At 38.5% G+C, this 72,089-nt stretch overlaps 2 protein-coding genes across 6 annotated transcripts; one reads left to right on the forward strand and one right to left on the reverse strand.

Moving 5' to 3' along the window:
• Positions 1-813: 813 nt before the first annotated feature.
• FAM151B (family with sequence similarity 151 member B) lies at positions 814-41,405 on the forward strand. 5 transcript variants are annotated; one of them, XM_045496954.1, is made up of 7 exons: positions 814-922; positions 6,892-7,017; positions 9,497-9,662; positions 18,353-18,570; positions 21,794-21,929; positions 37,136-37,243; positions 41,221-41,405. In XM_045496954.1, exons 1-6 carry the CDS (start codon positions 898-900, stop codon positions 37,230-37,232), a joined length of 768 nt encoding a protein of 255 aa, XP_045352910.1. In that variant the 5' UTR covers positions 814-897; the 3' UTR covers positions 37,233-37,243; positions 41,221-41,405. The 5 variants fall into 5 exon arrangements, with proteins under 5 accessions (XP_045352910.1, XP_045352922.1, XP_045352895.1 ...); XM_045496966.1 differs by lacking the exons at positions 37,136-37,243; positions 41,221-41,405 and adding exons at positions 35,194-35,252; positions 36,395-36,529; XM_045496939.1 differs by lacking the exon at positions 41,221-41,405 and having other exon boundaries at positions 36,395-39,961.
• A 7,831-nt stretch (positions 41,406-49,236) lies between these two features.
• ANKRD34B (ankyrin repeat domain 34B) lies at positions 49,237-52,503 on the reverse strand. Its single transcript, XM_045497028.1, has one exon. The coding sequence runs from the start codon at positions 52,501-52,503 to the stop codon at positions 50,959-50,961; it is 1,545 nt and encodes a 514-aa protein (XP_045352984.1). The 3' UTR covers positions 49,237-50,958.
• Between the last annotated feature and the right edge of the window lie 19,586 nt (positions 52,504-72,089).

Below are 72,089 nucleotides of genomic sequence, written 5' to 3' on the forward strand. Positions count from 1 at the left end.
TACTGTTTTCTGAAACTCTCGAAATCTTTTTGATTCAGCTAGAGAACATCCAGAGAATACTGAAAGCCTGACTGAAGACAAATTGAAATAATTACAACCCAAGTGTGAAAAGACTAAAAAGATATAAAAATCTGCAGTGCTGCCATTCGTGTTATGCGTAGGTGATGTGTTGTTACCTTAATTTGACAACTGACTGAGTTGTATTAGGGTCACAGGACCCGAAAATGGCAGTGCTATGCTGCTAACTCAGATCAGTCTGACTCTGCCTGAGGTCTTTTTCTAGCTTCAGCGTCGCTGGCGCAAAGTAGGGAGTTGAGGGCAAAGAAGGCAGTGGGTAAGAGAATACAGTTGTTAGTGTTTCCTGAGTGAACACTAGTACAGAAGAAGAGGGAGACAAAACTTGCAAGTTCTCACTTCTAAAATCCTTGTGAAGCAACGTTCATTTTTATGGAGAAATGATTCCATGTCATTTTAGGATGGCACTAAAATAAATATATATATATATCCAACTTTGAAAAATCGTACCCCATGCAAGTGACTTCTTTCAATCTCGGCGTTTCATCCTCTGCCTTCCTGACGTAAAGTTCTCCAGAAGAACAACCCGTTTTCCCACTACCTTTCAAAAGAGCAATTCGCGCGACACTTGGGCCGCGGACACCAGAGCGGAGACTGCGCGCTCGCGCAACTCGAGCCTCAGTCTCTGCGCGTGCGCACCGCTTCCCGGTCTCCTTCCGCCTCCGACTGGGGAACCTCGGCTCCGGCGCTCTGTGGGCCGTAGGTGGCGGCTCTGTTGTTTACAGTGTGTTGTTTGTTGAGTCGCGTTTCCACGCCACCTGTGACGGTCAGCGGCGGTTGCCCACGGCTCAGCGCCTCCGCGGACTGCGTCCGGTCGTTGCCATGGCAGCGAGCGCTGGGGGCCCTGGTAAGCGCGGATCCGGCCTTTGTGGGTCCCTGAAGGGCTTCCCTCGATTGGCTCGCAGTCCTGCACTTGGGCGTGGCGCCTATGGTTGGAGCGTTTTGAGAGACTCCTCTGATAGCACCACTCCCTTTTCCTGATGGAGGTCCACTCCCTCAGTGCGCCCACAACGGACTGGCCTAGAACTTTGGTTCCTCCTGTGGGCCTTGAAAGAAAAGCCGATGGGATGGCCAAAAATAGCAAGAATATTGCACCCTTTCTAAAAAGGAATGCTTGGGGCAATTTTGGGTTCATAGGAAAATTGAGCTGGAAGACACAAAGGGTCTCCACATAGTCCCTATTGGGGCACTGCAGAGCCTCCCCATTATCAGCACTTTCTGTTCTTGTGAACCAACATTGACACATCATAATCACCTAAAGTCCATAGTTTACCTTTGGGTTCACTGTTAGTGGTGTACATTCTTGGGGCTTAGACAAATGTATAATGCTTTGTATCCTTCATTGTGGTATCATACAAAATAGTTCCATTGCCCCCCAGATCCTCTGAGCCCACTTATTCACACCCACCTCCAACAACCACTGATCTTATTACCTCCATAGTTTTGTCTTTTCCAGATTGTCGTGTAGTTGGAATCATACAGTATGTAGCCGTTGAAATCATAAAGTATGTCATCAATGAAGGATTGACTTCTTAAGAGTATGCATTTAAAGTTCTTCATGGCTTAAGAGCTCATTTCGTTTTAGCACTGAATAATATTCCTTGTCAGTTGTCTGGATGTATCAGAGTTTACACACTTGGTGAAAGACATCTTGGTTGCTTGCAATTTTTGGCAGTTAGGAATAAAGCCGCTGTAAACATCCATGTGAAGGTTTTTGTATGGACTTAAGTTTTCAACCCCTTTGGGTCGAAATCAAGGAGCACGATTTCTGGATTGTAGTGGTAAGAGTATGTTTAGTTTTGTAAGAAACTGCCTAACTATCTTTTAAAGTGGTTGTACCATTTTGCCGTCCCATCAACAGTGAATGAGAATTCCTATTGCCCCACATTCTCACCAGTATTTGGTGTTGTCAGTGTTCCAGATTTTGGCTATTCTAATAGGTGTGTAGTTGTACCTTATTGTTGTTGTGTGTTTCTCTCTCTCTTTTTTTTAATGTTTATTTATTTTGAGAAACAGAGAGCATGAGTGGGGGAGGGCAGAGAGAGAGAGAGAGAGGGAGAGAATGCCAAGCAGGTTCCCGGATGTCAAGTGCCAAGCCCAACGTGGGGCTTGATCTCACGAACCATGAGATCATGACCTGAGCCAAAATCAAGAGTCAGGCACTTAACCAACTGAGCCATCCAGGTGCCCTAGAAGTTTTTTCATTTTAATAAAACCCAGCTTACTCATTATTTGTTTCATGGATGGTGCCTTTTGTGCTGTATGTAGAAAGTCATCACCATACCTAAGGTCATCTAGGCTTTCTTATATATTATCTTCTAGGAGTTTTATAGTTTTGTAAATACAAAAATACAAAATCAAATAATTTTTGTGAAGGATGCAAGGTCTGTTTCCAGATTCATGGTTTTCCGTGTGGATTTGGCAGTTGTTCCAGCATCATTGTTGAAAAAATTATTTTTACTCCATTGTATTGCCTTTGTTTCTTTGTCAAAGATCAGTTGACTCTATTTGTGGGTGTTTACTTTAGGGTTATCTGTTCTATTCTATTGATCTCTTTGTCTGTTTTTCACCTGTACCACCCTGTCTTGATTACTGTAGCTTTATTGTAAGTATTGTTGGGTGGTGTCATCTCTTTGTTCTTCTCTTTTAGGATTGTGTTGGCTATTTTCGTTTTTATGCCCTCCATATAAACTTTAGAACCAGTTTGTCCTTATCTATAAAATAACTTTATGGGATTTTGATTGGGATTGCTTGAATCTGTAGGTCAAGTTGGAAGAACTGACATCTTGACAATATTGAGGCTTTCTATCCACGAGCATGGAATATCTCTAATTAGTTCTTTGACTTCATTTATCAGAGTGTTGTGGTTTTCCTTTTATACCTCTTGCACATATTTTGTTAGATTTATACCTCAGTATTTTGGGTGCTAATGTAAATGGTGGTATTGTGTTTTTCATTTCAAAATCCACTTTTTTTTTTTTTTTGCTGGTAAGTAGGAAAGCAATTGACTTTTATATATTAACCTTGTATCTTTCAGCCTTGCAATAATCACTTATTAATTCTGGGAGTTTTTGTGTTGATTCTTTCAGTTTTTTGCATATACAGTCATGTCATCTGTGAACAAACACTGTTTTGTTTTTTCTTCCCCAATCTGTATAGTTTTATTTCTTTTTGTTATCTTAGTGTATTAGCTAGTACTTCCAGTATGATGTTGAAAAGTAGTGGTGAAGGGGTAGGAATACTGCTTCTTGAGGTCATGGTTGAAAGTGACATTTACCTGATCCATAATTTCAGTAGATCAAATGCAGAGTAGTTTTGGTCAGTCTGATTCCTCTTGGAATTGGGTGAGAATGAGAAATGCAGACAAATGGGTGTGGTCAAGCATAATTCTAGCCTTTTGTATCCAACCTTTGGAAGCTGGTAATTTGTGTGTCCCTGTTGTTTGACCCCAGAGTTAGAGGTGTTTTAAACCAGGCAGTTCTACACTCCACACGTTTACGGTATCTTTTACGTAAACATAATTAGTCACATTAGACATCTTTGGTGACATATTTTTTCCAGTGTTAGTTTTTTCCTTATTGTAAACATAATTCATGCTCATTATAGAAAATTTATAAAATATATTGAAGCAGGGGGAAAAATCCACACAATGCCAATAGAAACTTTTTGGTATACTTTCTAATGTGAATAATAAAATGAAATGGAGCCACTGTGTCAAGAAGTTTTAAAATGGAGCCAGAAGGCCATTAAGGGGGTAGGCCTTAGGTACATTCTTATCAGGTAGACCCGTGAACTTTTGAACTAGGCCAAACTTCAAATATTCCAAGGACTCTACATAAACACTTGCAACTTACTACAGTAATGGACTTTTTCTTAGTGATAGCCTTAGCAAGCAATTATGTTTAGCTAAGATTGTTGTTGTTGTTGTTGTTGTTGTTGTTGTTTTTTGCCACCAACACTGATTACATTTTTTGGTAAACAACATATAGAAGCATTCCCTTTTGTCTTTAAAAACTCCTGACTTTGGTTCCTAGTGGGACACAATTTGGGTTGCTACCCAAACCTGTGCTCCCCAAATTGCAATTCTCAGATTGCAAATAAATGCTTTTATTTCAGTTCTGCCTCTTCTCTTGGTTGACACTAACAATCCTGACTTTTTTTTTTTTTTTTTTTTCAACGTTTATTTATTTTTGGGACAGAGTGAGACAGAGCATGAACGGGGGAGGGGCAGAGAGAGAGGGAGACACAGAATCAGAAACAGGCTCCAGGCTCTGAGCCATCAGCCCAGAGCCCGACGCGGGGCTCGAACTCACAGACCGCGAGATCGTGACCTGGCTGAAGTCGGACGCTTAACCGACTGCGCCACCCAGGCGCCCCTAACAATCCTGACTTTTAAGAACACAGTATACATGTCGCCATATGCTATATGTCTCTTTTTTTGGCTTTCTTCCACTTTTTAAAAATATACAAAGTAGTTTTTTTAGAGCATTAAATTTTAGTGAGTAGAACAACAAACATTTATCATCTTATAGTTCTGTAGGTCAGAAGTCTGAAATGGTCTCAGTGATCTAAAATCAAAGTGGCAGCATGGCTGTATTCCTTCTGGGGCCTCTAGGAGAAAATCAGTGTTCTTGCCTTGCCATCCTCTACAGACTGCTTGAGTTCCTGGGCTCATGGTTTCTTCCTCCATTTTCAGAGCCAGCAATGGCTGGTCCATTCTTTGTCACATTGCATCACTCTCACACTGACTCTCTTGCCTCCCTCTTTGACTTATAAAGATCTTGTGATTCAGTGGACCCACCTGGATAATCCAAGCTCATCTCCACACCTTAAAGTCAGCTGATTAACAAACTTAATTCCATTTGTCATCTTAATTCCCTCTTGCTGTGTTATATAACATATTCACACTACACAGGGATTAGGATGGGGACATCTTTGCAGGGGGGTGGTCATTATTCTTCCTACCACAGTACCCATACATATTGTTCTCCACTGGGCTTTTTTTTCCCACTTAACATATCTTTGGGATTATATCAGTATATCTAGATTTGCCTCATTCTTTTTAATGGCTGTATAATTTTCCAGTTGCATGGATATATCACATTTATTTAATGAATCCACTGTTGATAGGTATTTAGATTATTTTCACTTTTGCTATTACAAACAATGTTATATCAAATACCCTTGTACCAAATGTGTCACTTACCACATATAGGCATATTTATCTATGGCATAAGTTTATGAAAGTGGAATTTCTGGGTAAATGTATTTTTCTTTTTTTTTTTAATTTTTCTTTGTAAAAGTCTTTATTGAGATATAATTTCCAAACAATACAATTCATTTATTTAAAGCATACAATTCAGTGGTTTTTAATATATCAGAGTTGTGTAACCATCACCACAATCAATTTGTGGTGAGCTGAAATCAAGCTTGGACGTTTAACGGAGCCACCCAGGCACCCCTAATTCAAATATTTTTAAAATTGCTACATATTTTCTTCTGAGTCTAAAGAGTGTGTGACTGTTGCATATACTAAATAGAACCACATGTTTGGGGCCATAGTGGATGCTATAGCTAACTCTCACCTTTATTCTATAGCCCGATATACAGAGTGGTTGCTAAGTTCCATGCATGTTAGTTAGAACTTCTCTTTATATGTTCCTACATTCTCTAATCAAAATTTACTTTTTCTCAATGTCTTATTGGAAGTTTCTGCTGGTTATTTTCAGGTTTTTAACTATTGTAAGGCAGAGTTAAGAAACAAATAATTAGCAGAAGATATAATCTCATGCAGAAGGAATTTGCAGGCAATTGATAGGCACTAAAATGTTTAAATTAATATACAAGAATTATGTGGGTAACTATTTTTCTCACTGTTATATTGGGATATTACACAGTATGGAGTAGATTTGGATTCAAGTATTACAGTCTTGGTTAACTCACATATTTTAATGCTTAATAGAAAATCTGGATATCCAAAAAGTAGTTGATGGATATGGGAATTATGTATATTTGTACATGGTAAACAAATCTATAAATAATAGCTCAGGAATTTAGTCACTGATATAAATTTTGCCCACATTCATAATCCCAAGGTGCATATGCTTAAATGTATAGCTTAAGATTCTAAATTGTTAATATAAATATAGAATGGGGCCTCTGGTGGAGAAAACAATTAAGCTGTACACAGTTTAAAAGGTTTTAATACAGCTTTTTTTAAAGTTTATATAATTATTTTGAGAGAGAGAGAGAGAGACAGAACCCAAATGTCCATTGATGGATGAATGGATAAAGAAGATGTGGAATATATATATATATATATATACATACACATACATACATACACACAATGGAGCATTACTCAGCAAGCAAAAAGAATGAGATCTTGCCATTTGCAACTACATGGATGGAACTAAAGGGTATTATGCTAAGTGAAATTAATCAGTTGGAGAAAGACAAATATCATATGACTTCATTCATATGAGGACTTTAAGATACAGAACAGATGAACATAAGGGAAGGGAAGAAAAATAATATAAAAACAGGGAGGTAGACAAAACGTAAGAGACTCTTAAATATAGAGAACAAACAGGTTTGCTGGAGGGTTTGTGAGAGGGGGAATGGGCTAAATGGGTAAGGGGCATTAAGGAATCTACTCCTGAAATCATTGTTGTGCCGTATGCTAACTAACTTGGCTGTAAATTTAAAAAAATAATAAATTATTAATAAAAAAACCCAATACTCAAGATCCTAAAAGAAATGTTTAATTCATAAAAAACAATCCTTTTTTTTTTTTAAATATAAATGTCATTTTAGGATCTTGGAGTGAAAATATACTAGAATATTTTCTGAGAAATAACCACATCACAACAGAAGATGGCGCTGAGATCATCTGGTATCATGCTGCTAACCACAAGGCACAGGTGAATGAGGCACTGAAAAGTAAGTCAATACAGTTTCTTGTATTCACATTGCATAATAGATTAATTCCACTCTTTTTTTGGTATCTGGGCATATTTTCAGGTTTCAAAGACTTAGAAGATCAAAGTGTAAATTCTAGGCCGACATAAACATTTTTATAAAATATCTCATTTTGTTTACAAAATGAACAAATTTCCATAATGGAAGGATTTTCTTATTTTCCAGAAGTGGACTTGCCTTTTCTGTGTCTGTTTGAAACTTTCAATGTATTTACATTTCCCTATAAACTGTGGTGATTGAAGTAAAATTTTTGAGGTCACTGTTGTATGTCTTACATATTTTTGTGTCTTTCATAGTGTATTAAGGAAAGGGTCAATAAATATTTGTTGAATGGATGGATGAAGCCTTTGTATACTAATTTATAATTAATTTCCTTGGTCAGTATTTATGCTTAGGCTAGAAACTAAGACTTTGGTTTACTAACTCAATCTATAATCATCTGTATCTATATATCTATATCTATACCTATAGATATCTGTATCTATCACTAGTCTATATCTATATATTGTCTATCTAGTCTATATCTAATACCTAGACCTAGACCTACATCTACACCTACATCTTCATATCCATCTATATCTATATCTTCCTTCTTTATAGATGAACGTGATAGCAGTTTTTTTCAGCCTTTTCCTAAGAAGTACTCCTCTTGGCTGCAGCAGCACAGGAGACTGAAAGCATATAACCAGAGAGGTCTGGGGCATAACTCGAAGTGACCCAGTACAACAAGGAAATTCCTCAGTCCCAAGTTTTGCTATAAAAATCTATGCATCTTTTGCATCCTACTCAATTGTGTATCTGGATAATGTGTCTCAATATATATTTATTTTATTGTAAAGATACTGTTTTAAATTGTTATTCTTTGCTCCTCAAAGGGAGGAGCTTTGGTTTAATATTGAATCCTTGATACCTAAAACAATACCTAACACATAATAACCACACAGTGATTCTTTAATAAGTGAATTTTAGCAAAAGCAATGCTTCAGGAAAAAAGCTGATTAGTAGTTTCCAGGAACTGGTCAGAGCAGAAAATAGGGAGTGAATGCTAATGGATACAGGGTTTCTTTATGGGATAATGAAATTTTTCTGGAATTAGATAGTGGTAGTGGTTGTACAGCATTCTGAATATTCTAAAAATCACTGAATGGTATGCTTTAAAGGGTGAATTTTATGGTATGTGAATTATATATCAATTTTTTTAAATGGAAAAAAAAAGGTGAAACTTCTATTTACAGACAATTGGTTGTATATGTAGAAAATCAAAGTTTCTTCAGATAAATGATTGTAAGTCATGAGTAAATTTAGAAAGTCTCAGCATACAAAGTCAAAACAAAATAAATTTTAGTTCTATGTAATAACTAAAAATTTAGAAAAATCTTTAAAATTTTCAATTCATAATAGTCTATGTGGAAATCTTTTACTAGAAATAATCTAATTAAATATGGATACTTTACTTTTAAGTGTGTTTTAAAAATGCTGATGGAAAGTCATTTCCAATTGCTGGCAGTCTGATGTTGACCTGGGAAGTTTTCATAGGCTACTTAGTGTTCAGATAATGTCCTTTTTACATTCGGTTTGGTAAAACCAGAGAGCTAAGTTTTATAGTTTGGGAATGCTCTTCACAAATCCCTTTTGTAAGCCATGGCTAGTTTCGTAAATTCTTGTTAGTCCAAAGGAGAGGAGACAGACAGCCTCCTGCAGACATGCATGCTGTATTTAACTGGTTTTCTCATTTCTTCCAGAATATTTAAATGTAGTATAACTATTATTAATAGAGCTGTTTCAGTTTGATTTACCTGTAAAACTGGGTTTTTAACAATATCTATGACTTAAAAAAAAAAGTACAGGAGGAGAAATGTAAAAGTACCACCTGATATTACACTGTCAAAACATCCAGATCACAGACTAATGATCACAGACTAATATTGTAACAATTCAGCATGAATTTTAAACACATTCATTTTAAAAGATATGTTGGAAAAAAATGGAAAACATTTAAGTCTTTTTGAGAAAAAAAACGTGTTTTTTTTAAGCCTTGAAAAAAGCCTTTGTAACATCTTTAGGAAAAGTGTGACATAATAAATATCTGTAGTTTCTAATTTGAGGAATGAGAAGATAAAAATATTATTTTTATTCTCAGAAACGTCAACAAACACTTATTAATCCTTGTTTTGTATGCTCATTTTGCTATGTCCTGGGAAGAAATTAAATACTGTAACAACAGTGTAAGAGCTCTATGACATAGGGAAAGGCATTTAATTCTTCACCACCTGTTTGCTCATCTGTGAAATAAACATGTAAAGGCCTAGCACTTAGTACCTGGCACTTAGTAGTTACTCAGTAAATGTTAGTTTTTATTCTCCTCAACAGGCTCCTGAACATGACATCTTCTGCAGTCCTTATTTTATCAGCATTAACTTAAGTTCTTTTATTTGGACAGGTCCTGCTCACATGATAGAGGCTGATGTCCTTCTTCCAAGTGATGAATCAGAATATAGCCAACCAATCATGGCCCATCCTCCTGAAACAAATAGTGATAATACTTTACAGGAATGGCTGACTGAAGTTATAAAAAGCAATAAAGGCATCAAACTGGATTTTAAGAGGTATTTGTATAAACATTTTCAGTTTTTTAGTTGTTATAAAATAACAATGGAAAAAAAGGATTAATAGCATCACATATCTGTGCTTGACTAACTAACTTTAAATTGAAAATAGAATTGTAAACTAATATGTTTCAAGAATGGACATAAGACCCATTGAGTTGTTTGCTAAGATTGTTTCTTGGGAACTCTTTGAAGATAAAATTAATTTTTATAAAGGAATTTATCATAAATTACCATTGTGATAATAGAATGGTAAATTTAAAATGCTACTTTCATTAAAAAGTGGTCTGAGACAGAGTTGACAGTAGTTTGAGTAGTTAGTGCGTATCCTACTTGATTTATATTATATTTGTATATGGGGAATTATCTAGAAGTCTTCAATAACCCAAGAGTTCTTTAAAAATAATATTTGGAAGTATTGATAATAAAGGGCAAGATTAAGTGTAATTTCCTTTCCTGTGGCTATCATGGGAAATTTTACTTTTGTGCCATTTTGGCTATATAAAAATTATAAGTAAAGCCAGGAATATATTGTGATACCACAAAAGCTCACCATAAGCCCCATGAAGGCGACTGCTAATGAAAATCTAGGGTTTGTGGTAAATATACCTTATCTCTGAACAATATTTTTAAATGGAATTTTCTTAGGAAATTAATGATTTGGAAATCTTACTAATAGAATTATCAATATGACTCTAATCATTTGTTGTAGGGCTAAATGTACCAGTAAACCTCATTATACTGTTGGTGAATGAAAGAGCTATGTTAAGATCTTAAAGTTTTTAGAGTGGTGAATGGCCCAAACTCTATTTTATTGCCAAAGAAACTTAGTCCCAGAGAAGTTAAATGATTGACCCAGGGACAATAGCTAAACTTGACAGCTGAGCTAGGATGAGATCCAAGGTATAGTGTTCTCTGTACCATGAAATAAAGCATTTGATCTTTAATGTTTGGTGATTCAGAGTTTTAGCACTCTTTGCCGTTTCATGTGTATGTTTACTATTGCCCACTGAATTGTTCTCTCTAATATATTCCTTGCCTCTTCACCAGTCAGATCAACCGATTCATTCCTAGCAGCTATCCAAAAGGGCTGAGGCACTAAAAAAAAGATTTTTCAAATTTTTTGGTCATAACGTATTTGAAGGGGAATGAATTTATGGACATTTATAGTGTGTCAGACATTGTTCTAAGAGCATTAAATGTGTTCATTTATTTAGTCCTTATAACAATCCTAGGAGGTAGCTTATTGCTATCATCCTCATTTTCTTGATGAGGGAACAAAGGCAGAGAAGAGTAAGTAGCCTGCTTGTTATCACATAGTAGGAAAGCTACCAGCCTGGCTGAAGAGTTCACACTGTGAACCCAAACTCTACTACCTCTGTAAAAGTAGCTGAATAACCTATTAGTTAAATTTTACTAGTTCTTATTATATGCTTTTAAGTTATTCTGTTTAGTATACAAATAATAATTAAGTATTAAAATTTTATGTGTAAGTTTCCTATAGAATGTAATTTTAAATGGTTTATTGTGATTTTTGTGATTGATGATTTTTATTTGCTTATCCCCAATTTCTAAACAAAATTAATAGGTAAATAGGTATGATACTCAGCAGTTTGACTTACAAATAACTTTTTAGGAAAAAAACGTATCCTGTAAAAACAAAGTTCATATTCTTCCTAGGAATTTAAATAAGTACCACCAAAGGGAAATTTTAGGTGGTATACTGATCAGAACTTCCCTCTTCAAGTGATCATCTTGGCCAGCCTTTGTCAGGTTTTGTTTTTTAAATATATGAAATTTATTGTCAAATTGGTTTCCATACAACACCCAGTGTTCATCCCAAAAGATGCCCTCTTCAATACCCATCACCCACCCTCCCCTCCCTCCCACCCCCCCATCAGCCCTCATTTTCTTCTCAAGTAGCCTTTGTCAGTTTTTTATGAGACACTTAATACATGTTAGAATTGAGAATGTTAGCCACTGTTATTTCTAATTAGAATTACATGGTATTGCCAGCGTTACCTTGATTTCAAAAGCAAAGACCCCACTAAAAAGGAGAACTAAAGACCAATTTCCCTGATGAACATGGATGCAAAAATTCTCAACAGGATACTAGAAAACAGAATCCAACAATACATTGAAAGAATTATTCACCATGATCAAGTGGGATTTATTCCTGGGCTGCAGGGCTGGTTCAGTATCCACAAATCTATCAATGTGATACATCAAATTAATAAAAGAAAAGATAAGAACCAGATGATCCTCTTAATAGATGCAGCAAAAGCATTTGACAAAATACAGCGTTTCTTGATAACCCTCAAGAAAGTAGGGATGAAGGAGCATACCTCAAGATCATAAAGTCTCTATATGAAAGACCCATAGCTAGTATCATCCTCAATGGGGAAAAACTGAGAACTTTTCCCCTAACAGGAACATGACACTACTGTTATTCAACATAGTGTTGGAAGTCCTAGCCTCAGCAATCAGACAACAAAAAGAAATAAAAGGCATCTAAATTGGCAAGGAAGAAGTCAAACTTCCACTCTTTGCAGACGACAGGATACTCTTACATGATACTCTACTCTACTTTTGGGAAAACCCAAAAGACTCTACCAAAAAAACTTCTGGAACTGATACATGAATTCAGAAAAGTCACAGGATATAAAATCAGCATTCAGAAATCAGATGCATTTCTATACACCAATAATAAAGCAGCAGAAAGAGAAATCAAGGAATCTATCTTATTTACAATTGCATTGAAAACCATAAAATACCTGGGAATAAACTTAAACAAAGAGGTAAAAGATCTGTATGTTGAAAACTATAGGCAGCTTATGAAAGAAATTGAAGAAGACACAAAAAAATGGAAAAATATTCCATGCTCATGGATTGGAAGAACAAATACTGTTAAAATGTCGGTATTACCCAAAGCAATCTATGTATTTATTTATTTATTTATTTATTTATTTATTTATTTATTTTTTTCAACGTTTATTTATTATTATTTTTGGGACAGAGAGAGACAGAGCATGAACGGGGGAGGGGCAGAGAGAGAGGGAGACACAGAATCGGAAACAGGCTCCAGGCTCTGAGCCATCAGCCCAGAGCCCGACGTGGGCTGGAACTCACGGACCGCGAGATCGTGACCTGGCTGAAGTCGGACGCTTAACCGACTGCGCCACCCAGGCGCCCCCAATCTACGTATTTAATGCAATCCCTATCAAAATAACACCAGCATTCTTCACAGAGCTAGAACAAACAATTTTAAAATTTGTATGGAACCATAAAAGACCCCAAAGAGGCAAAGTAATGTTGAAATAAAAAACCAGGGGCTCCTGGGTGGCTCGGTTCATTACTCGTCCAGCTTCAGCTCAGGTCATGATCTTGTGGTTCATGGGTTCAAGCCCCGCATCGGGCTCTGTGCTGACAGCTCAGGACCTGGAACCTGCTTCAGATTCTGTGTCTCCCTCTTTTTTTGCCCCTCCCCTGCTTGTACTCTGTCTTTGTCTCTCAAAAATAAATAAATGTTTAAAAAAAAGAAAAAGAAAAAGAAAACCAGGCTAGAGGCATCACAGTTTCAGACTTCAAGCCATATACAAAGCTGTAATTATAAAGACAGTATGGTACTGGCACAAAAACAGACACATAGATCAATGGAACAGAATAGAGAACCCAGGAATGGACCCACAAATGTATGGCCAGCTCATCTTTGACAAAGCAGGAAAGAATATCCAATGGAAAAAAGAGAGTCTTTTCAGCAAATGGTGTTGGGAAAACTGGACAGTGACATGCAGAAGAATGAACCTGGGCCACTTTCTTACACCGTACACAAAAATAAACTCAAAATGGATGAAAGACCTAAATGTAAAGACAGTAAACTATCAAAATCTTAGAGGAGAAAACAGTCAACACCTCTTTGAGCTCAGCCACGGCAATTTCTTACTACACACGTCCCCTGAGGCAAAGGAAACAAAAGCAAAAATGAAGTATTGAGACCTCATCAAGATAAAAAGCTTCTGCACAGTGAAGCAAACAATCAAGGAAACAGTCATTGCAAATGACATACCAGATAAAGGGTTAGTATCTAAAACCTATAAAGAACTTACCAAATTCAACATCCAAAAAACAAAGAATTTGGTGAAGAAATAGGCAAAAGACATAAACAGACTATTTTCCAAAGAAGACATCCAGATGGCTAACAGACACATGAAAAGATGCTCAACATCATTCATCATCAGGGAAATACAAATCAAAACTACAATGAGATACCACCTCATACCTGTTAGAATGGCTAAAATTAACAACTCAGGAAGCAATAGATATTGCAAGAATGCAGAGAAAGGGGAACACTTTTGCACTGCTGGTGCAAATGCAAACTAGTGCAGCCATTCTGGAAAACAGTATGGAGTTTCCTCAAAAAATTGAAAACAGAGCTACCCTATCACCCAGCTATTGCACTAGTAGGTATTCATCCAAAGGATACAAAACTGCTCATTCAAAGGGGCACATGCATCCCAATGTTTATAGCAGCACTATTAACAATAGCCAAAGTATGGAAAGAGCCCAAATGTGCATCGACTGATGAATGGATAAAGAAGATGTGTATATATATAAAGATATATATACAATGGAATACTACTCGGCAGTGAAAAAGAATAAAATCTTGCCATGTGCAATAACGTGGATGGAGCTGGAGTGTTTTATGCTAAATTAAGTCAGTAGTAAGTCTGTCAGAGAAAGGCAAATATCATATGATTTCACTCATCTGTGGAATTTAAGAAACAAAACAGATGAACATAGAGGAAGGGAAGGAAAAATAAGATAAAAACAGAGAGGGAGGCAAATCATAAGAGATTCTTAAATACAGAGAACAAACTGAGGGTTGCTGGAGGAGTGTTGGGTGGGGGTGGGCTAAATGGGTGATGGGCATTAAGGAGGGCACTTGTTGGAATGAGCACTGGATATTATATGTAAGTGATGAATCACTAAATTCTAGACCTAAAACCCTTATTACACTGTATGTTAGCTAACTTTAAAAACATACACAAAACAAATTTACTCTATGGGTGTACTTTAGAGATACCACCTAGAATTAGAACCATTAAAGACTGAATTTGAATATACTAAAATAAATTATTACATGGTATTAGTAGATTAATCGGAGAGATGTATCATTTTGTAATATTTACAAATTTGTTACATGTTCCAGGCTAGGAACATGGTATGTTATTCTTTCAGGTATACATTATATATTGCTGTTGGGCCAAGTTCATCCTCAGTCTTTTTTTTCTTTTTTTTTTCCAAAAATGTTATGACTTTTCCTTGATATTTACTCTTCCAGAAGAATTTTGTATTTATTTTATTCTATTTTAGAGAGAGAGAGAGAGAGATTGTGGGTGGGGGAGAGGGGCAGAGGGAGAGAGAGAGAATCTCAAGCAGGCTGTGTGTGGTGCTTGCTACGGGGTTCTATCCCACAACCCTGGCATAGCTACTGGAGCCGAAACAAAGAGTTAGATGCTCTACTGACTGAGCCACCCAGGCGACCCTAGAAGAATTTGATAATTGTTTCGTCAAATTCCAGAAAATAAAAAACTACAACAACAAAAACTTTTATTTTCCTTAGTAAGATTTTATGGTTTTTTTTAATATAGGTTTTGTTTTTCTTATTTAAATTTTGATAAGGGGAAGTGGCATTACAATAATCTATATTAGCAATAATTAAAATATTTACATATAAAAAAAGAATACATGTATTAAATTCTTGTTTCATTATGTTCTGTGTCATAGCTCCTTATGGTTAACTGCACAGTGCTTTGCACATAGTAGACACTTAATATATGTTGGTGGATTCAATCTTGGGGAGAATATGCTGAGATTGTATATTATCTGGTGGGAAACCATTATTCAACAGCCCTATATTATTTTACTAAATTGAGAAAGCCTAAGACTCTCCCTCCTGAATATAAACTAGAAATTAGTGTTTAACCCAACCTCCAAAGACACCAGATTTCTTAAGAAACCAGAATTCTTTCTGGAAAAAGAGATGTTGCCAGAGGTACATAGATTAGTTTAGGTTTTCCTTCAGATCCACCCATGAAGAGCAGAACCCCACAGTAACTTGGCTTCTCCTGTAGGCCTTGAAAAACAAGCTTTAGAGGCGCAGCTGCAAGTTGCTTGCTACCAAAAATAGGGGTGCCAGATCTCAGAATTGTGGTTTTAACATGGCCCTGATACTGTTTAAGGCAGAAAGCATTTAGGACAGAGAAACGACAGTCTCTAAATTAAAGTCTGCTAGGTCCAGCGTTAGACTTTATTACACTAAAATCTAGGGCCTCCATTTCAGGGCAAGAAGAATAAGCAAAAAGAAGCTCACAACATGGGGGCAGAGTAAAGAAAGACTGGGGGCTGGTTTTCTCTGGTTTTAATGAACAGTATCCTTGCTCACTAATTAATTGGACCTAATAAATAATGAGGTTATCAGTTTCTCCCGTTACAGTAAGAGGCCTGAAAGGAGTGAGGTGAAGAATGGTAGAAGTATAGGCAGGAGGAGTCCAGTCCATTAAGAAAGTTGTAATGTGAGGAGAGGGTACTGAATGTTCTTCCCTCCGACAGGCATTTCCCAGAATCTTAGCCTCCCATTGTATTATTCACTAAAAGCTAATTTTCTTTTTAAATTTTTATTTAAATTCTAGTTAGTTAACATACCTTGCAAAAATGGTTCCGGGAGTAGAATTCAGTGATTCATCAGTTACATACAACACTCAGTGCTCATCATAACAAGTGCCTTCCTTAATGCCCATCACCCATCTATCCCATCCTTCACTCACCTCCTTCCATCAACCCTCAATTTGTTCTGTCATTAAGAGTCTCTTGTGGTTTGTTTTCCTCTCTTCTCTTTTCCCCCCCCTCCCCTATGTTCATCTGTTTTATTTAAATTCCACAGGTGAGGGGCGCCTGGGTGGCGCAGTCGGTTAAGCGTCCGACTTCAGCCAGGTCACGATCTCGCGGTCCGTGAGTTCGGGCCCGCGTCGGGCTCTGGGCTGATGGCTCAGAGCCTGGAGCCTGTTTCTGATTCTGTGTCTCCCTCTCTCTCTGCCCCTCCCCCGTTCATGCTCTGTCTCTCTCTGTCCCCCCAAAAATAAATAAACGTTGAAAAAAAAAAGTTAAAAAAAAAAAAAACTTTAAAAATAAATTCCACAGGTGAGCGAAATCATATGGTATTTGTCTTTCTCTGTTTGACTTTTCATTTAGCATAATATACTCTAGCTCCATCCACGTTGTTGCAAATGAGAAGTTTTCATTCTTTTGGATAGCTGAGTAATATTCTATGGTATGTATACCACATCTTGCTTATCTATTTATCTGTCAATGGACTTTTGGGCTCTCTCCATAGTTCGACTATTGTTGATAATGCTGCTGTAAACATTGGGGTGCATGTACGTCTTCGAACCTGTATTTTTGTATCCTTTGGTAAATACCGAGTAGTGCAATTGCTGGATCATAGGGTAGTTCTATTTTTAACGTTTTGAGGAACCTCTATGCTGTTCTGCAGAGTGGCTGCACCAGTTTGCATTCCCCTGAACAGTGCATAAGGGTAAAGCTAATTTTCTTAGAAGCAAACGTAAAGGTTCAGAAGAGATTCAGAAGTATAAGTAGTGTTGTAGTTCAGTAAAGTTTTATATATATATACATATACATATATATATGTATATATATATATATATTCTTAAAAAGTAAAATTTATGTAGGCTGATTGAAACCTTACTGTTTTAAAACCTATAGATGTCAGAATGGATGTAGAGAAGAAAAGAGTGAAGCTGCTTTTTTATTTAAAAGTAACTAAAATATAGTTGTCTCTAGTTTTAAGAAAAGATGCTTGTTTTTAATTTCTTTTTAAATGTTTATTTATTTATTTTGAAAGAGAGATGGGGAGAGGGCAGAGAGAGAGAGGTAGAGAGGGAATCCCAAGCAGGCTCTATGTTGCCAGCACAGAGCATGATGTGGGGCTTGATCTTACGAACCATGAGATCATGACCTGAGCTGAAATCAAGTCACATGGTTAACAGACTGAGCCACCCAGGCACCCCCAAAAAAGATGTTTATGAAATGAAAATGAAATCTGTAAAAGTTTTAAGAAAATATTATAATTTTACACTTTGCAATCAGTTTTAGAAACATGTTTATGCATCCAAATTTATAAGAATACGTGAAGGAAAAGAGGCTCTTTTCTCTGAGGTCATGAGCCAGTATTAAAGACACAGTGCTTGGGTACACATTAGGTATTTTAATAAATGTGAATTTTCAGATTATAAATGTATCTAATTTTAAATCTTATTTATACATTCTCTTATGAGTGAATATTTGTGTATTTTCTGAAATTATTTTATACTGAGTGATCCTAATACAGAGATTTGAAACCTCAGTCTGTCTACAAATAGTGACATTATTCGTACATTTATAGTACCTTTCAGGTACCTTCATGAATAATAAGTATAAATCAACATTTTGAGATGTGGAATATGTTAACTTTCCCCTCTGGTTCTATGTGATCTTTGAATTTATTTAATTTAGGCATTATTGTATTATACTTTTATTAGGAAGTTGAGAACACTGAAAACAGTAGTCTCAAAGAACTTCTTTTTATTTTTACTTTAGGAATGTATCTTATTGACAGCAAACTATATTTTTAGTCTAGCAGCTGTAGAACCATCCATGATGCTCCTGGAAAAAGTGAAGAGGCATCTGCAGCGTCCTGTGTGGATTAATGCTGATATTCTTCCTGGTCCAAATGGAAATAGCAGAGTAGTGGATGCAAAACCTTTTATAGACACAGTGACATCCTTCTTTCCAGATGTGACGTTTTCCCTGGGTTGGACAACAGGATGGCATCCTGAGAAAGTCAATGAAGGTAATAATTTTTAAAATGTATTTCTTTTTGATCAAATTAAAATCTACTTGAAATATAAAAATAACACTTCTCAGTACAAAACCAAAAACTTATTCCACAATCTAAGAGCCTAATGGAGAGAAAGGTCTGGTCCTAAAGGCATCTGTATGACTCTTCTTTCTTTTATTTCATATAGACACTGCATTCATTGGTGATATTCTGTTACCAAACTTCAATGGGAAATATTTATTTACAAGGTCTAGATTAACAAAAGCTGCCTCTTTATAAATTTTAAACACATCCTGAGTTGTCTATTTGAACTTGGAAAACATAATATACTCTTTTTACCTTGGAGCAAACTTCCTATGAAAGATAAAGAAGTAGTAACAAAAACTTAGCCAGTGATGTGAGGCCAGAAGCAAGGGGAGTGTGGTTGAAGAGCACAAGTTCTGTTCTGTAGACAGTGGGAGGCCCTTAAAAGTAGTTTGCTAGAACTTTGGCACCCTCATGTTCTCTTTGGTTAGACAGGGGAGTGAGAGGCCATGAGACTCTCCTCTAGTCCAATCCCTTCTTTCCTTTCACCTTTTCCCTTCAGGATGGACCTGACATTCAGATTATTTTCCCTGGTTGAAACTGACTATGCTATTTGGGTTCATCTTTCTATTTCTTCATACATACCTAGGTAGTGATTTCCAGATAAACAGTTCTCAAGAACCATGAGATCAGGACCTGACAGGAGATCAAGAGTCAGATGCTCAAGCAACCGAACCACCCAGGCGCCCAGAGATATTAGTCTTTATCCTGTGTTCAGGGCATTCATTTCTTTACTTATTTGCATTTATTGTTTTCAGATGTTAACTTTTTAGCCCAACGTAAGATTAGAGTAACTGCTATCAAGTGAGTAGTGACATTTAGGTTTAACCCCCTAAACCTAAGATTGAGAGAAAAAGCAATATGCTTTAACTTAATTCTAATTCTTTAATTCATTTTAATTTTATTAATTTCATTAAAGAATATTGCTTATAATTCAAAGTGTTTAAGGTAAACTATAAACAGTTTAGTAACTTCCTTACTGATTCCAATTCCTTTTATCACTGTTTAGTATAATTCTGGCTTAACCTGATCCTTGAACTGAATAATACCATATCTGGGTTTGAAGTCATTGTGGTGTTGAATGTCTCCAGGCTACTTTTCTTTCACTGTCCTCTTGTCATTACCAACATGCACTTTATGCTCCCTTACTTGTTATTTCACAGATTTAGAAAAGAGAGTTAAAAGTTTATAGTCATGTAAATATAGCTTTTGTTAGCAGTCCCTTTTTCTAATTAAAAAGATATAGGGGCACCTGGGTGGTGCAGTTGGTTAAGTGTCTAACTGTTGATCTCAGCTCAGGTCATGATCTCACAGTTTGTGAATTCGAGCCCCACATCGGCCTCTATGCTGATGGTCCATAGCCTGCTTCAGATTCTGTCTCTCTTTCTCTCTGCCTCTTCCCCACTTGTGCTCTTTATCTGTCTCTGAAAATACATAAATAAATAAACAAAAAAAAATTTAAAAAACGATAGTTTTTCATGTTTTTCAGGAAAGCAGAACTTTCCCCTTTTTTCGTAAGGAGTTTAGCTGCTAAACTAACATATTTACTTAGGCTTTCTGTAAAATGTTCCTGTATTGACCAATACTTTTTACAGCCTGCTTTTGATAGAGTTTAGTGTTATTTAAAAAATAGAAAATTTTTTTCTGAAGCTTTTATAAATAGGCAAGTGTGTTTTCCACAATGTCTTAATAAGATTTAAAATGCATGTATAAAAGTCATTTTTACCACTATTTCTACTTTAGGTAAAATGTATAAATAATTTGGACTAGCCAAAAAACAACCATAAAGATAATTATTACTTAAAATTTTTTAGATGTTTTATTTATTTACTTTGAGAGAGAGAGAGAGCACGCACAAGTGGGGAAGGGGCAGAGAGAGGGAGGAAGAGACAATCCCATTCAGGCTCCACACCACCAGTGCAGAACCCAGTGTGGGGCTTGAACCCATGAACTGTGAGATCATGACCTGAGGTGAAGTCAGACTCTTAGTCAACTGAGCCACCCAGGTGCCCTGATAATTATTAATTAAACGTCTAGTACCTAGCAGCCATCTTTCTCTTGGAAAAGAATACTTAATTACACAATGGAAAATATAAGTTTATAGAGACTATTAATGATGCAGATATACCTACGGGAAGAGCTTTTGAATCTTTAAGGTATAGTGTCAAAATTTGCTTTTTTTGTGCTTGAGAGATTAGTAAAACCTTTTTTTTTTTTAATGTTTATTTATTTATTTTTTTAGAGAGAGACAGAGTGTGAGCAGGGGAGGGGCAGAGAGAGAAGGAGACAGAATCTGAAGCAGGCTCCAGGCTCTGAGCTGTCAGCACAGAGCCTGATGTGGGGCTTGAACTCATGAATCGTGAGATCATGACCTGAGCCGAAGCTGGACGCTTAACTGACGGAGCCACCCAGGTGCCCCATAAAACCTTTTTAATATTTTAATGTTTTGTTAAATTTTCTCTTGGTCACTTGTGGCATGATTTTAGAATTAATTTTTTGTCTACATTTTCCACTGAAAATTTTTTCATGTATTAAGTGGTTTTTTAAGTCACTCTGTATCCAAACGGAAATTTTTATAAATTATCTGTGAATTTACCTATTTATAAGTAATTTAACTTAGTTTCTTATTTTTTTTATTTTTTATTTTTTTTTAATTTTTTTTTTTCAACGTTTATTTATTTTTGGGACAGAGAGAGACAGAGCATGAACGGGGGAGGGGCAGAGAGAGAGAGGGAGACACAGAATCGGAAACAGGCTCCAGGCTCTGAGCCATCAGCCCAGAGCCCGACGCGGGGCTGGAACTCACGGACCGCGAGATCGTGACCTGGCTGAAGTCGGACGCTTAACCGATTGCGCCACCCAGGCGCCCCAGTTTCTTATTTTTTTTAATAAGTTTTATGTATTTATGTATTTTGAGAGAGAGAGTGAGTGGGGGAGGGGCAGAGAGAGAGGGAGACAGAGAATCCCAATCAAGAGCCTCACTGTCAGCAGGGAGCCGGATGCAGGGGTCAAACTCACAAAACCTGGAGATCATGACTTGAGCTGAAACCAAAACCCTTTACCAACTGAGCCACCCAGGCTCCCCTAGTTTCTTATTTAATGACTTTCAGTATTCCAGTTAGAAAAATGGAATTTCTTTCTTTAATTTCAGGTTACAGTTGGACAATGGTGAAAGAAATGGAATATATATGTAAGGACCTAAATCTGCCTGTAACATTTCCTGTCAGAGCAGCATTAGTTAGGCAGTCTTGTTCTCAGTTACTCTGGCTGTTAAAGAAATCAAACAGGTATGTATAAGTTTAATAATGTAGGATGTGCATGTGAGTGCATGTGTAAGAGAGACAGAAAGAGGATGAAAACTGATTATGTAGACAGTGTGTATGAGAAGAAGATTGAGAGAGAGAATGAGCCCCGATTGTGAAGCAAGCAGATTCCCTCACTAGAATGAAACTCTCAGTTAACCTTAACTTATATAGCATCATGTCTTTCACCTCTGTTCCTTACCAGAGTTTTTGAACACAGTAGGTGCCCAGTAAATGTCCTTTTTTAATGATGTTATACATTCTCAAAAAGTTGTAAGAGGATAAAATATTCTCTCTTTGAATTCCATTCTAATTTCACAAGTTTTTTCTGTATCAAAATTTTATGTTTTTAATATGTAATAAAAATTAGTTGGACCACTATTAAATATTAAAGTATACTATAAAGATACAAATATTGAAACAACTTTGATACTATCTTTTTAATATACTTGTCAGTAGAACAGCAGGGAAAACCCAGAAATAAACCCAAATCTATCATGGAACTTAGTTTAGGAGAAGCTGGCATTTCAAATCATTGGAGTAAAAGTTTAGTGTAGTGTTGGGAAAATAGGCCAACTCTGCAGAAAAGACAAAACTGGCACTGCTCCTTAATCTTTTTTCCACAGTAAATTCCAGGTGAATTAAATACTTGAAAATCAAACATTAAATACATAAAGAAAAAGCGTGATGTTTTATATAGTTTCAGAAAGGAGAAGACCTTTCTTAGTAAGGCACAAATAAATGCTATTGCTGACACAAAGTTACCAGAGAGAGAACTCTAATACATATATAATTTAAAAATAGAGTTTTATTTGAGCCCAAATTAGGACAGCTGCCTGGGAAACACAATATTCACAGGGAGGAAAGTGCTCCAGAGAATGAACATGTTTACAGGGTTATATACTTTTTAACATCTTGTAAAAGCTCAAAAGACTATAGATTAGCGTATAGGCAGGAATCATGTGTTTTAAACATCATCAAATGCAGGGAGTAGAGGCATTGATCAATATCTCAAGGACAAGATGGTTTTCCTTTAGGCTGCTCATTTACAAAGTAGATGTATAATGCATGCCTGGCAGGCCATAAATCAGGCTTTTGGTTTGAACAAAGTTTATGTACAGTCATGCTGACTTAGAAGGAAATTTAAAATGGTTGCCCTTCAGAGGCCTTTAGAGAGTTTTTCCCTTCAAAACTATAAAAGGAGAGTTTGATACATTTGAATACATAAAAATGGAAAGATTCTGGTAAAACTATCCTTGATGCATACGTTAGACTGATGTAAAGAATTCTAATAAAGAATTTTTCCAACTCATCCAGAAAAAACTCAGTTTGGTAATTTACTATATTAGAGTAAGGGACTCAGATACTCCTACATTAAAGAAGTATTCACATTCCTGTGGATAGTGAATTTTTACTAAATACCTTTTCAGTTTCTGTGAAAATGATCTTGTTTTTTTCCCCAATATCTATTAATAAAATAAATTATGGCACTATTTCATAATATTGAATTATCTTCACATTTCCAGAATAAACCTCATTTGATCATGATATATTCTTTTAATATGCTGCTGAATTTTATTGATAAATTTTAGTTAGGAGGTTTGCATTTGAAAGTGAGACTGGTCTGTAGCTTTTTTTCTTTCTCAGTTTTAGGTATAAATGTCATGTGCATTTCAATAAAAAAGCTAGGAACCATTCCTTTTTCTGTGTTCTGGGATATTAAAAAAAACAACATTGAGGGGCACCTGGATGGTTCAATTGGTTAAGCCAACTCTTGATCTTGGCTCAGGTCATGATCTCATGGTTCCTGAGGTCCAGCCCCAAGTTGGGCTCTGCGCTGACAGTGCAGAGCCTGCTTGGGACTGTTTCTCCCTCTCTTTCCCCCTCCCCCACTCACTGTGTCTCTCAAAATAAATAAATAAACTTAAAAAAAAATAAAACAAAACATTGAAATGGCCTGTACCTGATTTGGTAAACAATCCAAACCTAGTGTTTTGAGGAAAGATTAACTTGTACAACCTTTTTATTATATGGTAAGTGGTCCCTTGATTTTCTGTCTTCTGGGGGGCCAATTTTGATATACTGTATTTTTCTAGAAAATAATTAATTTCACCCAGGTTTTGAAGTTTATTTATTCACAGATGGCTCAAATAGCTTCTCATTCTTTTAATTTCTTCTGTTGGAGAGGAAGTATTCCTCTTTCCTTTAAGGTCCTTCTAGCTGGACTAAATAAATCGATGTGACAGAGAACAACCGGAGAAAATCAAATTTAATAGCATACTTATGGGGAATCTACACAGACATTGAAAATCTAAAGACTGTGAGGCAACAGGAGGCTTGTAGGAGCTGAGGAGGAGGGTAGGGATCTGAGGATACAAAGGGTCTTGAGAAAGACCATTAGTAGGAAGGTAGATGTTTGAAAAATAAATGTTACCTTATTATGTACATAAGTTTCCCAACTTGTGCTCCGTTTTTCTCTCTCTCAAAAATAAACATTAAAAAATTAAAATATTCATGATATATTATTTGGTACATATTCACATCTCTTTTATTTTAATGAAGAATTAATTATTAAAGGGGGGTCATACACTGTCCAGGGCTTGGCCCTTCAGGAGGTGTTTTTTGGAGAGTGTGACTTGCTCTCTGTTGTTGTGACTTTGGTTATTTTATTTCCCTAGTCGTAGTGATGTTTTGGACCATCCACCAGGTGTGCTTTGATTTGTTCCTTGAAGTAGCCCTGTAAAGGAAAACAAACAGACAAACAGGAAACAAAAACACACAAACAAACAAAAACAAAAAACCTAAAAACTAAAAACAATCCAAAAGCAAAAAAACCAGAAACACCAGCTACAAGTAAAGAACAGGGTGGAGGCGATGCTGATGGAAGAGCACATACAGAGAGAGAAATGACAGGGGTGGGGAAAAAGAAAAAATAAACATTGACCAGGCAGAGGGACTAAAAGCCTTAATCCAGAGAGAGAGAAAAGGAAAATAAGAAAGGAGGCAGGGAAAAAGAAACGAAGATAAAGTTATCCAGACAGAGAAACTATACGGCTTAATTATTCCAGAGAGAGAGAAAGGAGTGTAAAGAAGGAGCTGTAGAACATGTATCAAGAGAATGGATTAAATATGTCTGTTTAAACAAACCAATAACCAAAGTACCCAGCCTATGATAAGAGGGAGAAATGGGTCGGGGGGAGAATATATCTAAATAACAAGAATTGTTCTAGAATTAATCCAGGCTACGCAATAGCACTGGTCTGGAGGATGGAGCCGTCTGTTCCACAGCGTCAATCCCACTCCAAAAGATACGCAGTTACCCAGCGTTGGAAGGGCATGGTTTGGTGTAGGCTGGTCCCACCTCCACTGTGGGCCCCGCAGACGAATACCTGAGGCCCCACCTTGGCGGTGGTGGGAAGAAAAATGGCGGCTCCCAGTCTCTTCTCCATGACCCCGTGTGTCAAATCACTCCTTTGGAGCCGCCCTCACTGTGCCGTGGGTGCAGAGGAGACTGTCTCACTCCGCTGACTCCTTTGCCCCGGGGGCTTGGCTGGGAGTTAAACTCCCGCTCAGTGCGCCCCAGTACTGGGTAAGCACCTCCCCATACGAGGTCCCGGCTGGTTTTGTCCTGTGCCGGAGTCCTTCAGGGGAGGGAACCGGTTTCTCCTGCTGCAGACTGCACCCCGATCTACCGCTGAACCCGGGTGGCTCCCCTCTTCCCCAGGTGTGCGAGCGGGGCAGCGGGCCCCAGTCCCAAGATGGGACCTGCAGTTAGAGAGCCTCTAACATGCAGTTAGAGATGGGACCCCTCTCCATCCCAGTCCAAGGTTTTTTTCCCTTGTCCAGATACAGCCCTACGCTTCCCCAGCTGCTCTTTCTCTTCCCTTTGTCTGTGGGTAGAAGGGGGTCCCTCCCCTCCGTGCCTACACGGCCCGTTTTATCTCCCCCAGTTCGCAATCACCCACCTATGGTCTCTCAAGTTGTCCTGATTTCTCCCCGGTAGACTCAGTCTCTTTTCCTCCCAGACTCTTCAATGAAGAGTTAATTATAAGTTTATTATTAAAAGGTCTTGGTCTGTTGATTGATATTTTACCTGAACTCACATTGTCTTTGGCCTGAATACTTGGCCATATATTTTTTTGAAAAACAAATTTATAGTTTTATTTTTCATTCATTTTTTGAAGAGTGATTTATTGTCATTAAAAAAATAGTTTTTAACCTATAGAAAAGTTGCAAAATACTTTCTACATCTCTGTTACCCAGATTCCCCAATTGTTAACTTTTTCCTGCATTTATTTATTATTTCTCTGTTTTTTTTCTATTTATATTTTTTCCTGGCATGATGCCTTGTTATCCTTAAGTACTCCCGAGTGTACTTCCTCAGGCAAAGGCAGGCTTCTATATTACAACTATGCAGCCTCCCAATCAGAAAACCAGCATTAATACAACAGTACCATGCAGTGCTCAGACCCATTAAGATTTTATCAACCATTCAAAAAAATGCTTCTTTTTTCCTTGGGGTCCAAGAAACCTTCTGAGAACATGTCTTATATTTAGTTGTCATGTCTCATCAGTCTCCTTCAGTCTAGAATAGTTCCTCAGTCTTTCCCAATCTCATATACTTGACAGTCTTAAAAAATGACAGGGCTTTTATTATGAAAGATGTTCTCAACTTGGATCAGTTCGATATTTTCCTCATTTTTCTCATGCTTGTGTTCTTAGGAGACTTAGGTACTTTCCCTGTCCCAGTTCTCAAATTGACCACTTCTTCAAGGATAACTGCTTGATTACAGTGGCGGATAGTATTTAGAAAGTGAAATCTGGGAGTTTGGTATGATCATTGCTACTCGAGTGTCATTGCTTCTAGGACATCTCAGTGGACAGAGCTAGTAAATACTTGTCTGTGTATATGTGTGATTACAGTGTGTGTATGTGTGTGTGTGTATTTGTGTGTACAAACACACACCATGCATACACACACACATACACACACAACAACATATACATCTAAAACCATTTTTTTAAGTTTATTTATTTTAATAGAGAGTGGGGATTGAGAGAGAGAGAGAATCCCAAGCAAGGTGCAGAGCCCAAGTGCAGAGCCCAATGCGGGGCTCGATCTCATCAACTGTAAGATCATGACCTGAACCAAAATCAAGAGTCAGACACTTAACCAAGTGAGCCACCCAGGCACCCCTACATCTATAGCCATTTCTATGTGTATGTATATACATATATAAAATCCATGAGTTCATAATGAAATTCTAATTTCAACCCCAACCCCTTAGGGTTCTTTCTAGCAGTCTTTTCTTTGTTATAAATTTCTTATCAGATACTTAGATACCTGACTCCCACTAATTTAATCTAATAGCCGTTTAAAAGAAGAGTTTAACTTATTTACATTATTTATAAAAAGACAGCTATGTTGGTCTTGTTTGGTCTTGTTTCTGTCATTTTTTTTGAAGTAGCATACTTGTTACTTTGTATAGCATTGAAAACATTTCTTTCTTTTTTTGAGAGAGAGAGAATGGGGGAGGGGCAGAGAAAGAAGGAGAGAGAGAATCTTAAGCAGTTTCCACACTTAGTGTGGAGCCCTACTCAGGGTTCAATCTCACGACCATGAGATTATGATCGTGAGATCATGGCCTGGACCGAAGTCAAGAGTCTGACACTTAACTGAGCTACCCAGTCACCCCTGAAAATACTTCACTGTAGCTGTTTCCTTTGCTTTGTATTTTAATTTTAATAATTTGTGAGGTTCATTTTTCCCTTTTGATTATTCATGACTGTAATTTCCATAAAGTATGCTTAATCTGCTTCTTTAAAGGTACCTGTTAATTTCTTCCTGTGAACAATAATAAAATTAGTGTACTTCTTTACCCCTTTCACCTAATTTTGACTGTACTCTCTTTTATTGTCAACTTTGAACTTTATAGTCAGTGGTAAATTGGCTGTCTATAAAATTCTTGGCTCACAGTGCCTTTCCTTGAGGATTTTGAAAACATTGCTCCTCTGGTTTCTACTGAGTGTTGATGTGGAAAAGGGTGAAGCCAGTCTGATTTTTTTTTTTTTTTTTTTTTTTTTTTTTTGCTCTTTTAAGTATCTTGATTTGGCAGTAGTTATTGGGGGACAACTGAATGTAGAAAGTGTTGTTTTCAGTATATAGATTAAAATGTCTTTTCTGGAATATATCTGTGAATTATATTTTGAAATACTTGTTTTATTTTATTTGTAAACTAAGTTTTCTCTTTCAGGGATTCTAGTTATGAATATTTAGATCTCTGTTGCCTATCTTTGGCATCTATTATTTTCTCTTTAGTCTTTCTTTGCTTTTTATTTGTTTGGATTTTATTTTTCTTGATTTTATAATTTGTCTTCTATATCTCTTACAGTATTTTCCACAATGCCTGTTTTTCCTCGTATATCTTCAGACTTCACTTTATTTCTATAATAGTGATAATTCTTTATTTCTTTCCTATAATCTGCCAATTAATGTTTCATTATGTCTTCGGTACCATCTTGCAACCTCTTCCATAGCTCATATCTCTGCTTTGTGCTCTTTCTTCAAAGAAGCAGTTGCATCATTTAAAAAATGTTGATTATGGCTTTCATCTGCCTTGATGGTTTTCTTTAAATTTCACATATATTTCAGCTATCTGATAGTTTTTTATTTTGTTACTTTTTAATTTTTTTTTAAGTTTATTTATTTTGAGAGAGAGGGTGCCCATGAACACGGGAGGGGCAGAAAGAGAGGGAGAGAGAGAATCCCAAGCAGGCTCTGTACTGTCAGTGCTGAGCCCGACATGGGACTCAAGCCAATTAACTGAGCTGAAATTAAGAGTCAGACGTTTAACCGACTGAGCCACCCAGGTGCCCATATCTGACAGTTTTTTTTTAAAGATGATGTTTTTATTTCTCCATCTGCCATTTATTTATCCTTATTATTTTCTTATACTCTTGTACTTCTCCTTATTTTATTTTGATTACTGCAGTTTATTTTTTTACTTTTTAAAGTTTATTTATTTATTTGGGGTGGAGAGGGGCAGAGATAGAGGGAGAGAGAGAGAATCCCAAGTAGGCTCCGTGCTGTCAATGCAGAGTCCAATGTGGGGATTGAACCCAAGAATCGTGAGATCATGACCTCAGCTGAAGTTGAATGCTTAACTGACTGAGCCACCCAGGTGCCCCAATTATTGCATTTTAGAGAAAGTCATTTTTTTTTTTTTTTTCTGGACAGGCTACTTGCCCAAAGTGCATATTGCAGAGGAATTAAAACTATGCTTCTTATGACCAGAGAGTTTTATGTGTGAGTGTGTTTAGCCTTTAACGTTTCCCAGTGAATAGAGGTAGGCAGTTGTGGTATCTCTAAGTAGAATCTTTTATCTTTTGCTTACATTTAAAATTTTGAGTTTCCACAGGACTAAATAGTCTGATGTGCACAACTGTGACTTTTCTGTGTTAACTCTTTCCTTGTTTCTGTAACTTCTTGGAACCAAACCTACCCCAAGAAAGCCTCCATTTGTAGCTCAGGGATGCCATTCCCACTGTTGCAAAGTGTTTAGGTAGAGTCTGCCCCTCATCTAGAAGTGTCTTTGGTAGGCTTTCTCTGTAATCTACAGACATGGGCAAATTCTCTTCACTTCCTTACATACTCATCAGGCTTTAATTTCTGTTGCTGTTGGAAACTTTTCACCTGTTTTATAATTTTTAGTTTCAGTTCTTTCTTAATTTCATTGAAGATGGGGTTTCTATTTTCATTCTTTTGTTCTTTTTGCTGCCCCTGAGTAATTCCTAGGAGGAAAAAGAGGCAGTGCTGACTTTAGGCTGCTATGTTCAAAAAAGAAGTTTCTACCTCCTATTTCTTTCATTACTACTACCTCAGTTTTCTCACGTTCTCTCTATGAAGTCATTTTCTTTCCTAAAATTTCTCATTTGAATATTGCACTCTGTTCAAGTCAAATTCTTATTTTTTAAGATTACTTTATTTATTTTGAGAGAGAGAGAGTGACCAGGAGAGGGGCAGAGAGAGAGAGAGAGAGAGAGAGAGAGAGAGAGAGAGAGAGAATTCCAAGCTCCGTGCTGTCAGCACAGAGCCTGACTTAGGGCTAGACCTCACAAAGTGTGAGGTCATGACCTGAGCCAAATATCAAGAGTCAAACGCTCAACCCAACCATATTCAAGTCAAATTCCTAAACTCTACAATTAAGTACTCATATTTACCCCCTTCAGTTTGAAACTCCCTTGTGTTTGGCTCCATGGCATTGCACCAAATGGATTTATCTACTTCTCCATCTAGTTCTCTTTTGTTTTATTTTCGTTGAATTGTTTTTGCCTCTTTCTAATTTTGGAATTCTCTTAACGACATTTTTTTTTTTTTTTTTTTTGAGAGACAGAGCATGAACAGGGGAGGGGCAGAGAGAGAGAGAGAGAGAGAGAGAGAGAGATACACAGAATCCAAAGCAGGCTCCAGGAAGCCTGATGTGGGGCTTAAACCCATGAATGCAAGATCATGACCTGAGCTGAAGTCAGACGCTCAACCGACTCAGTCACCAGGTGCCCCTCTTAACAACATTTCTTTCACAGTCTTTTTTAAATATGAAAGGTAAAATAGCAAAGCTTTAATGGAATATATCACTAGAGAATATCTTCATAACATTGGGGATGGGAAGGGATTCTTTTTTTTGTTTAACTTTTTTATAACATTTATTTATTATTGAGAGACAGACACAGAGCGTGAGCAGGGGAGAGGCAGAGAGAGGGGGACACACAGAATTGGAAGCAGGCTCCAGGCTCCGAACTGTCAGCACAGAGCCCAACGCAGGGCTCGAACTCACAAACTACGAGATCATGGCCTGAGCCGAGGTCGGTCACCCAACCAACTGAGCCACCCAGGCCCCGAGAAGAGAGTCTTAGGATATAAAAATCACTAGCCATAAAGAATATGTTTGAGTAATTTGAATACATTAAAATTCAGAAATTGTTCCTGTCAAAAATACCATGAAGAGCATGAACAGATTAGGCACAGAGTTGGGGAATATTTTTGTATCTCAAAAGGGCTCTAATAGAGAATATACAGAGAAGTATATATTATTTGTATGCCACAATTTATTTGTTTTATTATTGAATGACATTTGGATTGTTTCATGATTTTGACTGTTACAGGGATTGCTGCTGTGAACATACACACACACGCATGCACACACACACACATCCTGGTGTACATATGCCTACATTTATAAAGGTTGTATAGGGAGGGAATATCTAGGAATAGAATTTCTAGGTCATAGAGTATTCATAGTTTCTACTTTAGTAGATAATGCTAAACTGTATTCTAAAGAAAATGGATTAACTGCAGCTACATGTTTCAAATTGGAGAAATTTCACAAACTATATTCAGTAAAAGAACTAAGACCAAAAAATATTATATACCATATGATTCCATTTACATAAAAATAACTAACAGGCAAAAATTGATCCATACTTTTTACAGATGGATATATAGGCAGTAAATAAAGAAAAACAAGAAAATGGCTACCACCAAGGTCAAGGTTGTGAGGTCTCCAGGGGAGAGGAGAGGTTGTGATAGCACAGTGACATACAGGTACCTCCCAAGGTAGTGATGGTGATGGTGTGCTCTCTTTCTTGATTTGTGTTTTGGGTACACTGGAGTTCATTTTAGAATAATTTGTTAAAATTCATATTTATGGTTTTATGGGTTTTTCCTATATATTTCATAATGAAAAGGGTTTAAAAAATAAAACCTGAGAACTGATTTGAATGAACATAATTTAAGGTACCCTTAGGCAATTTGTCTTCCTATTTCACTTTAAATATAATAGAGGGAGGATTAAAAAAGGTACAGTAACTTTGTAGAGCTCTTTTTTTAATCTAAATCCGTATCTGTGTCACCATGGTGTTCAAATAAAGTAATAGATGCCATTTTAGCAAAAATATAGGGTTTTTAAAGTATTTTTCCAGTTTTATTAGAAATAATTGAAATACATCAATATATACACCATGATAGTTAGATTTACATTTATTGTAAAATGATTATCATAATAGGTTCAGCAAACCTTTATCTTTTCATATAAATACAGTAAAAAGAAAAAAAGGAAAAGGAAAAAATTCCCCTTGTGATGAGGACTCTTAGGATTTACTCTCAGGGCACCTGGGTGGCTCAGTTGATTTAGCATCCTACTCTTGATTTCAGCTCAGGTCATGATCTCCCAGTTCATGGGATCAAGCCCTGCGTTGGGATCTGTGTGACAGTGTGAGCCTGCTTGGGATTCTCTCTCTCCTCTCTCTCTACTCCTCCCCCTGTTTGTGCTCTCTCTTTCTCTCTTTCTCTCAAAATAAAGAAATAACCTTTTTTTTTGTAAAAAAAGGATTCACTCTCTAAACACTTTTCCTGTGTAATCATACAGCAGTGTTAACTCTACTCATCATTTTGTACATTACATCCTTAGTATTTATTTATCTTATAACTGGAAGTTTATACCTTTGACCACCTTCCTCTATTACCCCTTCCCCACCCTCAACCTCTGGTAACCACAAGACTGATCTCTTTTTCTGTGAAGGTTTTGTTTTTCTTTTAGTTTCTACATATAAGTTACATTGTACAGTACTTCTTTTCCTGTCTAACTTGCTTTACTTAGCATAATGCCTTCAAAGTCCATCCATCGTGTTGCAAATGGTAGGATTTCCCCATTTTTTTATGGCTGAATAATACTACATTGTATATATGTATATACTACAACTTTTTTATCCCTTCATCTATTGATGGACATGATTGTTTCAATGTCTTTGTTATTGTAAATAATGCTGATATGAACATGAGGGTGCAGATATTTTTTTGAATTGATGTTTTTGAATTGATGTTTTTGTTTCCTTTGGATATGTTCCCAGAAGTGGAATTGCTGGATCATATGGCAGTTCTATTTTTATTTTTTTGAGGGTCCTCCATACTATTTTTCATAGTGGCTGCACCAATTTATAATCCTACCAATAGTGCACAAGGGTTCCCTTTTCTTAACATCCATGCCAGCATTTGTTATCTTGCGCCTTGTTGATAATGGCCATACTAACATGTATGAGGTGATATCTCATTGTGGTTTAGATTTACATTTCCATAATGACTAGTGATGTTGAGTATCTTTTCATTACCTGTTGGCCTTTCATATATCTTCTTTGGAAAAATGTCTTTCCCCATTTTTAAATTGGGCTATTTGATGGTTTTTTTGCTATAATTTATTGCTGTTAGTTTTTTTTTGCTGTTAGTTCTTTATGTATTTTGGATATTAACTCCTTACCTAATATACGGTTTGCAAATATTTTTTCCCATTCCCTAAGTTGTTTTTTCAATTTGTTGCTGTGAGGAAACCTTTTTAGTTTGATTTAATCCCACCTGTTTATTTTTTATTTTGTTGCTTGTACTTTAGGTGTCATATCCAAACAATCATTACCAAGACCTATGTCAGGGAACTTTTTTCCTATGTTTTCTTGTAGGAGTTTTATGGTTTCAGGTCTTATTTTTAAGTCTTTAACCCATTTCAAGTTAATTTTCGTGACTGGTTTAAGATATAGGTTCAATTTCATTCTTTTCCGTGTGATTATCCAATTATCCTAGTACCATATATTGAAGAGACTTTTTTTCTCCTTTGAATATCCTTGGCTTCCTTGTCAAATACTAGTTGGCAGTTTATACTTGGGTTTATTTTTTGGCTCTTGATTCTGTTCTCTTTGTCTATTTGTCTGTTTTTATGCCAATACCACACTGTTTTGATGACTATTGCTATATAGTATAACTTGAAATCAGGAAGTATAATGCCTCCTGCTTTATTCTTCTTTTTCAAGATTTCTTTGGCTATTCAGGGTCTTTCATGGTTCCATATAAATTTTAGGAGATTTTTTTTCTACTTCTGTAAAAAATGCCATTAGAATCTTGATAGGGATTGCATTGAATCTTTTGGTGGGATTAACATCTTAATAATATTAATTCTTCCACTATGTGAAGACAGGATACCTTTCCTTTTCTTTGTGTCTTCTTTAATTTCTTTCATCCATGTCTTACAGTTTTCAGCATAAAAATTTTTCATTTCCTGGTTAAATCTATTCCTATGTCTTTTATTGTTTTTGATGCTGTTGTAAATAAGATCAATTCCTTTATTTCTTTTTCAGAAATGTCACTGTTAGTGTATAGAAATGCTACTGATTTTTTTTTGTATGTTAATTTTGTATCCTGCAACTTTACTGAAATCATTGATTAGATCTAACAGATTTCTGGTTGAGTCTTTATACCAAATCTATGTATAAAAGTATGTCATCTGCAAACAGAGACAATTGTACTTCTTTCTTTCTAATTCTTATAGCTTTTACTTCTTTTTCTTGCCTGATTGCTGTAGCTAGGACTTCCAGTACTGTGTTGAATAGGAGTGGTGAGAGTGAGCATCCTAGTCTTGTTCCTGATCTTAGAGGAAAAGTTTTCATCCTGTCACCATTGAGTATGGTGTTAGCTGTGGACTTGTCATATTTGGCCTTTATTATGTTGAGATATGTTCCTTCTGAGCCTAATTTACTGAGTTTTTATCATGAGTGGATGGTGAATGTTGTCAAATGCTTTTTTGTACTTACCGAAATGATCATATGATTCTTTTCTTTCATTCTATTAAATGTGACATGTAACATTGATTGATTTGTGTGTGTTGAACTATCTTTGCATCACAGAGATAAATCCCACTTGATCATGGTGTATGATCTTTTATTGTGTTGCAGAATTCAATTTGGTAGTATTTTACTGGGAATTTTTACATCTGTATTCGTCAGGGATATTGGTTTATAGATTTCCTTTTTAGTAGTGTTGTTTTCTAGTTTTGGTGTCAGGATAATGCTGATCTTGTCAAATAAATTTAGAATTGTTTCCTTCTCTTCAGTTATTTGGAAAAGTTGGAGAAGAATTGGTTTTAATTCTTTAAATGTTTAGAAAATTCACCAGTGAAGCCACCTGGTCCTGGGCTTTTCTTCATTAGGAAGTTTTTAATTACTGATTCAATTTCTTTACTAGTAATTGATCTATCTATATTTTTAATTTCTTTCTGATTCAGTCTTGGTAAGTCATAAAAAATATAGTTTGTAAAGTAATTCCTATTTGTGTGTGTGTATCCTCACTTGTAGTTTAAAATTTCTTTTTGGTTTGCCACATAATGCTGCTATGGAATGAAATTCAAAATACTTTTCTCTGTTACATTTCCAGAATGATGTCACCATCCTTAAGGACAGGAATATGTCAACATAGCAAGAACATATACCTTGGTTAGATTATTTCTTATTAATAGTAGAAGAAGTGCTTTGGAGATGTCTTCCTGGATTCTGACATGTTTATGGGGAAAACAAATGTGAAGCTACTTACCAGCTTTGCATTTTCTCAGTCTCTGATGCAATAGGAGTATTGTGGATTTTTTAAGAGTTTTTTTTTAAGTTTATTTATTTTGAGAGAGAAAGAGAGTGAGAGAGAGCCTGTGCAAGGGAGGTGCAGAGAAAGAGAGGAGAGAGAGAGAGAGAGAGAGAGAGAGAGAGAGAGAGAGAGAAAGAATCCCAAGCAGGCTCCATGCTGCTAGCACAGAGCCTGATGCGGGGCTTGATTTCCATCAACTGTGAGATCATGACCTGAGCCAAAATCAAGAGTTGGATGCTTAACCAACTCAGCCACTCAGGTGCACTGTGACAAGAGTACTTTAATAGAAGTAATGTTTACTTAAAGAATATACAATTTAAGTAACATTAAAATTCTGAATATATTCTTCACATCCATAACAAATCTGCGTATGTTATTATTGTTTTTTTAACTCCAGAAATGGATCTGAATTTATTCTGTTTGGCATCCTTAGTGACATTCTCTTGGCATTCTTATATCTCATATAACCCACCCCCCCCCCCCGACCCCACCACCGACCAGAAGGGAAAGCAGGGCCATTTATAAGTGAATATGAATGTTGGTAATATCAGTGACATTTACATCTCTTCATAATCTCTTGCAGTCATGCTTTTGACTCTACCCAGTCTGCTGAAAAAAAACCAAGTTAGAGCTGTAGCTTTTGTGTAGGGAACAGATTCCTTGATCAGCAATACAATCTCTTTAGTTTTTTTGTCCAAAATTTGGCCCATTTTCAGTGTTACCAGTCTGGGTTTCCAAAGCCATTTAACATTCCTGTAACTCAGATATAGCAGTCACCTAATTTAGCTGACAGCAATGTGAATTTTTTTTTTCTCTCTAGTCCTTTTGATGTTGATGAAACAGAAACTATATGTTCTAGCACTGCTAATTAATTTTTTTGTCTGTGTGAATTTGGGTTAAAGATAAATGAGAGTAACTATTTTTAGGCTTATTGGAATTCCTCATCACTGTTTCTTATCTTTTACTTTTCACTGTATAATTCTGTTTTATTTTAATGCAGGTACAGCCTGACTATTTGGACTGGGAAAAATGATAACTATTCCATTGAAGATTTACTTTGCATTAGAGACCATTTTGACAAAAAACAAGTTTTCTATGACATCTTGGAACCACAAAACCATGAATTTAAACAAGCCATTGGAGTCAAAGTTAATCTCTAAGAAGATTCTTCTAAGTTATTTCATGTTTTGGTTTCATAATCCCCTGCTTTGGTCTGAACTAATTACCACATAAATTATGATGATTGATTTATTCTCCACATCATCTAATCAAAGAACACTTAGTGCTTACTTTATTAGGCATATATCCTTATGATACTGTACTTACTTAAAAGATTTGGAAAGAAGAGGGGTGCCTGGGTGGCTCAGTCAGTTAAGTGTCCAACTTTGGCTTGGGTCATGATCTCACAGCTCATGGGCTCAAGCCCCATGTCCAGCTCATGGGTTCAAGCCCCATGTCAGGCTCTATGCTGACAGCTCAGAGCCTGGAGCCTGCTTCTGTCGCTCTCTGCCTCTACCCCACTCATGCTGTGTCTTTCTCTCAAATATAAATAAACATTCAAATTTTTTAAAAAAGATTTGGAAATAAGATATTTCAGTGGACCTGTTCTAATAATAATTTAGGAAGATTATGCTTTAAAAATCTTTATAAAAGTATGATTTTGATATACCGAAGGTAATTGAAAGAATTTACATGTTATAGCTTGGATATAAATCACATTTCGTTGCCACTTGTATTACAGAGATTCAACAAAACTCTGGCACCCTCTTTCTTTTTTCCTGGAGAACTGGTTATTTCAGAAATTACAGAAGAGTAAGAGGGCTTTAAAAATGTTCTAACTTTCACACAGGTGAGCACCTTTCTCATGACAGAATAAAATCCACTTACTGAAAACAATATAGATTAAATTAGATGGATCTAACATTTCCATATTGTTGGGAGCATGCTGGCAACTGTGTATGTATTTTGTATTCTTGATTTCCATCATAATATTTTATCTCTAGTGAGTACAATACTACTGGAGAGCATAATTTTTTTTTTTTATTTAGCCACATGGTTTCTTTTTTTTTATGATACAATTTATTGTCAAATTGGCTTACATACAACACCCAGTGTTCATCCCAACAAGTGCCCTCCTCAATGCCCATCACCCATTTTCCAATCTCCCCCACCCCCATCCACCCTCAGTTTGGTCTCTGTATTTAAGAGTCTCTTATGGTTTGCCTTCCTCCCTCTCTGTTTGTAACTATTTTTTCCCCTTTCCCTCCCCCATGGTCTTCTGTTTAGCTTCTCAAGATCCACATATGAGTGAAAAGATATGGTATCTGTCTTTCTCTGCCTGGCTTATTTCACTTAACATAATACCCTTCAGTTCCATCCACATTGCTGCAAATGACCAGATTTCATTCTTCCTCATTGCCAAGTAGTATTCCATTGTATATATAAACCACATCTTCTTTATCCATTCATCAGTTGATGGCCATTTAGGCTCTTTCCATAATTTGGCTATTGGTGAGTGTGCTGCTATAAACATTGGGGTACAAGTACCCCTATGCATCAGCACTCCTGTATCCCTTGGGTAAATCCCTAGCACTGCTATTGCTGGGTCATATTTTTAATTTTTTGAGGAACCTTCACACTATCTTCCAGAGCAGCTTGAAGAGTAGAATTTTAATCCTAGTGACACATCATTTGATTTTCATTTCTCACCAGCACCACCTTAGTTCAGGCCCTTATTTTACTGCTAGAACTTAAACCTGTTCTTCATGTCTTCATTGTTCACACTCTACTCAGAGATGGTCTGAGTATTTCTGCTGAAGAAAGCTTTTTAAGTGCCTCTTGCAAATTAGAAACCTCCAGGGGCCTCTTACATGCAACTTTATTGAATTTTACTCTTAAAGACCATCCACAATGTAGCCCACTCTAAAAGTCAATTCAGTGACCTTCAGTGCTTCATTTCAAAAATGCCTGCAACAGCAATGGTCTCCAGACCTTCCTTTAACAGTTAATTTTAACTATTTAATATTGTTCACTAATTATGTCATACATGTTAGTTATATTTCTTCAGCTAGGTTATAAAGCCCTTCATGGTAAGGATGCATTCTTAACTGTCCTTTATAGTATGTGGCTTAGTCTTGAGCAAGGTATTCAGAAAAACATGTACTTCTTTCATTTATTAAAAAGAAACTTACTAATGAATGTCCTAAGATATGTAATTTGCCTTGGTTTTTCAGCCATTTTCTCCCAGAAGATAAAGTGGTATATAGTGAAAATATAATTTTGAATTCAGATAGACTTCCCTTACAGCCCCACCTCTGTCCCTTACTAGCTATAGATTTTTAGAAATATTTAACCTCATTGAATCTTGATTTACTTATCTATAAAATGCAGGGAAAATGAGGATTTTCTTGTAGTTGTTATGAAGATTGAGATTCATGTAATAGAGGATCTAGCTCAATGCTCAACGCATAGTAAGTACTCAACAGACAAGGTTAGTTCCCTTCTTCTAGACTTGTCATATGATCATATCCATTGTAGATAAATACAGTGAGGAGTATAACATGAAACATTGTAGACATAGAAGTATTTAAAGAAGACAATTATATTTCCACTTTAAATTTTAGCTCCAACTAAATACAGTCCTATTTGTCAAATAATACCTAAAACTTCACTTTCTATGGTTGTTTGCCAAAAACAAAAGATAAAATTTTATAATTACAAAATTTTAACAATTGGAACAAAGAATAATTTAAAATTATAATAAAAAGTAAAGCTTAGTTTACAAATTTTCTAAATGAACTGCATTTCAATGAGGTTTTAAATAAAATTTCATTTGTCCAGAAGATTATTTTTGCTACTTGATTTTTTGACCCTTGATAATAGCTTTAAAAATATTAATCTTAAGGCAAAATTCTTTTATTTTGAGAACTTTATCAGCTGAGTATCACTTAGATTAAGATTTAAAGCTGTATTTACTATCAACAATAGCCAAAGTATAGAAAGAGCCCAAATATCCATTGATGGATGAATGGATAAAGAAGATGTGGTTTATATACACAATGGAGTATTATTTGGCAATCAAAAAGAATGAAATCTTGCCATTTGCAACTACGTGGATGGAACTGGAGGGTATTATGCTAAGTAAAATTAGTCAGAGAAAGACAAAAATCATATGACTTCACTCATATGAGCACTCTAAGAGACAAAACAGATGAATATAAGGGAAGGGAAACAAAAATAATATAAAAACAGGGAGGGGGACAAAACAGAAGAGACCCATAAATATGGAGAACAAACTGAGGGTTACTGGAGGGGTTGTGGGAGGGGGGATGGGTTAAATGGGTAAGGGCACTAAGGAATCTACTCCTGAAATCATTGTTGCACTATATGCTAATTTGGATGTAAATTAAAAAAAAATTTTTTTTAAGTTTTGAAAAGACAAATAAAACAAAACAAAGAATTCATCAGTTGCCTTATAGAGTTAAGGTACAAATTCTAATTCATCTCTATATCCTAATTTTAAAAAATGGAAATTTTATAAATGATACAATAAAAAATGTTGAAAGACCAAAAAAAAAGATTTAGAGCTGTATTTTAAATTGTTTTGGGGAACAAAAATATGTAAGGGAATTATAAAATGTATGCTGTTGAAAATAAATTATTAGTGGATATTCACATGGAAAAAAAATAACTTTGATCCCTACTTCATACCATACACAAATAATAATTTGACTTGAATCTTAGGTCCAAATGTGAAAACTAAAATTAAGGATTTAGAAGAGAATGAAGGAGAATGTTTTCGTGACTTTGGAGTAGGCAACAATTTCTTTTTTTAATTACAGCTTTGTAGAGGTATAATTGACATATAAAATTGTCAGATGTTTCCAATTTTTTTCCTATTTCCCCCACATCCAAGGCAATGATGTCTCATAACATAACACTAATCATAAAAGAAAAAATTGATTGGGGTGCCTGGGTGACTTATTTTGTTGAGTGTCTGACTTCGGCTCAAGTTGTGATCTCAGGGTTCCTGAGTTAGAGCCCTGAATGGGCCTCGTTACCATCAGCACAGGGCCTGCTGCGGGTCCTCTGTCTCCCTCTTTCTTCTCCCCTCCCCTGCTCAATGTCTCTCTCAAAAATAAATAAAACGTTAAAAAAAAGAAAAAAATGGGTTAATAGGCTTTATCAAAATTTAACACTTCTCATTAAAAGACTCCATTAATACCTATCTGACAAAGGTCTCATACTCAGAATCTTTGGAGAACTCCTATAAACTGATTCTTAAAAAGAAGCTAAACAACTCAATTAAAAATCGGCAAAAGAACAGACACTTCATAACTTAGTTAATAAACAATTATTATAGGGGCACCTGGGTGGCTAAGTGGGTAAGCGGCCGACTTCGGCTCAGGTGATGTTCTCGCAGTCCGTGAGTTCTAGCGCCGCGTCAGGCTCTGTGCTGACAGCTCAGAGCCTGGAGCCTGGTTCAGATTCTGTGTCTCCCTCTCTCTGACCCTGCCCTGTTCATGCTCTGTCTCTTCCTGTCTCAAAAATAAGTAAACATTAAAAATAAATAAATAAATAAATAAATAAATAAATAAATAATTATAAAAAGGCCTTAATGTAGGAGAATGCAATACAATACTATATGAACAGTGAGACTCTACATTTATCAATATGGAAAGATGTTATCTTGCAGGCTGCAAAACAGATGTTTGGTATCCTATTTATGTAAAATTATATGACATTATATGCATTTGTATACATAGGAAAATATTTGGGAAGAAGTTCCCAGACACAAAATAAGTATGACTTATTTTTCCCCTCCAGGTTCTCAAGTCTAATGTTTGGTGTTGAGAACTCATGGCATCCAAGGGCTATTTCCCAAGTTTGGCAGAGCAATCCTGGTCCTAGAAGAGACTTTGGCACGAGATCCAATTGTTCAAAAAAAATCAGAGCTTTGAAAAGTACGGTTGAGGGGCGCCTGGGTCGCTTAGTCAGTTAAGCATCCGACTTTGGTTCAGGTCATGATCTCATGGTTCGTGAGTTGAAGCCCCACATTGGGCTCCATGCTGACAGCTCAGAGCCTGGAGCTTGCTTTGGATTCTGTGTTTCCCTCTCTCTCTGCCTACCCCTGCTCACACTCTGTCTTTCTCTCTCTCAAAAATAAACACTAAAAAAAAAAAAAAAAAAGTATGGTTGATATGGCCCTGTAAAAGTGATGTCATTACTAATTAGTCAGATATATACTCATTTACCAAGCGGGAAATTGTTAAAGATTATTCACAACAGATTGCTTACTTGCTTGTTTGTTGGAGTTAAAATCTTGGGGTTTTTCCTTGTAATTATAAAAATTAAGTACCTAGTGAATATATAGAAAAATGCCCTATCTCTCATCTTGAAATTTAAGGTATGAGCCTGCCTAGTAAGAGCCTACAATCTGCTTATAATAATAAATCCGTGAATCAATGCAAGGAAAAGTTCACTGATAGAAAGATGAAGATAGTAGCACTGAAGAACTTTTTATCTAGAAAATGGGAGTATAATGAATAAATGAAACCAAGACCACCTGATAACCAGGTCTTGGAAGAAGCCGGGCAGGATCTAGGAGTTCTTGGGACCTCAGCAGCAGGAGCTCAGGGTCTTTGTTCTAGTGTCCAGTGTACCACACCAGTGTCATTCTTTTACTTGTGACTGTGATTGCTTCTCTCCCTTCTTTGTATCTAACATCCTTTGGGCAAGGACTTCAATTTGTCCAGTCACTTGTGTCTTCAGGGCTTAGTAGGAATACTGAGAGGAAGGAAGAGGTAGGCATTTAATTGATGTCTGATGGACTGAAGCTGTGCAAATAATTCAGAAATGATTTCTGCCTCAAGGATCTTAAAATCTAGGAAGAGAGATCTGTAGACAGTAAGTTGGATATTTGCTGTAACTCCTGTGATGGAACTATACACCAGGTTGTGGCAACAGACAGCATTTTGTTCTAATTGAGAGAAAACCCTTAAAGTTGTGTCTTGAATGAGTAAGATTCACTAGGTAGAGTAAGAGAGGGAAAGGTCTTTCAGACAGAGGCACACACGCAGAGGAACTCTTAAGTGAGGGAAGAGACTTATCTGACCTGTTCAAAAAGTTTATAAAGACACCATACTATGAGGCTGGGCACTGAGGCAGGGGCCAGATTCATTTTCTGAGCCAAGGAGCTGGCTCCTTTTCTCTTAGGCCATAGGAATCATTCATTGCACCATTTTAAGTAGGGGAGCTTTAATACCGGTTTTGAGTGTTAGAAAGGTGTTTATAATGGCATGAGAAGAAGATTTGGAATTCTTGAAGTTAAGGGAGATGAAGCCCTGAATTAAGGTGGTAGCAAAAGCAGATGGAAATGCTCAAGAAACAGAGGAAAGAGGTTACAAAGGGAGAACTTGTAAGAGTTTTTGAGCTCGTTGAATGGAGAGTATGGGAGAGAGGGAAGAATCTAGCGAATCTATATTTTAATTAAAAAATTTTTTTAATGTTTATTTTTCAGAGAGAGAGAGACAGAGTGTGAGCAGGGGAGGGGCATAGAGAGAGAGGGAGACACAGAACCCGAAGCAGGCTCCACGCTCTGAGCTGTCAGCTCAGAACCCCACTCAGGGCTTGAATCCGTGAATCATGAGATCATGACCTGAGCCGAAGTTGGATGCTTAACTGACTGAGCCACTCAGGCACACTGTGAATATATTGTTTGCTAGGTAACAGAAGGTCAAGTGGTGCTACTAACCCAAACAAGATAGGACAGAGGCCACGTGTAACTATACTTTTCAGTTATTTGTTGATATTGCTCTTTTATACCAACTTGGAAAGAACGCTTGAAAACCCCATCTGCCTGTCCCTTAACTCACTCACCTCCTACTCTAACTTTAGAAAGGATGCTCTTTTTTTTTTTTTTTTTTTTTAACTGGACCAGTTTCTTAAAGACTCTCTAAGTAATTGCTACTTTACTACATATTTTAATTATTCCATAATTTTCAATAATATAACTATTTCCACAGGCCCACCATCAGTGAAGAGAGAAAACAGGGCCCACTCAGCCTCCTGCCCTGTAGGGAGGTTCTTGTTTCTATGCTTCTGCCTAAGAAAGGAATCAGTCTGACTAAATCTGGTGGCTGAACTCTTCTGGGCTTGCTTGCCACTACAGAATGTTCATTAAGGCTGGTCATTGCCTTCTTCTTTATGTTTTCCTTGGGATGAAAGAATGTAATAAGAGTTTGAAAATCTTAACCGAAATATTGACTGTGAGAGTCTTTTGCTACTTTGTGAATTCAAGAGATGATCAAAAACTCTGGATTAAAGTAGAGAGCCATGACCTCTTCACAGAGCCTGTTGAGCTCAGCCCCTAAACCAAGGTTTTTTAAGGAGTCTTTCATGACTTCCCCAGGCAGACCTGTGGGCTTTCTCCTGAGGTACCTTCTCTGCTGGATTATAATTATTTTACAGGTTTGTGTTTTGTTCTCAGCTGTGTTGTTTTAGAGGAAGAAACTATTCATTTTTATATGATGTCTGGTCAGAATAGGCCCCTAACAAATGGGATGGATGGATGGATGGATGGATGGATGGATGGACGGGTAACACAAAACCTCAGTAATTTTCTTAGACCGGTTATTCTTACAGTGTGGCGCACAAACCCCTCAGTGCCCCTGAGACCCTTTCAGGAGATTCATGAGGTCAAAACCATTTGTGAAATTGTTATTATTTCACACACAAAAAACAGGATTTGCCAGTTTCGTGTAAATACGATGATGTTGGAAAAACAATGGTGGGTGAAACTGTTGATGTCTTAGTATAAATCAAGTTCATGGCATCAGTTAGCAATCATATTCCCCACTGCCACACACTCACATTAGAAAGGAAAAAAAAAAGACTTCGAAGTATCATCAATGACTCAGCAAAAATTATTGTTGAACATTTATTAACATCTTGCCTCTTTAATGTAGTCTGTGTGACAAAATGGGAGGTAAACACAGAATAGTTCTGCTGTATACTGAATTCAGTGGTTGTCCTAAAGAAAAGCACATGTTGCAAACAGAGCTAGTCATTTTTTTTCATGGGAAAAATATTTCCTGGAAAGAACAACTGACAGACTAATTATTCAGTCTTGGGTATTTGGCAAATATTTTCTCAAAAATGAACAAAGCAAGTTTGTCACTTCGAGGAAAACAACTGACAGTATCTGTTGCCAGTTACAAAACCTGAGCTTTTACATGAAAAATTAGAATTTGAATAAACTTGAATCCATCATTGTGAACTTGACAATTCCCAATGCTTAAAGACTTTTTTTCTGATATCAGTGGCAATATTAATAAATGTTATTTTTAATGTAATTTAATATAACATAATGTATTATAATAAAATGTGTCAATATTTGGAAGATCTGAATAACTCAAAGATTCATTATTTTCCAAATGACTAGTCCATGATATAAAACCTTGCATGAGTAAGGAATCCATTCAAATTGCAAGATAGTACAGTGAATATAGTGTAATAGAATATGAAAATTCATTGATGTAGTTTCAGATTCCACATTATAGCTAAACTTTTAAGAAACTACCACTTACCCAAGTTTAAGTATAGTATCAAAGAAGACTATCCACAATTATCTGAAAAGCCCATTATTTCTTCCTTTTACAATTATACATTTGTATGAAGCCATATTTTCTTCATATGTTTCAACTAAAACAACATATTATAACAGATTGAATGCAGAAACAGGACAATCCAGCTGTTTTCTATTAAGCCAAGGATTAAAGGGATTTGTGAAACCATAAAACAATACCACTCTTTTCACTAAGTATATTTTGGAAAATATAGTTATTTATTCTGACATGAATGGGTTTGTTGTTATTTTAAAAGAATTAGCATTTTTAAAGTTTTCCAGGTTTTTAAAAAATGTTTATTTTATTTTGAGAGAGAGAGAATGCATGAGCTGGGGAGGGGCAGAGAGAGAGAGGAGAGAGAGACTCCTAAGCAGGCTCTGTTTTGTGATCACAGAGCCCAACGTGGGACTCAGTCTCAGAAACTGCCAGATCATGACCTGAGCCAAAATCAAGAGTTGGATGCTCAACTGACCGAGCCACCCAGGCGTCCCAAATTCTCCATATTAATAGGACTCAAAGTTGCAGGTACAGAATAGCAATTTTTTGTTTTGAAATTGGTAAGAAGAACCTTTGGAAAGTGTTTTTGCCTGACAATCAAAATTTAAATTTCTGCCACTATAACCAATACTTATTGAATATGAAAATAAAACTAAGAAGTCATGTATGTGATTGAAGTCCAAAAATGTAACTAAGTTCAATCATTAATTTCAACTTTTCCCACTGAATCTAGAATTGTTAATACATAGACTGTCTCAATCTTTAAAAAGAGTTTAAAGATTTTTCATTAAAATGAATCTCATTAAATCTCTGATCAACATCCATCCTCTGCCTGTTTCCAAAAAAATGTGGTTCATATCTTCCTTGGACAGAGTTTTCCGTAGATAAACTGCTCTAGGAACTAAAGCGTTAATATATTTCTGTGACTTGAATTTTCTGGTGCCAGTTTATCTTAATTTGGAGGATTCTGGACTAAGTCAGTGTTTCAGTCCCTTCCGTATTTAAGATCAGCTATTTAATCTCAATTGAGTCTTTTATCTTCCGGCTAAATGATATCAATTCTTTCACCTCTTTTAACGTTTTTTTCCTAGATTTTTTATTATCTTTATCTTCTTACATATATATTGTATGATGTGCTATCTAGAATTAAAAAACTATTTCAGATTTGCTCTACCAGTAATAAGATTCACTAGTAGAAACTGGTTAATCTTTTAACAATATAGTCTTAGCTTTGTTAGGAGTCCTGACAAACTTGTTAACTTAGTATCTAACTAAAACTGTTAGAGTTTTTCCATGTAAATTATTGATTTTCTAATCTTAAGCAATTGATTTTTAAAACCTAAATGTAGCCTACTCATGATCCTTATACTTTGATCCAATGTTTCAGCTAATTGAAATTCTTTTAAATTGTTTTTGTTGTGATTTGTTGTGTTAGCTACTCTTGCCAGATTTTCCTCTCCTGGCCTTCCCTTTAAGAAGTGTAGACATTCAGGGGGCCTGGCTGGCTTAGTCAGGGGTTGGGGGGATAGTGTGTGTCTCTTGATCTCGGGGTCATGAGTTTGAGTCCCACAATGGGTGTAGCGGTTACTTAAATAAATAAACAAACTTAAAAAAAAAAGAATTGTAGACATTCAAAGAAGGTATACAAGGAGATAGGATGTCACCATGGGAAGGCCAATGGGCAGCTCCAGTAAATTTAGTGGATTTACTATCATCCAGATCTGGTCCTCTTATCTTGGAGACTTAGAAATGACTTAGAAATGTGACTTAGAGCTAAGGGATATTGGCACTAAACAAGGCTATATAAACTTAACTATTATTTTATTTAGAATCGTGACTTCCAAGAAGACTGTGCCTTCTTGTTTTAAAATGTAGGTTTTATTGCTATTCACATATGTTGAAGCCAACAGATCAGGAGACAGTTATATTGAAAAATGTAGTTTGTTACTTAAAATTCCCAAGAGGAGGCAAGCATTCTACATCACATAGGGCCAATGTGGGAAAGTACCAGGGTCTGCCTGGAGGCAGAGTAGTAAGGGGAAAACTTGGGAAAGACCCTTCATTATGGTTTCTGTAAGAATGAATGAGGCAGGGTAAGCAGGCTTAGGATTGGCTAGTTTGAATAATTTTGGTGGTTTCTGAGGTGTAGGAGCTGTCTCTGGTTGTTTGGTACCTGATCCTGGCTTGATTAGGGCAGGCGGGTAGTTGCCTTGAGTGAGAGAGCCCTGTGAGAGCCTGATAAAGGAGATATTTGGAGTATATGGATTCTGGACTGGTTGGTTTGCATACATAATTGCATTGTGTATGCATTGCATACATAATGCATACATTGGTTGGTTTGCCACATTCTGTGGCAAGTTATTTTCTATCTCTAGGAATTAGCTAACCTTGGGAGGGGCAGTCCATCCACTGTCAACAAGGCCCTAAGATATCAAAGCATCAGAAAATAAACAAAATTAAAAAACATGATTAATACAATTGTCATCATCCTGACAAGTTAATTTCTTCCTTTATTTAAAAAAAAAAATGTGTATTGGGGCGCCTGGGTGGCGCAGTCGGTTAAGCGTCCGACTTCAGCCAGGTCACGATCTCTCGGTCCGTGAGTTCGAGCCCCGCGTCTGGCTCTGGGCTGATGGCTCAGAGCCTGGAGCCTGTTTCCGATTCTGTGTCTCCCTCTCTCTCTGCCCCTCCCCCGTTCATGCTCTGTCTCTCTCTGTCCCAAAAATAAATAAACGTTGAAAAAAAAATTTTTTTAAAAAATGTGTATTTATTTATTTTGAGAGAGAGAGAGTGTGTGCATGTATGCAAGCAGGGGAGGGGCAGAGAGGGAGAGAGAGAGTCCCAACCAGGCTCTACACTGTCAGCACAGCGCCCTACTTGGGGCTCGATCTCACAAACCATAAGATCATGACTTGAGCCAAAATCAAGAGTCAGACGTTTATTTATTTTTTTTTTCAAAAAAAAATTTTTTTTTAACGTTTATTTATTTTGGAGACAGAGAGAGACGGAGCATGAACGGGGGAGGGTCAGAGAGAGGGGGAGACACAGAATCCGAAACAGTCTCCAGGCTCTGAGCTGTCAGCACAGAGCCCGACGTGGGGCTCAAACTCACGGACCGCGAGATCATGACCTGAGCCGAAGTCGTCCGCCTAACCGACTGAGCCACCCAGGTGCCCCAAGAGTCAGACGTTTAACTGAGCCATCCAGGTGCCCCATTTTTTTTTTGCCATTCTTCCCTTTAAACAAGCTACATGGGAATCAAATTATTAGAAGGTTACATAGTGAATATTTAAGCGGAACAAGGGTAGTTTTATCATTTGAGATTTTAAATGGTTCAGGTACTGGATAACTGATGCGTACATCTCCACCAAAGAATATGCAAGGTGTTCACCACCTTGCCTGGACACTGCTTGGATAGGACACTGTCCCCACTTGTCTCTGTAACTAGGACTGCCCTATGTTCTCCCCAAAATTATCTTTGCTGTGAATAAGTATTAGCTGTACTCTTTGGAAATCCTAGCCACAAGTAACTAAGAATGGTACCTGTAAAACTAATGAATGAAGTGTCATCATACCTTGAAATTAAAGTTAAATTATACTTCTATGTTAAGTTAAAATATAGCACATGTATACATATCTGATTCCTGTTGAAAACATCTGTGACTTACCATTGGGATCCCAGTGATATAGTCCACTTAATAGAGTGAAAAGTCCCATAGGATGGTTTTGCATACTAACTCAAGCAACCTTAGCCCCTAACATGTTTTTAGGATTGATGGAAGACTAAGAGCTCTTCTAAACATGGCCTTCAACGGGGGCACCTGGGTGGCTCAATCAGTTAAGTGTCTGACTTTGGCTGAGATCATGATCTCGCCATTCATGGGTTCCACCCAGCTTGGGGCTCTGTGCTGACAGCTCAGAACCTGGAGCCTGCTTTGGACTCTGTGTCTCCCTCTCTCCCTGTCCCTCTCCTGCTCATGCTCTGTCTGTCTCTCTCTCAAAAACAAATAAACATTAAAAAAGTAAAATAAATATGACCTTCAACGAACTTTAATCCTATTAAATATTTTTTGCACATTGGGATGTGAATTGCATCAAAAGTTATTGTTTCTTAGTTTTCTATTTACTCAAAGTAACATGTGGCACAGTTTCTCCTGAGATTATGTTGAAATATTTATCATTAGTATTTGAAATAAATAAAAAGCAATGATAATCAAAATAACATTTAAAATCTTTATTGATACCATTTTGTTTATGAACTACTCTATTTACATATTTTTCCAGACTGTATCCTTACAACTCAAAGCCAAGCACTTTTCTCAATATTAAAACTTGCAAAAAGGGTTTAGCTACCTATAAACATCAGGTACAATTCTAAGTTCTGAATCAAAAAATATTTCTAATGTAATTTACATTATTGTTCTTCAAAATATTAAATGGAAAACCTCCAATTATTTTTTTCAAATAAAAGCCACAAGAAATTAAATAATTACCATGTACATTACAACTTGCTTATATCAAATTACCAAGCATCATGCCATTTGTTAGGATCTCCTCTACTAATAGGCAAAGAAATAAAGTTGTATATGACAGTCATCAAATTAATATACTCAGGTTTTATATAATTTGACTTATTCTTTGTTGTAAAACTGCTAGATTGAAATGAGGATTTTTTGTATAAACACCACATTTTGAAATCAGACAGATAATATAGTCATTTTGTAACATTTTATGATAGTAGCATGGTATTCATTTATTTAATTAGAAGTTATTCATAGGTCCTAAATACTAGGTGATTGGAATGTCACACTAAGGAAATTACCCTTATTATTCTTATTATATAAATGTCTAATGATTATATATTAGAAATTAAAGATAGTGTTTAATTTTGGCCGAATATTTAGTATATTTTGTAATTAAGTTTCTACTGGCTTTCTTAATTTTGGCTAATCTAAAATAATCTAATAATCAGCTTTTCTTTTCTAAAACGAAGCAAGCATATAGTTTCTATTTGTGATAAATCCCCATTTTTTGGTTGTCCTTAGAACGACAAGAGTAATTTGATATAAGTAAAGAGGAACACTTTTAAACCTTTTGCTTTATCTTGTTGTTGAGAACCTATATATAGGCTTTAAAAAATAATAGCAGGAATTAAAAGATATGGAGAAACAATTCCATGAAATTACATTAAAATCAAAATAAAACAAAGCAAAAAACAGCACACCAGCACTTCACATAGATTATTACTAGCTTGTAAAACTGATCTGTCACTTGGAGTTGATTAAACTGACCATACGAATATTGGCTGCCTCGTCTACTATAATAGGTTGGTCTTTTTAAAATTTGAATTAGAAAAAAATTTTTAATTTTAATTAGATTTCACCTACCTGCAGTCAACATTTTTAAAGAATTAGTTCATTCTTTCTTTATGCCTTAGGCTTTGTACCTTTGGCTTATTGTTCATAGAACATTTTAATAGCTGTCCCTTTTTTTTATGCTTTTGGCATCATGGAAAATTACAATCTTATTTGTTGACTTTTAATGTTAAAAATATTTATCGATTTGAATGCAGTGTTTCCTAATAAAATATCTGAAAAATCTGAAAAAAATTTTAAAGTCATCTTCACCACATGTGACTTTTTTTTTTTTTTTTTGCTGATTTTTGCTTAAATTAAAAACTTGGACCATATGAAGATTGTTAAATATTAGAGGTTTTGAGAAGTATAGCTTTAATTTTGTTTGAGAGAATTTCCTTAGCAGAAACTATGTATTATTTCTGTGTCCACGGTACCTAATATGATACACAGTATATTTTGATACCTCTAACAATTATTGACTAACCAATTATAAGATTTTAAAAGATGAACATTTGAGATTTATTTTCTGGTTCTATATTTCTCTGATGTAGACATTTGGACAAAATGTGCTTTCTAGTCATCTCTTAAAAATTTACTAATTGCTTAATTTGTTCTGTTTGCAATGATTGTCTCCTTAACAACATTTTTTTACTTTTGAATTCTTTGGGGAACATAGGAACTGTTGGCATGAGCACTTTTTGACCACAAGAAAGGAGGGTGGAAATCTTATTATTGACATTGATATCAGAGATGGGGGGATGAGGATTCACATTTAAGGGTGGCAGAAATCCTGGTCTGGCTTGCGTGATACCGTGATCTAAAGGGAAAGCTCCTGAACCACGCCTTTCTAAAATTGCATGATTTCTCCTGCTCAAGGGACCTGGTGAGATATTCTCCAACAATTCTTTGGGCCCTGACAACAGGGAAGGAGACGGTGAGAGGATCTTTTTCTTTCCTATAAGTGCTTTGCCATCTTCTAAAGTTGCAGGGGTAAGACCAGCCGAGAGCTGGGAATCAGAGCTGTAGTGATTTGCCCCTGAGTTTCTTTTTTGGACTATACTTCTTAAGGTGGAAGCAAATATCGTCTGGTTAGAGTCTGGATCTGGCTCAGCAGGGATTTCAATGCATTGCTGATTTCCTTCTGAAAAAAATGATTGATAATTTATTTCATCATATGACATCTTTCTTGAGCTGGCCTGATCTAAGGCTCTCAGCAAATGTGCTGTGTCTTTTACATCAATACTTTGGTGCCTAGTGATGAATCGCTTGGAAAGTGCCAGCCCATTGGTTTTGTAGGACAATTCTTCCTCTGGAGTAATATCCTGGAGCTCCTCTTGCAAGGAGGCCACTCTGTTTTGGTGCATGAATAAGGGAGGACTCTTGATCCAGGTTGGAGCCTGGGGTAGCTTGGGCCCATTAGAGGCCATAGAAGGCTTCCTCACAGGGGAGCCTGGGTCCTGTGTGTCATCACTATTTCCTGAGGGCTCCAGACCTTTAAAGCCGAAAAGTGTCATTTCAGTTTCAGAAGAATGTGTAAGTGGCAACGAAGCTGTTTTTATGTCTATTTCTGAAGGAGTGGCACAGGAGGCTGGGGAATGACACCCATCCATATCTACAGGAGGCATATTTAAGTACTGTTTGGTAGTGTGCCTACCGGAGGGTGATTTTGCTGTCGTTATAATAATGACCTCTTTCCCTTTTGCCTTGCAAGCACTAAGTAGAACTTTCAGGGTCTCTCTATCCTCTGAATTTATAGCATAAACAAGGGCTGAGTAACTAGAATGATCTTGCAAGCTGAGATCAGCCCCACTGTTTAGGAGCAGGGAAACAACTTCAGGACCGGCTTTTTCTAAGCAAGCATGCATCAAAGCAGTTTTCCCAGATTTGTCCTGTATGTTGGGGTCAGCATTGTTTTCTAACAGGTATTTAACCATTTTGGCTTTACTGACACTCTGGTGATCAACATGTTTGGTCTTACAAGCGATCATTAAAGGTGTTTCCCCACGGTCATTGCTCTCATTAATGTATGCACCACCTTCTAGCAAGAGTCTTGTGAGGCGAAGCCGGCTCTGATGGACTGCTTTGATCAGGGAATTTCCATCACTTGAAATTTCTATACCTTCATCCATCTTGAAAAGTCAGAATCAAAACCTGGTTATCAAAGAACATGAAGTACAAAAGATTAGCCGGAATCCCAATTCATATTCATGTTGTTATTGATAATTTCTGAAATATATATGTGTAGAGCAACAGTACATAAATGAGATTATGTTATTAATATAGAACAAAAAAGTGAACTGCAAAATAAAATAAATTTTAGAATAGTAACAGCCTTTAGGTAATTATAAACTAAAATTTACTTTCAAAATCTTGATCTAGTACCAATGGAGTACTTCCCTAAATTCCACAATAATTAAACAATAATGCACTTATTTTCTACTTGTGAAAAATATTTTAAAAACAGTACTAAAATGTAAATTGAAGCAAAAATTCCAAAAGTGTGTGTAATTGCAACTTAATCAATTAAAATATGGCATATTTATGGCAGATTAATCTAAAAACTTCTCAGGGTTAAATTACTTAAATGTGCTCTTAATTAAATAATGCAACTATTACTTAGATTTTCAATTTGAGGGCATTTCTATGTTTCTTTTAAAGGATGAAAAATCGGGGCGCCTGGGTGGCACAGTCGGTTAAGCGTCCGACTTCAGCTCAGGTCACGATCTCGCAGTCCGTGAGTTTGAGCCCCGCGTCAGGCTCTGGGCTGATGGCTCAGAGCCTGGAGCCTGTTTCCGATTCTGTGTCTCCCTCTCTCTGCCCCTCCCCCGTTCATGCTCTGTCTCTCTCTGTCCCAAAAATAAATAAACGTTGAAAAAAAAAAATTTAAAGGATGAAAAATCATTTGAGCTACAAGACATTAAGTAACTGACATAATGTCTGGAACTCACACTGAAATGGGAATGGTGGGCATGTGATTATGCATTTTCCTTGATTTCATTATTTAAATCAAACACTAGATTATGAAGCCAGCCACATTCAGTTGGTTTACTTTTTTTTTTTTTTTTTTTTGAGAGAGAGAGAGAGTGCACACGAGCAGGGGAAGAGAGAAGCTCAGCAGGCTCCCTGCTGTCAGGGCAGAGCCTGAGGCAGGGTTACTGGGTGGGTGGCTCAATCTCCCGAATCATGAGATCATGACCTGAGCCAAAATCAAGAGTTGGACACTTAACCAACCCACTGAGCCACCCAGGAGCCCCTGTTGGGTTACATTTTGACAACAGTACATTTGCTCTGAAAAAGTTCTAGGCTAGAAATGTGAGTGAGGTCATGTAGTCTTTATAAGCATTTTATTTTTTATCTTTAAAACTAAAAATTACTTTTATTTAAATAATTTAGATTCAAACTCCTTCAACAGATAATTCCATCGGTTGATAAGAATTATGTCTTTAGGGGCTCCTGGCTGGCTCAGTCAGTAGAGCATGCAACTCTTGATCTCGGGGATGTGAGTTCAAGCCCCACACTGGGCGTATAGCTTACTGAAAGAGAAAGGAAGGAAGGAAGGAAGGAAGGAAGGAAGGAAGGAAGGAAGGAAGGAAGGAAGAAAGAAAGAAAAGATTGTGTATTATGTCTTCACCTAGAACTGAGGAAATGTTTGTTTTTGAATAGTGCTTAGAGCTGGGGAGAAAAATCAAATGGAGTTTATATTATATTTATTTATTTAAAACTTACTTATTTACTTACTTGTATTTTTGACAGAGAGAGGGCACAATGATCGAGGGGCACAGTCAGAGGGAGAGCGAAAGAATCCCACACAAGCTCCGCACTGTCAGCACCCACCCTTGAAGCTGGGCTCCAGCTCACCCTACGCAAAGCTCAAACTCACGAACCATGAGATCATGACTTGAGTTAAAATCGGATGCCCAACCAACTGAGCCACTCAGGTGCCTCAAGTTTATATAATATTTAAATCTCTTTTATTTAATGAAGTAGGTATTAGAAATTGAGAAGTATTATTTATTCTACTCATTTACTTTTATTTGTTTAATGTTTATTTCTGAGAGAGAGAGCATGCACGTGTGCAAGCAGGGGATGGACAGTGAGAGGGGGACAGAGAATCCACAGCAGGCTCTGTGCTGACAGCAGAGAGCCTGGTGTGGGGCTTGAACCCACAAACCATGAGATCATGACCTGAGCTGAAGTCGGACGCTTAACCTACTGAGCCACCCAGGCACCCCTATTTTACTCATTTACTTTTAAATTAACAATACAGGACATGAGTTTTTATTGGATAATAGAATGGATAATAAGTATAATGACCTCTTCACAGAAAAAGAGGTGAAGAGAACAGAAAGAAAATGAAGGGGGAAAGAAGGCATGCACACAGAACTTAATCTAACAGCTGTAAGCTCCTATTATATCTTGGGCACGGAGCTACGAAGGTACATGCCCTAGCCCTAAAGAGCTTACTCAGTTGTTTGGAAGAGACACCATATAAGCAGCTGGTTATGAGTTAAAGTCAGGAGAATATACAGACTTTGGTGGCTTGGGGACTGAGGGGCTCACAGAGGCCACCCAACTGAGCTGGGTTTGGACTGCTAAGAGTTTGGTAGGCAGACAAAGTAGGAAGAGAGGAGTAGAGAATGTTCCTTGTGCAAAAACCTAGAGGTTTAAAATAGCAGTTATTTATCATAAGTTAGGCTCTTTTTATGCTGATGTAGCCAAACTTTAGAAAAATATTTTAGCAGATGGTAATAGTTAGGGTGAATGTGGCAGAACACACACCTCTACTTTTGCTCCTTCCTAAACAATCCCCTGAAACTAAAGAATTTTTTTTAATTTTTAAAAAAGATTTTATTTTAAATAATCTCTACACCCAACATGGGAACTGAACTCACAACCCTGAGATTAAGAGTTACACATTCCAGGGGTGCCTGGGTGGCGCAGTCGGTTAAGCGTCCGACTTCAGCCAGGTCACCATCTCGCGGTCCGTGAGTTCGAGCCCCGAATCAGGCTCTGGGCTGATGGCTCAGAGCCTGGAGCCTGTTTCCGATTCTGTGTCTCCCTCTCTCTCTGCCCCTCCCCCGTTCATGCTCTGTCTCTCTCTGTCCCAAAAATAAATAAACGTTGAAAAAAAAAATTAAAAAAAAAAAAAAAAAAAAGAGTTACACATTCCACTGCCTGAGCCAGTCAGGTGCCTGAAGAATTGTTAAAAAGACATAAATTCACAAGGATAGCACGAAAAGGAGAGAAGACAACAGCAACATTTGGAAGCCAGAAAGCAGGTGGACCAGTGGTGACCAAACTAGCCAACCTGAAAAGGCTGTGCCTCAGGTCATTCGTGATAAAGCTGATAACTAAGCCCACAGCCACTGCGGAATCCTCTAGAGAGGCAGTAAGCAGGAAGCTCTAGAAATGGGTGGGTGGTGGACTGAATGGCTAAAATAATGAGGACTAGGTGAAAAGTTGTCGGAGAAGCAGTTAGATCCCTAAGTCCTTGCTATTCACAATGGGACCCTACCTTGGACCAGCAGCACACCATTCCCTGAAGCTTAATCTTAGGCTCCATCCCAGACCTACTGAACCAGAGCCTACATTTTAACTAGATCCTGAGGTGATTTAGATGTTCATTAAAATTTGAGAAGCACTGTCTCAGGTCATTCCTTCACTCCAAGCCACTAGGAGATAGGATACTACCCGTCTCATCTGAGATGTCCAGAGCTTTATTCTCCAGAAATGGTGAAACAGAAGGGCCTCTGGACTGGAAGACATCCAACATATTTGAGGACAAGAAAATAGGAAATAAGTGATTGGATAGTTACTGACCACTGAGTGAAGGCACTCACAGCCTTCTCCCCAATGCAACTCCAAGAAGCCTGGTAGCTGTACCCTTATTATTCAGTATAATATCATTATACTCTCCTCTCAAGAATCTGACCTGTCTTAAAAAAAAAATACCTAAGAGTACTAGCCACAGGGATTCCTTAACACACCACCCAGATCATCCTACAGTGAGGTTTAAAGATTATAAGCCTTGGGGCACCTGGGTGGCTCAGTTGGTTAAGCAGCCAGCTCTTGATTTAGGCTCAGGCCATGATCTCACAGTTGTGAGATAGAGCTCTGTGTCTGGTTCTGAGCTGGGCAGATTCTCTTTCTGCCCCTCCCTTGCTTGCTCTCTCTCACTTTCTCTCTCTCAGAAAGAAAGAAAGAAAGAAAGAAAGAAAGAAAGAAAGAAAGAAAAAAAAATTAAGAAAGAAAAGAAAAGAAAAGAAAAATTACAAGCCTCACCCATGTGCTCAAGGCTTCTCATCAGCTTTTTATTTTTTTAATTTTTTTAAAAATTTACTTTTGAGACAGAGACAGAGCATGAGTGGGGGAGGGGCAGAGAGACAGGGAGACACAGAATCTGAAGCAGGCTCCAGGCTCTGAGCTGTCAGCACACAGCCCTATTTTTATTTTTTCTAGTATTTATTTATTTGAGAGAGAGAGAAAGAGTGCATGCATGGGAGCAGGGGTGGAGCACAGAGAGAGAGAGAGAGAGAGAGAGAGAGAGAGAGAGAGAGAGAGAATCCCAAGCAGGATCTGAGCTTTCATCACAGAGCCCAGTGTGGGGCTTGATCTCACGAAACATGAGATCATGACCTAAGCTGAAATCAAGAGCAGAAGCTTAACCGACTGACCCATCCAGGTGCCCCTTCATCAGCTTTTTAAATCAAGCCTTTTAATTATGAACAGATAATAAAAAACAAAACAAAACAAAAAAAGCCTCTTACCTTAAAGATAGAGACCAGAACAAATAGGAAAAAAAGGCAACTTGGAGGAAACAGGTATTAGTCAGGAAAATGAAAATTTCGAAACCTCACATTCCTCAAAGAGATAAGACGATGTTGTAACCATGAAACAAAAATAAGATTCTATGAAAAAAGAATATTCAGGGGGTGCCTGGGTGGCTGAGTTGGTTAAGCATCTGACTCTTGATTTTGGCTCAAGTCATGAACTTGCCATTTGTGAGATTGAGCCCCACGCTGGGCTCTGCACTGACAGTGAGGAGGCTGCTTGGAATTCTCTCTCACTCTTTATCCCTGCCCACCCCCCTCAAAATAAATAAACTTAAAAAAAAAAGAATACTCAGAGACCATAAAAAGGGTTCTCAAAATATAAAAACACCATACGAACTGCAAAACTCAATAGAAGGGTTAGATGATAATGTTGATAAAATTTCTAGCAGTTAAGCAAAAAGAACAGGACAGGAAAAAAAAAAGAAAATTAGGGGTCTACACTAGGAAATCGAACATTCAACTACTAGAAGTTCTGGCAAGACAAAAATAGTGGGGGTGGGAGAAGGGGCAAGCAGGAAAGGAAATGATGCCTGAGATCAAGAAAAATTTCATGTGTGACTTGAGTTTCCAAATTGAAGGTGTCCAATTAGAACATAGCACAATAGATGAAAATGGACCCTGGCCATGGCACATGGTTGTAAGTCTCTAGAACACTGAAAGCAAAGAAGATTTCACAGGCTTGGGGGCAGGAGTTGGGGAGTGGCGTGGATAAGTCACATGCCAAAGTATCAAGAATTACAATGGATTCAGATATATCAACAATAGTAAAAGACAGTGAACGAAAGTCTTTAAAAATCTGAAGGCAAAATGCTTCCCAGCTTAGAATTCTGTATCTAGCCAAACCATCAGTCAAGATTGGAGATATACTCTTAATAATCTACTGAAGGATATAATCTACCAAGATGAAACAGTAGAACAAGAAAGATGAAACAAGGTACCAGAGGCTGGAGATCATCTTAGAGGAGAAGCACAAGAAATCCCAGGAAGATGGTGAAGGGCCAGGATAATGGATGTACACAGACATCATCTCTGAGATCATACTATCATTTTACCATCTTCTTAACTGAGAACCAGATGCCCAGGTGAGCCTGACCTCAGTTCTTATCTCTACTTTCTTCGTCCTGACCACGTCTCTCCTCCCTCCTCCATACTCTCCTTTCTGGGGCATCCAGTGCCACTATTTTTAGCTCTGCTCAATTGTTCTGCTTTGACCTGCTTCGAGACCTGGGGATAAGTCATGGTGAGCCTAGGAGGAGAAGGACTGAACATTCATTCCCCTTGGATATCCAGAACCTAGACTATACTGAAGCCCTGCCAGAAGCCCTATAATGGTGAGCCCCTTGTTTCCCAGGACTCCTGCTCTTGGCTCAGAAGGGGCTCTTATAAACGCTGGGCCAAACTCTGACCCAGAGATTGTTAAACTTACCTTCTCCTGAGAGCTTTAGTCATATATCGGTGCTATATGCCTTTCTTTGTTCAACTAATTTTGTGCTTGCTACCTAGTTTAACAATTTACTTAAGGATCATATACAAGTGGGAAACTTAAAAAAAAAAAAGTAATGATTAACACAGGAGTCAAGGGAAAGTTACTTTTTGGTGGGGGGAGGGAGAGCAATGAAATTAGGAAGGGACACACATTGCTTTCATTTTAAGGTTTGGTTAGTGTTCTGTTTCTAATCTGGGTGGTTTGTTATTTATTTTATTATTATTCTTTAAAAGAACATATTTCACATACTCTTCTGTATGATAGTACTAATCTGTTGTTTTTTTGTTTTTTTGTTTTTTTGGGTTTTTTTTGGTAAAATAGATCATGTATACAGACAAGAGCATAATAGCACTTACATAAGATATGTTCCATAATTAAAATTTATTTTTTTAGGGATGCCTGGGTGGCTCAGTTGGCTAAGCGCCTGACTTCGGCTGAGGTCGTGATCTCATGGTTAATGGATTTGAGCCCTGCGTCAGGCTTTGTGCTGAGAGCTCAGAGCCTGGAACCTGCTTCAGATTCTGTATCTCTCTCTCTGCCCCTCCCCCACTTGTTCTCGGTCTCTCAAAAATAAATATTAAAAATTTTTTATTTTTTATTTTTTTTTATTTTTTATTTTTTTTTCAACGTTTATTTATTTTTGGGACAGAGAGAGACAGAGCATGAATGGGGGAGGGGCAGAGAGAGAGGGAGACACAGAATCGGAAACAGGCTCCAGGCTCTGAGCCATCAGCCCAGAGCCCGACGCGGGGCTCGAACTCGCGGACCGCGAAATCGTGACCTGGCTGAAGTCGGACGCTTAACCGACTGCGCCACCCAGGCGCCCCTAAAAATTATTTTTAAAAAAAATTATTTATTTATTTTGAAAGAGACAGAGCAAGTGAGCAGGGGAGGGGCAAAGAGAGGGAGAGAGAGAATCCCAAGCAGGCTCTGCACTGTCAGCACAGAGCCTGATACAGGACTCAATCTCATGAACTGTGAGATCATGACCTGAGCCAAAATGAAGAGTCGGATGCTTAACTGAGCCACCCAGGCGCCCCTCATAATTAAAATTTAGAAGAGCCATCTTAGATCATAATTTCTTACAACGTAATTCAGTTTTGTGGTATTATCAATAGTATTTATGCCTAGACTTTCTTACGCCTAGGAGTTTCAACTTGTGAGCTCCTGAAAAGCAGTATTCAAAAGAATATACTTATTCATTCTGCTTTAGTATCACTCATGATGTTAATAAGCAAAGAACAACATTCAATATATACATACATAAATATAATGAAAGTGAATGCTGCAATTTTTGTCTGCCTATGCGACATTCTATAAAAGCTATTCCAAAGCCGGGCATACCTGCAATTTGGGGCCTTAGGAATTTAGGATTGCTTGACAGATTGGGTCCCAACTGAGGTCTATTCTGAAGGCAAAGCATTTGAAAAGCGTTCACAAAAGAAATCTTTCAGCATTTTTCACATACAAATGGGTTTAATAAAGCAGAGATGTAGAGAAATTAGCTGCAACATAATATCAAATATAGAAACCATTTAGAAGCTGCAATTCTAGAAGAGATACAGTATTAGTCATGTAAAAACACCTTTGACCAAAAGTGACATTTGAGGAACATATTCAAATGAAAACAAGTTGCCAGACACCAGATTTCAATACTATACTCTCATACAGTTTCTACTTTTGGGACCAACCTTGTTTTGTTTTGTTTTGAAATAAACACTCTTACAAGAATCCTTTGGAAAGACTTTAAAATCTTTTCACCCACCCTCATGTTAAAGGCTTTCTCCACAACACTAAGCCTCACCACTTTCTGTCATCATTTCTCTCACCAAGGTTGGTATCAGAAGGTTCTGAGAAAAGAAGGGGAGCTGGCCATGTACTTCCGGCTGGGCTGCTTGAGGCCACTGCCCCACTGTGGTCCTGTGGGAAGGGAGGGTGCCGTGGGCTCCAGGGCTCTCTGAAGAAGCTGGGCAGTGGCACCACTAGCTAGTGGCAGCTAGTGAATCTGTCTTGTGGATGTAGGCATACTCCCTCTCCAGTACTCTCCTGAGTACTGTAGAACTGTCTAGAAAAAAAAAACAGCAACAACAAGGGCTTACTCTTTGTTCATTTTAAAGACTTCTAAAGCTCCTTGGGTTGCTCACTTTTTAAACTGTTCACATTTAAGTGGAATAATTCTAAAATTAAGTTTCACAGAGAAAAAAGCTGTCAGATACTTTATTGTCCATAGATACACATTTGGTTTCCTAGTGTCTCATAATCAGTACCTTACTGGAATAATCCCTTTGTCTTTATGCTTTTACTCTCTCTTAGTTCTTTTAACATGGCTCATTCACCTGCACATCAAAAATGCTGATATTAAAGTTCAATTTATCTACTCTTCATAGAACTAAGCCCTACCTGTGATGAAGATCCTTCTCAAGCCTATGATTATCCTACTTCGGAAATGTTCTTGCTTCCTGTCTCCTCCTGTGAAACATCCTCATTGAGCGCTGATACTGTATTAACATTCAGTCAGACCCTTTGTTATAATGTAGCATATAAATAATCCACAAATGCAGTTACACCGTCCAAATAGATAACAGTTCAACTGGAGAAAGTTGAGGAGTCAGGCAAACCCAGATTTCCATCCCGATTCCCCCATGTGCTAGCTGTATGCCACAGTTCAATCTCTCAGCCTCTGTCTTGGGTTCCTCATCTGTGGGATGAAAAGGGTCTAAGGATCTACCGTTCATCCCCCGTAGGGGGTGGAGTAAGGTGATGAAATCAGACATCTAGAAAAAGACTTTCCTATCGTGCCTTAATACTCACTGTATTCTTCTTTTTACAAATTTTATCTCAGAATTTAGACTTCTTTTATTTTTATCATGTCTCTAATTCACAGGCGACTTAAATAACAGATAAAATATTTAAAATGTAGTTTTTTAAAGATCTATGAATAATGGTTTGTAAACATAAATGGAATCTATTAAGTGAATATGGAAAAAAAGAGCCTTAAATGTACTTTTCTTATAATTTCCAAATAGAATAATTTCAGCATATTTAAGATTAATCAACAAACAGCTGGACAGATTGCTTTTTATTTTAAAATTAGAATGTCTTTAACATCTCTTAGGATTCATCATGGCATACTTACTATGCTCTTTTAGTGCCTCTCTCTACTCCCAAGACCCCGCTGAAATTACAACTTAGTTATTTAAAAAATATAAGCAGATGCGTATTCTGAAGAACAAAGAAAACTTGGAGGACAGATATATCGTGAGAGGAGCAATTAATTTCAAACAAGCTTTGGAAAGAGAGTGGGGATGGTGGTGTACTAAACTGCCTCAGCATCCCAGAGGCTGCCACATAGAGCCGCTAGGAGGTGGCCCCCACATTGCCCACAGGACCCATGAAGTTCAGGGGTGAGAGGCCCCAAGTGCCACAGAAAGTGGCAATGAGGCACAGGGCGGAAAATGAGGGTGGTTCAAAGTCTGTGGACAGAACATCTAGACCCCTGGGGAACTTTTTCCCACCCAAAGTAGAGAACCACTGTTCTAGGCAAGATTTCTTCTCTGAACAGATCCATCAGAAAAGCTGAAAATAGGGGATAAAGTGAGAGTCTATGGGCTGAACAGTGGAATCCCCAGATCTCACTCAGCCCTGCTAGCAGGAGACTAGAAGCCAGGAAAAAGAAGTAAAAAAGCACTGGGTCTTAGAATTATTAAAATTACCTGTTGATAAATGAAGCAATTCAAATAACTGCATTCGCCCCTCAGACACCCACTCCAAATGGAAATAGAAAGTTACCTGAAAACGTTATTCAAAATTTCAGACTTCACTTATGTCTTTTCTCTCCCTGGATGAATTTTTTGTCAGCCAGCTGTCAGCTCCTCCTGAAGGAAATCAAAGCTATTCAGAGTTACATAAATACCAATAATTTGTTCCACACGTCTCTCCCATTTGGAGTCTAGGTTTTTAATTCCTTCTTAAGACATCCCTACAGTGTTTGTTCAGTTAATTATATTTCAGTGATTAGGAGTCTGTAAAAGTGTCTGGAGTGGATCCCAGGCACCGCCATCCTGCCAAGCTTCGGCCTGCAAGGGCGCTGGGGTTGAAAGGGCCATAGCATTCACCTGGCCTAGCACCCTATCACCCTGTTCCATACAGATGAGGAAGCCAAGGAAGGCAGGGTGGGACGCCTCCCAGTCACTCCTCTTACTCCCCTGCTTACCAGGACTTAATTAGATCTTCCTGTGTCCTTTCTCTTGCTTCCTTTTTTCCTTGCTTCTTGGATACCAGCTTCACATAGAGTAGAGTTGTTCTGAGTACCTGATTTGGGTGGTACCAACCATGGCAGTACCACGTGGGCTGAGGTATTTAAAAAGCCATCTTGCAGATGATAGGCTTGGTCTTCCTTATGGCTCTTTTCCTCCAAGCCACCCCCATTTTCCTTGCATTCAGAGAGAGCTGTTCTTTTCCTTTGAGACTCTTACTCTACCTCCAAATAGGATTGGTGTTCCCGCCCATAAAGGGCAAGGGGGCTGGAAATTAACAAGGGCTTCAAGTTGGATTTTCAGCCCTTCACCCTTCCTCCAGGTTGTCATGTCTTTGTGCTGCCCGCAAGGGGATCAGAGCATGCTCACAAGACTGGGGCTTGAGCCTGGGGCTCTGTCTCTTCCCAAGTTACCAACCCTTGGGAAGCTGATCCTCTGAGGTTCAGTTTCCTCATCCTAAAATTGAGATAATATCTACAGAAGATGATCATAAGAATTTAAAAAAGATCATTTGTCATTTAGGAATAAAAAAAAAAATACCAGTTTCTACACATGCATCACTAAATGTATATCCTGGGCTAAGGGGTCTGACAGTGGGAGGCCAAAGTACCTACACCAATGGGGTTTCCACCTTCCATAGGCATAATCACTTGGAGAACTTATTAAAAATAAGATTTCTGGCTCCACTCCCACATATTCAATAGGGGGTGCTTCCTATGTACACTTGGAGAAAATATGTGACAAACTCTTCCTTCCTCATCCAGTCCCACTTCCTACTTGTCAGCCCGCCCGCCCCCCTCAGGCTCCTACCAGGCTGTCTCCATCATCGGTCTCCTGGAGGAGGCAAAGGGCAAAGATGACTGCCATAGCCTAGAGACGGATGAAGGAGCCCAGGGGTCTAGAGAAGAGTACAGCCCTGAGTTTGAATGGGCCAGGCGCTGTAGGTCTGCTGTTCTGCCCTTCCCAGACAGGTCTGAAAAATCCAGAGGAGTAGTGGGCAGTCCAAGGCCGGGATGTGGGGGCTAGTGGCCCTTAGACTGAACCAAGTCTGCCTGCCGCAAGCAAAACGTGTGTCCTCTTGCCATGCAAGGAAAGGGGCAGAGCCAGGACAAAAGATGCATCTAAGACTGTCCCAGGAAATGTAATGACTTGCCAGGAAAAGTGTTCTTCTCTGGCACCGGCTTGTAGGAAATATTTCGAAACTGCCCAAGGGAAGGAGTAGCTGGTAAGGTTTGCTTTGTTTCCCCCCCAAAGCCAAAAAGGACGGGTGTCTTCTAGTTACTTGTATGTCCGCTAGGCCTCGGGGCTGGGTCCCCGGGGCAGCTACACCCTCACTTGTCTCCGTAGACCCCACTCCCAGAGACAAACACACACAGACACACAAACCTATACCTGCAAGTTTCAGGGAACCAAGGTGATAGGATTTCCAAGCTGTTGAGGATTCTAGCTGTGTCTCCACAGTCCCCGCTGGCTCCGGGAACCAAGCTTGTTCCCTCAGTTTTTCCTGAGAGCGAGAGCGAGCAAGCCCTTGGCGCTGTCAGAGAAGGGCAAAGGAAGGTGACTGGGGCGACAGCGCCGGGGCACCGGTGGGGGCGGGGTGTGCGTTGTGTCGCCTCGTCTCTGAGACAAGACAGGTAGCTGGCGAGCTGAGGTGATCGCCATCCACGTGAAGGGGCTCTGCCCAGAGCGGCTGCGGAGCGGTCCCCGCAGCGCCAGTCCGGAGGACACGGCCCTCCCTTGGGAAATGGCGCGCGGGAGGGGAGCAGCCATTGCCCCCATCCTGGGGCAGGCGGACCTCTGGATCCCGGACCTCCCGTAAAGGGGTGCGGGGTCCAGGTGCCAAGGCTGTGAGCGCCCGAGAGGCGCCGGGACTGGACTGCCCGCCCCCGTGTGGCTCCCATTTGTCAAGCCAGTGGCTGTAAACGGCTCCGCAGCCCCCAGCCCGCCTCCTGCGCCCAGCCAGTACCTCCCGCCTCCCGGCCGCCCGAGGCACCTGCGGAGACGCGCGCCAGTCGGACCCCCAGACCCGCGCGCTCCTGCGGCCTCGCGCGCGCCGTTCCCGCTGCGGCGCCAACACGCGCCCGCGAGCCCCTGCCCGGATGCTCCCCGACATCCTGCAGCCGCTGGCTGCCCCTATCCACCCTCCGGCGCTGCAAGGCCGAGAAGGAGGCGAAACCTGTATCTTGACGGGGTTCAAAACCGAGCCGCTGCAAAGCCCGAGCTGAAAACAGGCAGGGTTTGCGGGAGGCGTGAGAGTGGGCTTGAGTGGAGTCTGGACAGGCCCGTGCCCTCCAGCAGCCCTCCGTCGGCTCCGGGTCTCGGTCCTCGCTCAGGGCATCGCAATGTCAGGTTGCGCGGGAGCTGTGGGCTCCCAGGGCCTGGGCGTACCGGCCGGGGCTCACGGAGGCCGCGGCCCTCGGGTAGCTCCCTCGATGCCCTCCTCCCGGCAGCCAACACGGCGATCCAAAGTTTCTCCAAGTGTAGCCTGCAGAGACCGCGTCGCAAGCTAACCTGGGACGCGCTGTCAAGTCGGCGTCGGCGTCTCCCACCCTCGGCTCGGCGCGGACCCTCAGCGCGGGATGCTCCAGGGTGCCGTCTGGGCTGGCTTGGCTTCGAAAGCTCCTCGGCGGCTGGAGTCGCGGATTCCGGTAGGTGCTACCCTGTCCCCGCCCCTGTTCTGTCGAGCGAGGAAGGCGGCGGGCCCGAAGCCGCGAAGCGTCGGAGCGGGGGCCGGGAGGCGCGCACCTCGCCAGACGCCCGGGCGGTGCGGCGTTTCCGCTGGGAGTGACGCGCTGGCTCCTCGCTGCACGGCAGGTGGGGGCGGCGGGGCCAAACTCTGCACGGACCCCGGGGCCAAAGTCTGTCTCTGAAGCTCCGCCCTTTGTCCCCACGAGTAGCCCCACCACATACACCCACCTCAACGCAGCCACCGCGCTGTGGCGGGGACGACTTGGCCCAGAGTAGGGGCGGCAGGGTCTTCCCCACTGCGAGGAGATCGCCACCCCTACCGGCCTCTGATTTCCCCTGTCATACCTGCATCTCTCCCTCCTCGCATAATATTAATTATCCACCGGGCTGGTCCGTGTGTCTGTCTCCCGCGGCTCCTTCTTCCCCCTTCCCGTCCCTGTACCCGCTTTGGGTAAAGCCCCGGTCTCACTTCAGGTTGGGGTATTGGTGGGAGCAACCGTTCGTGTTTTGTTTTTATGAGTTTATAACTTTATTACGCTATTATTAAAACAGTAATATAACACTTCAATAAAATTTAACAAAATGTGTATTTTATATGTCAAACTCTGCTGCAGCGGTTTTAACTCTTCATTTATCAGGGATCGTCTGGTGGAGAAAAAAACTATGACCATTTTTTGTTGCTGAGTTAATGTCAATCAAAACTAGTTTAGTTTTGAGTCCTCAAAGGGGGAAAGTAAACTTATCTCTGGACAGCCTTCTTTTATTTAGAAAAATAACCCGTTGAAATGGGCCCTTTAGTAATAATATATAAAGCAAGTTCACAGGACATCTTAACCCAGAGTTGGGCTCTGGGGAGTTGGAATCCTGGATCTGGGTTGCCCTGTACCCCACCCGATTTTGATGGGAGATTGGAGGGTCCCAAGGTGGCAAATTTGGATGAAGGCACAGATCTCCTATCCTCTATTTAAAAAAAAAAAAAAAGTTTTTATTAAAGTATAGTACGTACTAAAAGGTGCACATTACACAAGTTCAATGATTTCGCACAAAATGAAGCATCTTTAAGATCAAGAGACAGAACATTACCAGCTTCCCAGAAGGCTCCCTTATATTCTCTCTTTGGAGGGGGCAGGGTACTGCCTTCACTCAGCATAGATTATTTTTGCTTATATTTGAACTTTACAGCAATTGAATCATACAGAATGTACTCTGTTGTCTGACTTTCTTTCACTGGATATTGTGTTGAAGATGCTAACTGTCCATGGTCATAGTTTGTTCATTCTTTTTGCTGTATAGTGTTCCACTGTGTAAATTTACCTAAATTTATTCATTTTGCTACTGATAGACATTTGGTAATTCTCAGGTTTGAGACTTTATAAATCATGCTGCTAGGAACATTAAAGTCAATGTCTTTGGTGAACATGATATACATTTTTGTTGGGTACATACCTAGGAAACATACATACAGACATACATATATGTTCAGCTTCTATAGATATTATGAAATAGGTTTTCGAAGTAGATGATCTAATTTTCACTGTTTAATTAGTTTCTTTTTGCTGCTTGTAACAAAGTACCACAAACTTAGTGACTTAAAACAACAGAAATTTTTTATTTTAGAATTTTGGAGGTCAGATGTGCAAATTGAGTTTGCCTTTTCCAGTTTCTAGAGGCTGGCTACATTTTTGGCTGGTGGCCCCTTAACTCCAACCTCCAATCTCAATTTCTCTTTCAACTTGGCTGCTGTTGTCACATCTTTTTCTCCCCCTGCTTCCTTCTCTCCCCTTGACCTTCTTGCCTTACCCTTATAAGAACCTTTGTGACTGTATTGGGCCCACTCAGATAATCCCATCTGAAGATCCTTAGTTTAATCACATATGCAAAGTTCCTTTTGCCATGTAAGGTAACATATTCATAGATTCCAGAGACAAGAATGTGAACCTTTTTGGGGGCCATTATTCAGCCTACTACACATAGCAGGTTATTGAAACCTACTATATTGGATGGATAGAGAGAGGCTGGACTGCAACGAAAGAGAGAGAGGGAAAGAAGGAAAGGAAGGAGGGAAGGAGGAAAGAGAGTGAGAGAAAGGAAAGAAGAAAGAGAGAAAGAAAGAAAGAAAGAAAGAGAAAGAAAGAGAGAAAGAAAGAAAGAAAGAAAGGAAGAGAGAAAGAAAGAAAGAAAGAAAGAAAGAAAGAAAAAGAAAAGAAAGATAAGGAAGAAAGAAAGGAAGAAAGAAAGGAAGAAAAAAGAAAGAAAGAAAAGAAAGATAAGGAAGAAAAAAGGAAGAAAAAAGAAAAGAAAAAAGAAGAAAAGGAAGGAAGGAAGAAAGAAAGAAAGATAAGGAAGAAATAAAAAAAGAAAGAAAGATGCAGGGAAGAAGGAAGGGAAAGAAAGGCAGAAAGAAAAAAGGATGATGAAGCCTGGAGATTCAATTCACCTGGAGGATTGGCTCTCTTGCCCTAGGGGCTGTGCCAGGACTCATAGGCAGGAGAGGGAGGCTGATGCTGGAACATTACCTCTGGCCACCACTATCCTGGCATCACCAACATGTCTGGGGCCAATGGCTTTCATTGTAGAGAATGAGAGTCTAGGTCAATTTGGGCCTGGGCACCCTGCCAAGTGAAATGTTTGGGAAGGCAGACTTTTCTCTGTGAGTGTTGGTAGCAGCAAGAAAGCAATGGTGAACAGATCACATTATGCACTGTGGGTAAGACCCCATGGTCAGCAGACAGTGCCCCCCCCCCACCCATGTTGCTGTCCATCTTCCAGGCTCTGGGGACTGATCTGTTTCAGGGTTGATGGTGGAATTGTGGGGACTGACTTCCCACAGTAGGTGAGGTAAGGTGAGGATGTGATGGGATGGCAGAGCCTGCCAATCTAGGCAGGCATGCCCATGCCTTCATTGTAATTTGAATGTTAAAGGAAGATGGTTGGCTTTAACTCTCTAGACTTAAGGATCAGGACATATAGTTTCTACCTACTTCTGAATCTAATTTTGGTCCAGCAACCACACCCTCGAAGGAGATAGATGTTATTATCCCCATTGAAGGAGGTAGATGTTATTATCCCCGTTGAAAGAGATTAGATATTATTATCCCCATTGTACCAATGAGATCACCAGGGCTCCAAGCAGCTTTCTGATTTACTGGAGGAGTCTCAGGAATGGAACCAAGAGCAGAGTAATCCTCATAGCTCTTCTTGCTGCCCTTGGCACTGTCCCACTTCCCTGGTGTGTGAGATCCACTGACACCTGAAGTGATGGGAACTGAGAGGCAGAGCTGACCCAACATGTGCAAACCAAAATGGACACATCCTACTTTGTTGGTGATTCAGTGGGATTACCTGGTTTAATGCCTTCAAAAATATGTTTTGGTGGGGTTTTAGGAACAAGTAATGATAGATGCATGTGTTTGATAGGCATCTTGATCAGAAATCCCTCTACCAACTTTCTGCCTTCCAGAAATGAGCTGAACACTTTGGTCTATTGATGGAACTCCTCCATTTCTCTTCAAAATGGTTGTTTGTACTACAATTCATTTACTACCTCTTTAATTCAGATCTGAAGACAGAGAAGAGATGTGTGGTTAGTCTGTCATTTTGAATTAAAAATCCCTTGTTGGGGCACCTGGGTGGCTCAGTCAGTTAAGCTTCTAACTTCGGCTCAGGTCGCGATCTCACAGTTCATGGGTTCAAGCCCTGGGTCCGGCTCTGTGCTGACAGCTCAGAGCCTGGAGCCTGCTTCGGACTCTGTGTCTCCCTCTCTCTCTGCCCCTCCCCCACTCACGCTCTCTCTGTCTCTCAAAAATGAATAAACGTTAAAAAAAACGTTTTTTTTTTAAATCTCTTCTTGATCATCCTCATAGTCATAATCATTATTAATTATTGTTCTTCTGGGGATGCCTGGGTGGTTCAGTTGGGGGTTAAGCTCCAACTCTTGATTTTGGCTCAGATTATGATCTCATAGTTTGTGAATCTGAACCCCGAGTTGGAGCGTGCTTGGGATTCTATCTGCACCCCCTCCCACCCCCGCTCACATGCTCTCTCTTCCAAAAAAAACTTTTTTTTAATTAAAAAATAAAATAATTGCTCCCTTGTCTTACACAGCTTCCCTCTGTCCCAGCCTCTTTGTCTTCCTTTCTATTCCTCCCCCACCCTCCAACTTAGGTTTCTCTGCCTTGACTGCTTACTTACGTTGTTCAAGTTCCCAAGGATGGTGTCAAATCTTTGGAATCTCCTTTTACCTCACCCTTTTCAAACTTGGGTCAAGTACTTGCTGGGATCCCACAGCTCTGCTGTGACCCTGGGACCTTTTTCTGTGATTCTCCTGGATGGACCCTATTTTATAGATCCTGTGTCTTTGTCTTTCTTAATTCACTTCCTCTATTTGTTGGTACATCTCTACAGTAACTTCCTAGGAAGGGTATGTGAAAGGTAAATTTTGGAGTCCTTGCATAGCTGAAAAAGTCTTTATTTTACCCTCACACTGTTTGTTTATCTGAGTATAAAATTCTAAGATGAAAATAATTGTCCTTCAGAAATCTGAAGGCATTCCTCCTCTATCTTCTAGATCCCAGAGTTATTGAGAGAAAATCTGAAGACATTGAGATTCCTTATCTTTTATTTGGGACATGCCCACCCCTACTCCCACTCTGCCTTTTAGAAACAGGTAGGACTTACTCTTTTTCTACTGTGCTCTAAAATTTCACTTTTATTCACCTTGGTGAATTTAGGAATCCCTTTACATCTGTAAACTCATGTAGTTTAGTTCTGGGTTCTTGGAAATCAGTTATTAAATAGTGCAGTAAACAATATATAGACAGTGGTATAAAGCACTTGATTTTTAACTTTGAAGACAAAGCACAGAAGACTTCATTACAATCGCAGGAGAGATTAACCTTTTTATCAATCTCACTGATATAGAGATAAAATTATAGATGGCAGGGGGAATGAGTGGTGCAGTTGCTTAAGTGTCTGACTTCGGCTCAGGTCATGATCTCATGGTTTCTGGGTTCGAGCCCTGCGTCAGGGTCTGTGCTGACAGCTCAGAGCCTGGAACCTGCTTTGGATTCTGTGTCTCCCTCTTTCTCTGCCCCTTCCCAGCTCACACTCTGTCTCTGTCTCTGTCTCTCTCTCAAAAATAAATGAACATTAAAAAAAAGTATACATGGCAGAGCAGGGCGTTAGGAGAAAGGAAGTGAGTGAGGGGAGAGTGGGGTCTTTGATAGCCTCATCTTACAAAGTAGGGGGTGGTGGTGAAAAGGTGCTACCTACATTTAATTGAAATGACAGATGTTAACTACTGGAGACACTGGAATAGTGACATAGCTATCTCTATGAGGGGAAGCAATGGTGTGGTGAGGCTTTAATGCTAGGGGAGCAAGCCAGGTTTGGGAGAGGGAATGACCTGTGCTGGGAAAGCAGGGAGGGGGTTAGGGTACAGCATTTAAACAGGAAACTTTTCTTGACTAATTTTTCTGCCCTGTCTCTCTCAAACTTCTTCTGACATGTTTTTGAGAGAGAGAGAGAGCAAGCAGGGGAGGAATAGAGAGAGGGGGACAGAGGATCCAAAGCTGGCTCCACACTGACAGCACAGAGCCCTACAAAAGGCTGGAACTCATGAACCATGAGATCATGACCTGAGCTGAAGTCGGAGGTTTAACCAACTAGCCACCCAGGTGCCCCTGATATATATTTCTAAAGAAAAAAAATTTTTTGAGGTAAAATTCGCACAACAAAATAAACCTTTTTATATATTTATTTTTTCAAAATAAACCATTTTAAAGTTAACAATTCAGAAGTTTCAGAGATAGTTTATATATATATATATATATATATATATATATATATATATATAATTTTTTTTTTTTCTTAGAGAGAAAGAGTGTGAGTGAGGGAAGGGCAGAGAGAGAATTCCAAGCAGGTTCCCGGCCCCATGTCAAGCAAGACATGGGGCTCTATCCCATGATCCTGAAATCTTGACCTGAGCCGAAATCAAGAGTCAGATGATTAAGTGATTGACCCACCCAGGCGCCCCAGCGACAGTTTTTGACAGCCTTAAGTGGTGGGTCCCGGAGCTGGTGTGGCCAAGGGATAACTGTCTCCTCCTTTCCTCCACTGTCAGTGGCCCTTAATCTCCTCATCAATTCAGGAAAATAATTTAGTTTCAGCTCTTGAGATGCAAATACATTTTTCAAGGCCTTTATCACTTAAGAAAAGATCCAAATACAATGAATATTTTCCTTTAGAGAGAGTCCTCTATAGGAGAACCTATAGGCTAAAGGCCATAGGAAAACGTTAAACACTAAGTTCCTTGTCACACTGAGCAAAACAGAGCATATTTTGCTTCCTATATTCATAATTTTCTTCCCCCTGGTTCCTTTCTGGTGATTTCTTTATGTCTCCCTCTTTCTCCATACTGTCCTAGCATAAGTGTAAGTCCCGTGGCTGAGCCT

Source organism: Leopardus geoffroyi, chromosome A1 (genome assembly GCF_018350155.1).
Source record: "Leopardus geoffroyi isolate Oge1 chromosome A1, O.geoffroyi_Oge1_pat1.0, whole genome shotgun sequence".
Taxonomy (NCBI): Eukaryota; Metazoa; Chordata; class Mammalia; order Carnivora; family Felidae; genus Leopardus; species Leopardus geoffroyi.

What these genes read in the sequence shown, in the direction of transcription:
- FAM151B (XM_045496939.1), top strand. Translation starts at nt 898, where the DNA reads ATGGCAGCGAGCGCTGGGGGCCCTG. An exon ending in TCCTGAGAAAGTCAATGAAG is followed by an intron (nt 18,571 to 21,793) that starts GTAATAATTTTT and finishes CTTTAATTTCAG; the next exon opens with GTTACAGTTGGACAATGGTG. An exon ending in CTGTTAAAGAAATCAAACAG is followed by an intron (nt 21,930 to 36,394) that starts GTATGTATAAGT and finishes ATTTTAATGCAG; the next exon opens with GTACAGCCTGACTATTTGGA.
- ANKRD34B (XM_045497028.1), bottom strand. Translation starts at nt 52,503, where the DNA reads ATGGATGAAGGTATAGAAATTTCAAGTGATGGAAATTCCCTGATCAAA.